Source organism: Xyrauchen texanus, chromosome 11 (genome assembly GCF_025860055.1).
Source record: "Xyrauchen texanus isolate HMW12.3.18 chromosome 11, RBS_HiC_50CHRs, whole genome shotgun sequence".
Classification (NCBI taxonomy): domain Eukaryota; kingdom Metazoa; phylum Chordata; class Actinopteri; order Cypriniformes; family Catostomidae; genus Xyrauchen; species Xyrauchen texanus.
In genome coordinates, this window is record NC_068286.1 from 35,306,820 (window position 1) to 35,372,963 (window position 66,144).

Below are 66,144 nucleotides of genomic sequence, written 5' to 3' on the forward strand. Positions count from 1 at the left end.
CTCATGTTCATTGTTTTCACTAATCTCATGGTAACTAATGTCATATTTATGACTTTTCAGATAGTACAGAGACAGGCTGGTGACAGGTGATTTCCAGCTCGCACCGCACAATGGGTCAATGAACTATTAACTATTAGCAGCAGTTATGTAAATGTAAAATTTAGTGAAATGAAGCTTATTGTTTACAATTCTATATATAGTAATATAATTATTTATGTATTATAAATATTATATATCTAATGTATAATTCTTACAATACTTATTCATATACACAATATATTCAGCTTTAAAACAACTTAAGCATACTCAGTATATAAACTGCCGTTCAAAAGTAATGAGGCTGAAAATTCAGCTTGGCATCACAGGAGTAAATTACATTTTAAAATACATTAAAATAGAAAACAGTTATTTTAAATTGTAATAATATATTACTGATATTACTTTTTTGTATTTTTATACAAATAAATGCAATAACTATTTACAGCAATTCATGAATACATTTCTAATAAATTAAATAGCATGTCAAGCATTTTGTATGTGTCCTTTCTTTCATGTTGTCGTTGCATAGTCTTCACCATGGTTTGCTGTGCTGCATGGGGATGCTCCAATCGCTCAGAGAAAGGTGTGCAAATGTATGGCTTCCCCACTGACATGGAGAGGAGAAAAAAATTGTTGGCTCAAGTCAGCAGGAGCAATCTAAATATAAATAAAAATTACAAAAACAAAAAAATGTGTGAGGTATTTGCAAAGATTTAACAATTAATAGGGTGTTCGTTACTAACTTTATCCAGCTCCAATCCTTGCCTAATCTGTTAGTTATCCGATAACATCCCTTATCTCCTAATTTAATGAGTAATACTCAACTATAAGGTTTTAATTTACAAGTTATTTTTATTTAGATGTACTGATAATATACAGAATAAGATAATATTATTCTTTAAACGTCTCACCTTTTAAAATGCGTCGCAAACGGTTTGTTCTGCTTGATCTCTACGGCGCGGCATGTGTTTGCTGCTACTTCCGGGAACTATTGAGAGGCTCCACGAGCCGCCATTGCTGTAAAAAAAAAACGTTCCATTGGAGTCAATGGAGTTGTTGCAACTCTCTCTATATATGGCTCTGGAAGCGACTAAGGGAAGCGACAGCCAATAGGAGAGACGACGTGAGAGCTCATGTGATCCTTCTCTCTCTCTCTCTCTCTCTCTCTCTCTCTCTCTCTCTCAGCACCTGCAGTAACGGAAAGGTGGATGAAAGGCTAATTCTTGCTGTTAGAAATTTCCCAGTGCTCTATGATATGACTCTTCCCACGTACAAGGACATTTTTAAGAAAAATACTGCGTGGAAAGGTGTATCTGAGATCGCTGGGATTTTATGGACCCAGACAGACCGGAATTTGCATTTTCGCCGCAGATAAACAGCCGCTCTGGCAAACAGCACGCCTGGTTTCTCATTCATCTTTGATATAAAGCATTTTATGTACTGATTCCATTTATATTTAGTCTTTTCCCTCCAAAATGTTTGTTTTTAGTGGCAAGAAAAGAGATTCGCTGTCAACCGCAATGGAATGACATCCGTGAATGTCATTTATAAACGTTACTAGGCAACCAGTAGTGGGAACACCCACTAGCGACTTCACCGCCAGGCACTGGCGACCTGCAGCGACAAAGTCGCTGGCAGTGTGTATGCACCTTTAGACTTTTTCATCATCCGTCATTTTGATGGACAGGGTCGTAAATATTCTGTCATAATCTATTATTAAGAGAACAGATAACAGAGACACCACATGAGGCAGATTATTGTTTTTTTCCCCCCGCAGTGACAACAGAGGCCACTAAAACACGACATATGAAAAACACAATATTATAAAAAACAAATACGATTAAAATATGAACAAAACGTGTAAAAAAAATTAACTGAACAGAACTCAATCGACAACTCAAACCTTATTCCTGGTCCGCATCGACTCCAACTGGGTGCTCGACTGTGCGTAATCAAATGCATCAAGGGAGACTGACTTTTATAATTTTCCACAGCACACAGGTCTGACAATCCTTTACGGCACACTGGTTGGGAAACACTGACATGGACAAAACTACTCGCTCATACATCCCTTTCGCCACCTTCCACCACCTGTATGCTGCAAACTCTGTCCCATGCATCAATTTTAGGCAACATTGGTGGGCTTCTGATTGGACGGTTGTTCACTATAATGCAAATTAGGCATTATAGTGCCTTAGACCTATACCTCATTTTAGCCAACTTTGGAGGCAGTATTGCTTTTGTCTCTGATGAATTAGGCAGTCTCTGAATGCATTTCGACAAGATCAGTGAAAAGTTTCATCCTAGATAGCAGATGGGGGTAGAAAATGTCCACATGCTAATAGGAATCAACATTGGTCAAATATCTAATAATGATTTTTTGGTGTGGATATTTTAATATCAGCATAGCCAATAACTTTGCTCACATTGCACCTGTTAAATTAAGGGTCAAATTTGTATTGCACTGGAAAAACAGCAGCAGAGATTTTCAGTGTGTTTCATGTGTGTGTATCCTTCAGGTGAACCCTCAGCTTTATAGCACCATGGAAAAACAGCAGATCTATGATTTGATCGACACCATGATCAATTACAACCTGACCTACAGACAAGACCGCACACCAATTATGTGCTGGAGCCGTGATTGTATATAGAAACAGAAACCTTAATAAACATCAACCTAATAGCCTATGCAGACTCATTGAACACAGTGTATTGTTCTTGTCTGTCAGGACTTTTGTAATGCAACTCAAAATTCATCACAAGAATACACACATGGTGACATTTATTGAGTGATATTTGTTTTACCTTTTCATCATGATTTGTGAGAGGTTAAGCTGTAGCTCCAGATTATCTTTTTCTCTCTCTCTCTTGCTCTCTCTCTTTCCCCTGTTACACTCCATCCCCTGTTTTAATTTCTCATTTCTGTCACAAGAATTTTATCTCTTTGTTACTCATCTTTGGAAAAAAAAAATATTCAGCACTCCAGCATAAGGAAAGACCCACAATCCTCTCTGTGGCTTACGACGTTTTAGCCATTCACATTAATGGATGGAACTGAAGCTGAAAACATTGAAACACAAGCTTTGGATTGTCTCAAACGGATAGCGCTTGCTGCTGAAACTTTGGATGACTACTTTACTCCACTAGAGAAGGATAAAAACCAGGAATGAGAAGATAAAGGAAAGATTTGGGCTGCTGGATTAATTTTTACAAGGGGAATTCAAGCTGAAACGGAAGAAGAGCTCATATGTACATGTTTGCATTTTTCATATTGTAATTAGGCCTAGATTTTCATTTTTGTAGTGTAAAATAGTAACCTTTGAGTAATTGTCTAATAATGATCCAGTGGCCAATACTTATATCTAAAGAAAAGGGTGGCTGAAGACTGATATAATGCCAATATATTTGATGACTGCAAATAAAGCGTACATTAAATAAATAAAAATTTCGCCCAATATTTACTAAACCCATTCATTGACAAGGATATTGGTGTATTTTGGACCTGACAAGAGAAATGTAAAGGTATGTTCCAGGTTTAATACAGTTAACCTTAATTGACGGCATTTGTAGCATGACGTTGATTACCACGGATAATATTTTTGACGCTTCTCTGTTTATAAAAAAACAAGCAAAAATCACAGTTACAGGAAGGCATGTATAATGGAAATGAATTGGGCCAGTCCATAAATGTTAAAATGCGCACTGTTTCAAAAGTATAGCCACAAGATGTAAACATTATATGCTTTAACATGATTTTAGTGTGATAAAATCATTTACAGGGTTTACCGCTGTTGCGTCATAAAGGCAACTGAGTTTTATTATTGGTTATCATATACCTTGCACAGATGATGTTAGCACAGTGCTGTGAAAAAATATTTGCCCTCATCCTGATTTCTTCTGTTTTTGTGTATATCTCATACAAAATTGTTTAGAAAATTCAAATAAAATCTAACATAATGCAAAGTCAATCTGAGTAAACACAAAGCACAGTTTTTAAATTATGTTATTTATTGAAGCAAAAAGTTATGCAATACCATCTGGGCCTGTTTGAAAAAGTAGTTACTAAATCGCCAAATCTATGAAACGGCATTCTTTTTTTTTTCATTTCTCCCATTTTCTCCCCAATTTGGAATGCCAAATACCCAATGCGCTCTAAGTCTTCAGGGTGGCATAGTGACTCAATCCGGGTGGTGGGGAACACATCTCAGTTGCCTCCGCGTCTGAGACGTCAATCCGCGCATTTTATCACATGGCTTGAGCACGTTACTGTGGAGACATAGCACGTGTGGAGGCTTCATGCTATTCTCTGCTGCATCCATGCACAATTCACCACGTGCCCCACCACACATTATAGTAGCCATGCGGAGGTTACCCAATGTGACTCTACCCTCCCTAACAACCATGTCAATTTGGTTGCTTAGGAGGCCTGGCTGGAGTCACTCAGCATGCCCTGGATTCTGAAACTGCATAATTAATGGTGTTCAGATGGACTAGACATACCCAGGCCTGATTACTGCCAGCCCTGTTCAATCAAATAAACACCTAAATAGAACTTTTTCATCAGCATGACGTTGGCTAAAAGGTCTCACCCAGTAGCACACTATGCCAAGGTCGAAAGAAATTCCAGAAATTATGAGGAAATAGGTGATTGAAATACATCAGTCTGGGAAGGGTTACAAAGCTATTTCAAATGCTCTGGTACTCCAAAGAACCACAGTGAGAGCCATTATCTCCAAATGGAGAAATCTTGGCACAGTAGTGAACCTTCCTATAAGTGGTCAACCTTCCAAAAGTCCTCCAAGAGCACAGCGACAACTCATCCAGGAAGTCACAAAAAAGCCAAGGACAACATCCAAGGAACTGCAGACCTCTCTTGCATCAATAAAGGTCACCGTTCATGACTCTATCAGAAATACACTGGTCAAAAATTCCATCCATGGAAGAGTAGCGAGGCGAAAACCACTGCTTTAGAACATTAAGGCTCGTCTGAATTTTGCTAAAGCACACGTTGATTATCCTCAAAGCTTTTGGGAGAATGTTCTGTGGATTGATGAGTTGAAAGTGAAACTATTTGGACATTACATCTGGTGTTAATCAAACAGAGAATTCCACAAAAAGAACATCATACCTACGGTCAAGCATGGTGTTGGTAGTGTGATGGTGTGGAGATGCTTTGCTGCTTCAGGACCAGGGTGACTTGCAATAATTGAAGAAAACATGATTTCTGCTCTCTATCAGAAAATCCTAAAGGAGAATGTCTTGTCATTAGTCCATGAGATGAAGCTCAAGCGCAACTGGATTATGCAGCAAGACAATGATCCAAAGCATAGGAGTAAGTCCACCTCTGAATGACTCAAAAGTAGCAAAATTAAAGTTTTGGAGTGGCCTGACTTGAATCTGATTGAGATGCTGCGGCAGGACCTTAAATGGGTAGTTCATACTCAAAAACCCTACAATGAGGCTGAAATAAAGCAGTTCTGCAAAAAAGAGTGGGCCAAAATTCCATCACAGCATTGTGAAAGACTGCGTTTGATTGCAGTTGTTGCTGCTAAAGGTGGCACAACAAGCTATTAAGTTTAAGGGGCAGTTCACATGGGTGATATATTTGTTAGATACCTTTTTGCTTAAATAACAAAAAAAAAAAAAAAAAATATATATATATATACAGTGAGGAAAATAAGTATTTGAACACCCTGCTATTTTGCAAGTTCTCCCACTTAGAAATCATGGAGGGGTCTGAAATTGTCATCGTAGGTGCATGTCCACTGTGAGAGACATAATCTAAAAAAACAAATCCAGAAATCACAATGTATGATTTTTTAACTATTTATTTGTATGATACAGCTGCAAATAAGTATTTGAACACCTGAGAAAATCAATGTTAATATTTGGTACAGTAGCCTTTGTTTGCAATTACAGAGGTCAAACGTTTCCTGTAGTTTTTCACCAGGTTTGCACACACTGCAGGAGGGATTTTGGCCCACTCCTCCACACAGACATTCTCTAGATCAGTCAGGTTTCTGGGCTGTCGCTGAGAAACACGGAGTTTGAGCTCCTTCCAAAGATTCTCTATTGGGTTTAGGTCTGGAGACTGGCTAGGCCACACCAGAACCTTGATATGCTTCTTACAGAGCCACTCCTTGGTTATCCTGGCTGTCTGCTTCGGGTCATTGTCATGTTGGAAGACCCAGCCTCGACCCATCTTCAATGCTCTAACTGAGGGAAGGAGGTTGTTCCCCAAAATCTCGCCATACATGGCCCCGGTCATCCTCTCCTTAATACAGTGCAGTCGCCCTGTCCCATGTGCAGAAAAACACCCCCAAAGCATGATGCTACCACCCCCATGCTTCACAGTAGGGATGGTGTTCTTGGGATGGTACTCATCATTCTTCTTCCTCCAAACACGGTTAGTGGAATTATGACCAAAAAGTTCTATTTTGGTCTCATCTGACCACATGACTTTCTCCCATGGCTCCTCTGGATCATCCAAATGGTCATTGGCAAACTTAAGACGGGCCTTGACATGTGCTGGTTTAAGCAGGGGAACCTTCCGTGCCATGCATGATTTCAAACCATGACGTCTTAGTGTATTACCAACAGTAACCTTGGAAACGGTGGTCCCAGCTCTTTTCAGGTCATTGACCAGCTCCTCCCGTGTAGTTCTGGGCTGATTTCTCACCTTTCTTAGGATCATTGAGACCCCACGAGGTGAGATCTTGCATGGAGCCCCAGTCCGAGGGAGATTGACAGTCATGTTTAGCTTCTTCCATTTTCTAATGATTGCTCCAACAGTGGACCTTTTTTCACCAAGCTGCTTGGCAATTTCCCGTAGCCCTTTCCAGCCTTGTGGAGGTGTACAATTTTGTCTCTAGTGTCTTTGGACAGCTCTTTGGTCTTGGCCATGTTAGTAGTTGGATTCTTACTGATTGTATGGGGTGGACAGGTGTCTTTATGCAGCTAACGACCTCAAACAGGTGCATCTAATTTAGGATAATAAATGGAGTGGAGGTGGACATTTTAAAGGCAGACTAACAGGTCTTTGAGGGTCAGAATTCTAGCTGATAGACAGGTGTTCAAATACTTATTTGCAGCTGTATCATACAAATAAATAGTTAAAAAATCATACATTGTGATTTCTGGATTTTTTTTTTTTAGATTATGTCTCTCACAGTGGACATGCACCTACGATGACAATTTCAGACCCCTCCATGATTTCTAAGTGGGAGAACTTGCAAAATAGCAGGGTGTTCAAATACTTATTTTCCTCACTGTATATATATTCACAGCGCTTCACTTTTTTCCACATTTTGTTATGTTACAGCCTTATTCCAAAATTGATTAAATTCATTATTTTCCTCAATTCTACAAACAATACCCCATAATGACAACGTGAAACATTTTGGATTGAAATCTTTGCAAATTTATTAAAAATAAAAAAATTCACATGTACATAAGTATTCACAGCCTTTTCCATGACACTCAAAATTCAGCTCAGGTGCATTCTGTTTTCACTGATCATACTTTAGGTGTTTCTACAACTTGATTGGAGTCCACCTGTGGTAAATTCAGTTGATTGGACATGATTTGGAAAGGCACACACCTGTCTATATAAGGTCCCACAGTTAGCAGTGCATGTCAGAGCACAAACCAAGCCATAAAGTCCAAGGAATTGTCTGTAGACCTCTGAGACCGGATTGTATCGAGGCACTGATCTGGGGAAGGGTACAGAATAATTTCTGCAGCATTGAAGGTCCCAATGAGCACAGTGGTCTCCGTAAATGGAAGAAGTTTGGAACCACTGGGACTCTTCCTAGAGCTGGCCGCCCGGCCAATCTGAGCGATCAGGGGAGAAGGGCCTTAGTCATGGAGGTGACTAAGAACCTTATGGTCACTCTGACAGAGCTCCAGCATTTCTCTACGGAGAGAGGAGAACCTTCCAGAAGAACAACCATCTCCACAGCACTCCACCAATCAGGCCTGTATGGTAGAGTGGCCAGGCGGAAGCCACACCTCAGTAAAAGGCACATGCCAGCCCGCCTGGAGTTTGCCAAAAGGCACCTGAAGGACTCTCAGACTATGAGAAACAACATTCTCTGGTCTGATGAAACAAAGATGAATCTCTTTCGCCTGAATGGCAAGCGTCATGTCTGGAGGAAACCAGGCACCGCTCATCACCTGGCCAATACCATCCGTACAGTGAAGCATGGTGGTGGCAGCATCATGCTGTGGGGATGTTTTTCAGCGGCAGGAACTGGGAGACTAGTCAGGATCGAGGGAAAGATGAGTGCAGCAATGTACAGAGACATACTTGATGAAAACCTGCTCCAGAGCACTCTGGACCTCAGACTGGGGGCGAAGGTTAATCTTCCAATAGGACAACGACCCTAAGCACACAGCCAAGATAACAAAGGAGTGGCTAGGGGACAACTCTGTTAATGTCCTTGAGTGGCCCAGCCAGATCCCAGACTTGAACCGATTGAACATCTCTTGAGAGATCTGAAAATGGCTGTGCACTGATGCTCCCCATCCAACCTGATGGAGCTTGAGAGGTCCTGCAAAGAAGAATGGGAGAAACTGCCCAAAAATAGGTGTGCCAAGCTTGTAGCATCATACTCAAAAAGACTTGAGGCTGTAATTGGTGACAAACGTGCTTCAACAAAGTGTTGAGCAAAGGCTGTGAATAACGTGATTTTTTTAAAAAATTTTATTATTTTTTTTTTTTAATACATTTGCAAAGATTTCAAACCAAATTTCACGTTGTCATTATGGGGTATTGTTTGTGGAATTGAGGAAAATAATGAATTTAATCAATTTTGGAATAAGGCTGTTACATAACAAAATGTGGAAAAAGTGAAGCGCTGTGAATACTTTCCGGATGCACTGTGTGTGTGTGTGTGTGTGTGTGTGTGTGATATATATATATATATATATATATGTATATATATATATATATGTATATGTATATGTATAGTTTCATATTTTTTTTTAACTATTTTGTTTACTCTGGTTGCCTTTTGTTTTATGTTATATCTTGTTTGAAGATCTAAAACAACTTAATATGTAAAATAAACAAAAATAGAAGAAATCAGAAAGGTGGCAAATTCTTTTTCACAGCACTATAAGTGATTTTATTGCACTAAAATCATGCTAACATGTGTAATATTTACATGTGAATATACTTTGAAGAAACAATTAGAATTTTACTTTGACTTAATTTTTTATTTAATCAAATGAGGGTTGAGTCACATAATGTTTTGTTGGTAGGGTTAATACATTATGACACAAATGCTGCTGATTAATAACTTGTATTGAACCTGGAACATTGCTTTAACTCTTCCGTTATTTTACATTATATTATTAGCAAATTTAAACAATTATTTACCAGCAATGTTTTTGTGCTATAACATTTTGTCCTGTTTATAACAGAAAATGCAACACAGGACACAAAGACTTCCACAAAAATATTTGAGTAATGATGCAAACTGAATGATGATATGAGGGAAACAAATTGGATTCATATACTGAAAGTTTGAAACAACTGATTTGTGGAAATTAATCAAGTTCAAAGAGTTAGTTCACACAAAAATGAAAATTCTCTAAACATTTACTCAACCTCATGCCATCCCAAAAGTTTTTTCTGCAAAACACAAAAATTTTAGAAGAATATCTCTGCTCTGTTGGTCCATACAATGCAGGTGAATGGTGGACATTTTAATGGTGAACTTATAAGTCCAAATAGCACATAAAGGCAGCATAAAAGACTCCAGTGTTTCAATCCATGTCTTCTGAAGTGATACAATTGGTTTTGGGTGAGAACAGACCAAAATAAAACTCGTCTTTCTCTATAAATGTTGACATCAGCAGTCTCCTTGTCTCGATTACACTTACTAGCATCATCATCTTGCATTGTACTGACCTACAGTCCATCTGTGCATCTTGCTTTTGCAGTCTCTAGGCATGATCATGATTTCAAGCTTGATTGCACTTCTTCTTGCTTGACTCATGCGCAGAGGGCTAGATGGCGCTAGGAAGTGTAATCAAGCCTGAGATCATGTTTACCAAAGAGACCGCTAATGTCAAGATTTATTGTGAAAAAGGGGTTATGTTTTGGTCTGTTCTTACCCAAAATCGATTGGATCACTTCAGAAGACATGGATTAAAACACTGGAGTCTTATGTCTTATTTTATTCTGCCTTTATGTGCTTTTTGGAGCTTCATAGTTTTGGTCACCATTCACTTGCATTGTATGGAACTACAGAGCTGAGATATGCTTCTACAAATCTTCCATTTATGTTCTGCAGAAGAAATAAAGTCATACACATTTGGGATGGCATGAGTGTGAGTAAATGATGAGAGAATTTTCATTCCTTTAAGTTAATGCTCTAACTATGTTCACTAATTTTACATCATCAACAAAATAATATTGAAATAATATTGAATACATAAATATTCCATATATCCCCCCCACTCCACTACAGTCTAGGTGAGATTATCGGATGCAATAGGGTTTAATTGTTTGTCCATATCACGTACTGTGGCTGATTTTTTTAATATGTCAATGCATGTATTCTCTCTGTGGTTGGTGTGGTAGTATCATGCAGCAGTCATTCCTGCAGGCCCGCTGTGAGGAGACGCTGGTCACCTCTGATTGGGGGATTCCGCTGCTGGTTGCACTTGTGTTGCTATTGCTCGTTTACGCCTTCCTGTATCTTCCAGCCATCTCTTATCGAGCTCAACTACAAGTGCTGAGTAACCACACTGAAGCCATGTCCCTGGCAAATAACACTATTGACTGAGCATTGAACAATTCCCAATGCAACACTGGGTGAAAATGGTTGTAAAACTACAACAAAACAGTATTTCCATTATGTCATTCATTCAATTATGAGAAAAACACTGCAAAGAGACAATTAGACTTTTAATCAGAGGCAGCCTGAATGGAGGAAACGAGAAACACTAACAGATGATAAACAGTATCACTGCTGCTTTTATCATCTTTTTTTTCAATACACAGCAAGGACTTCCACCCATATCGAAAGGTTTTTTTAGGCTCAATGCAAGTTGCAATGGCACGTTTGCTGTACATTTTGTCAGGCCACTAAACGGACACTTTTCTTACCTACATCTGGACTTCACATCCAGGAAATAAACTCCTACATTTCATCGCAATCCTATTTTCAGGACAGAAGGAGACCTATTGGATTTAAAGTGAAACCAGTATTAAAACATGATTTCTGCAATCCCTAACAAACTCTCTCACTACTACTGTCTCATGTGGAACAGTCTCAGAATGTTCTAAATAAATTACTTTGTGTACGTGGCCTTGAATACCCTGCTCAACTAATCCTGCTCTTGGATTTTGCTACTGTGTATTGCATATATTTTTATCTAATTCCTTTTATTCCCGGAACACCGTTTTACCTTCTGTGTAAGAGGGATTATTTAGCTCACCATATATCCTTCTTTAAACAATCTCATCTTTATTTGTATTTCTCTGTCTCCTCATTAGAAACCCTTGTTCAAATTGACATTACAGTAATTGTTTCCGGTTATGTAAAAGGTTAATTCTGTTATTATATTTAGCTGTTTTTAATGATAGGTTTAATAGTAATTTTGTACATGTGTTTCCACAGTAATGTAGAAGATGTGGTGCCGTTTCCAGGTTTGCCTCCGTGGAGGTGATCAGGTGAAGCAGCTGATCGCCAGACAGACAGAACTAGAGAGGATGAGGAGGGTGGAGAGAGCCCAACAAAAACAAAATTCACAAAAAGTAAGATCCACAGCAAACAGATAGTTACATGCAGTAGTGGGAAATGCTACTTTAAAAATAAACACATTACATTGTTGAGTTTCTCCTTAAAAGTAGCAAATTCAATTTTTACTTATAATGAAACGTAATACGTTAATCAGTTTAATCACTCCCAGAATGGTAGTGATGTGCTTTGCTTGCAAGTGTTTTTCTGATTTTATTTTGTTTTTGTCTTGTTTGGTTTGGTTTTGGGCTTTTTGTTCACTGCTTCAAATAAGTGATCTGATTTTTAATGTGCATTATGTGGAGCGCTTTAGTATCACTGATTACAGACAACTATACAATTGGCGAGAAAAAAATTCTGTGCGGCAAGGTGAGGCGTCTCAAATTAAATTCTTTATTCTCCTTCTCTCGCATGTCCTTATATAATCTCAAACGCACCTTAAATACTCCCTACACTTGAATAAATCCCTAAACTCTGATTTATTTTACACGATAACAACTGAGATATCAGAAAAAGTGTTTTAGGTAATTCCCCATAAGCCTTACCTTATTGTTTTACCAATACTTCAAAATGTACATTGCAAACATATAATAGATAAGTATAGACACTGACTGAACTTGCACGTTAGTTTTGGAACACCTTTATTTTCATTAAACATTTTATTTTTGATTTTTTTTACAATAATTCAAAACTACCTTGTTAGAGGTTGTTCTCAAACCCACACATCCCTCTATGCATATGGTTGACTATGCTTGATAATAATACTAGATTAATTGGGTTATTAGAGGATCAGGGTAAAAGAGGTCATATATGTAATTGTTCATTTTTCCCTCCCCCGTTTGTAGCCTAAATTGGATTTCTTTGGACAAGCAGTTGTACCCAAGGAGAAGCCTTTTGTTACCACTACAAGTATGTTTGATGCTTTTTTTAATATATATAATTTATGATTTACACAATGTTAAGTATTGATTTTTGTTCCTCAAATTTTTTGATGGAGGAAAAAAATTAAGTTTGATAATAAGAAATATTTATGGAAGATAAATAATCTCAATATTCCTGCCATTGACAGATGTATCAAAAAGTACATTTTCAGCCCTGCATGAATATCTAAAGTGTATGTAAGCTAAAACCTAAACATATGAGAGTAGCTGATATTACACTGTTTCAATCCAGGTGAAGATGGCAAAGGAGGTGCTGTTGTGAAGGTCGGTATAGCTGTTGGAAACAGTGATGTTTGGTTTCGCTTCAATGAGGGCGTATCCAAAGCAGTGCGTAGAAATGTTTTCTTTAATGTGTTGTGAAAAAAGCGACAATGCCTATGGTAAATTACGACAACTTTAATAAATCCGCAAAAAACAATGTTCTGAACTTTGTTCTGTATAGTATAATGTAAAATATCTGGTCAGTTTTGTGCATATTCTGATTCTTTTTATTGTATTCTTGTATAGTTGACTTACACTTATATAAATACATGTTTTCACTGATTGACAACAGTCGTTTTCTTTATTTTCATAATGTCATAGTCTGATACAAGTAAACAACAAAGCCTATTATCTCAAAATCAATTCATCTGCAGCCTAATCTTAGTCAAAGTAGGCCAGTTCAACCATAACATAGGGTGGAGCCATGCCTGTTGTCATAGTGATGAGTGACAGCTCTTGTGTTAGAGTACAACACATTTGCTTGTCTCCACCCATGGGTTCTGCTTCAGAATTTCAGTGTTCAAAAAAGGATCCTCAGTCATTTTCTCCTCCATCCATTTAATCAACCTGAAAATAAACAAAGATTGTATATATAAATATATATATATATATGTTCCCTGTACCTCAATTTAATAGGCTAGTACAAGGGTCCCTAAACTTTTTTTAACCTAAATGTTCTTATGTACTTAAAATATCGAGGGGTTGTTTTAAGTAAGCAAATTTTCCAGTTAATGAAATGGTGGAGGTATTGTAAGGGGGCACTAAAGTGTTCATGAAGTCAGGTGCGCAAGCAGCGCATATGTAAATAAGCCGTTCTTCGTTCTATAAATTGACTTGTCAACCAATTGCAAGGTTTTCCTTTCTGTATGGTCTAAGATAATTGTGCAGACTTGTATCATATGTAACAATTTATAATAAAGGAATATTTATATATATATAAGCCGTTCGAGTGTGCACCATTTTCAAGTGGGTTAAGATGTGAATTAACACTGAAATGTCGGTCTGTTCCTCTCAAAACACTGTCATATGACTTCAGAAGAATTTAAATCTAAGGCACAAGTGTTATGGATGACTTTAAAGTGCATTTGTGTGGGACAGCCACAAACAAGATCCTCACACACCTCAAACGTGAGTAAATGATGGCAGAAATGTCCGTTTTTATTTAATTAATTATTAAAGTTTTTCAGTATTATTAATCAAGTCTAAATGATTGTCCAGAGGTCCTGACAAAGCATAGACGTCGCTGTCTTGTAATACTTTTTTCAGAACTGGCCAGGATGGGCCACAGTTTTTTATAATTACTGGATGATAATAAAAAAAAGAAATTTTTATAGAGACTGCTGAGGTTTATTTCCACTCACAGGTTTGAATCCTTGAAATTATCAGTTTTTATAAAAAAGAACTATCTAGTGTAAATGTCTCCAATTAGAAATTAAACGTTCTGATAGTGAAATGCAGATGAATGGAGGATTCATTTTTCTGAGGGCCTAAGCGTCCACCATCTCATTTAATACAGTCATTGGCTGACAACATTTGCATACAAAAGAGGCTGTGCCAGTCATTGTCCTCCATGTTGCCTAATGCGAAAGTTTTTCTTGTTTCAAAGGAGGCCGTGAGCCACAAAAAACTGAGAACCACTGTTATACATAAGTATATAAATAAGTAGATTTACAATTATCTAATTATTTTAATAAAATACAAATGGATGTTTCACTGCATTCTTGTTTGATACTCACTCTGGAACAGAGACTGAGGTTTTCTCTCTGTTATACTGTAGCTGCTGCTTCAGACTGTCCACATGATTCTTCAGCTGAGTCTCATCCAACTCATCCATCTGAAACAGCGTCCAACATGTTTCAATCTTACACGTTGTGAACTTTATTCTCAACTATCAAATTTTGAACATCAATGTCATGGTCAGTAATATGTATCCCCTACTGTGGTGGCACAACTTTGCTTTATCAAATGTAATTAAGTATAAATATACTTTTAAGTTTTAATCAAATTGGCATTTGATGAACAGTTCTTAATTCATATTGATAATAGCATAAGCATAGGAACCTTACAATCTCAAAGCTAAAATATCAAAATACAAGTTTCAACCTACCGTGATAAAGTATTAATTATCTTAGCTTAGAAGTCAAGTAGTAGGATTCCTGAGAGCGCACTGGCAAATTGCTGGAGTTGGTGTTGTTCCACTTTAGAGGAGGAGTTAGTTTTTTTCCCCTGATGTGTGGACAACAGATGTATGCACACACCTGGAACTGAGGTTATGGAGGATTCAAACTAGTTTGCTACTCAAATTATCTCGCTGCATCCTGAGTTCTAATGGGAGTGATGTTTAGCTCATTGGACTCTCGGTAGAATCTATGTAAAACACATGCAAATCTGCCCGGGTAATGCCCCTGGCTGTATTGAGTTTTTGCCAGGAGAAATAAACATTTGAATCAAGGTAAAGTAATTTATTGCCTATAACTCCATGCCAACTGCAACTTTTATTTGACAATATACAGTTGATATAAATACTTGGGGGGATTTGTTTTCACATAGTAACACTAAGGTTGCTAAATTAAACAATTTCAGATAAAAAAAATAAATGTAGACAGTTTGGTCATTTTACATTAATCCTGTTTGATTGATGTTCTACATCAGGCCTGACTGTCTCCAATTAGTTATTTCTGGTGAAAGTGTTGTCTTTGAGTAAAAGTTTAGATGAAAATGTCCTTTTATGAGTAATATGGTATGGCACCATGAATAAAAAAGTCAACTTTATCTTTATACACTGAACAATAAGCAATTTATGCTCATCATGGCAGTTTAAAAAAAAGTCACCAACCAAAGCAACAGCTTGGGCAGTATTGGAGCAATGGGTAGATTACGTGTTCAAGGGCAAAATGCTGATATAGAAGGGCAGTGATCTCTGCAACTCACACTTTCTTGGTCATTCCTACTTGAGACTGATATAACAGCATTTTGACAGCTCAGATTCGTAACCATTGGTGACTGCCACCAGCAATCAAACTTGTGTTTTCTCTTTGGTTAAAAGTGAAGGCACCTGTCTTTTAATAAGATCAGGAAGTACGAGTGAGCAATGTTGTCTGATGTTAAGCCTGTCTAAACTGTGTCCCTTAAGCTTCTTAAGTTCATTGATGTTCAAAATTCGATATTGTAAAATTCAAACCGCAGAAATTCAGAACTACAGAAAGTAGGTCAGAGATCAAGCTTCCACAGGGAAGAGTAGAGGGTCTCAGAAAAGTCGAACGGAGCATTTTGGCCAATTACAGGTCGAGGTGCAATAATTCTCTGGTGCGAGCATGATTCAAAAGGTTGCCATTCTGACCATGAAGTGGTTCTTAAACTTTTACGATTTATATTTATAGGTTAGGTTAGCACGTTAGCACATTCTCAGCACATGAGACATTTGTCTAAGTGGTCTCTGGTATTTGTTTTAGTATAAAGTATATTTTTTATGAAAGTGATTTGTATGCGTAAGAGTAAGCATCACATATAACTCAATAATTCATGTAATTCTGCTTCATTCTGTGATCGGAATCCACATCAGATCCAAGTCGGATGTTATTTCAAACACTTGTTGGTGTTTGTAAGTGCATTTTGAGCTCAAGACATGAACATCACAAATGATCATTCAGATGTGTGTGATTTAGCAGGCGTGCCGATTGCAGCGTGACAACCAATTATAATGTGCTACCCATTGAGCATAAAAATCCAAGGCTAGAGGCCGATTTTTAAGAACTCTTTGGATGTCACTACAAAAGCCACAGTCCTACTACAAAGGGGCCAGAAACTAATGAAGATGAGATTTGGTATTACTTCCAGATGCCATAAAGGGAGAATCCTCTTGATTGGTGGGCATGTAATGAACATTGACATTCCCTCGCCAATCCAAGCTGGATTAATCATATTTTGCTGTCCCTGCCACCAGTACATCGAGTGAAATATTTATTTCCTTGGCTGGCAACACCGTCACAAGGCAAAGATCAAGCCTGCATCCTTCTCATGTCAATGCACCTGTTTTTCTTAACGCAAAGCAGTGAGCCAAGACAGCAACCAAAGACGGCCGGAGGACGATGACAGCAAATAGACTACGTGAATTTTGTGTTGTTCTATTATAAAATATTTTGAACCAGTTTAGAGAAGATCTAAATGATATGAGTACTGATCCATTATTGTTATTACTGTTGATGACCTATGAAATGTTATATGAGAAGGCTAAAGTTTTAACTGTTAAAATGAATGTATTAATATACAGTTTGCATGCACATATTGTTGACGTCAAAGATGCGCATGTTAAGGTTACAATGTTGCGTGTCAGTCTATAATGTGTTACTTTGCCTATGTTAAAATTAAATTACATTATTTTTAAGTGATACAATTCTTATTTTAATGTTTTTACAATACATGTAAGATACATAATTGTTGCAAACATTGGGTTATCAATTAAAAAACACTTGTTGACAGGAACTATTATTTTTTTATGTCATTTTATTTAACAGTAACGTAAACCAGAAATCAGTAGTCGTGCAACCGCTAACACTGATGAGTAAGCATCTACAATTCAAATTTCTCAAACAGATTAAAGCTAAGTCATTATTATATTAGCAGAAATGCAGGGGCAAAGTTTGATTTTGGCTTATATTTGTGCACCTAACGCTGATGATAAGGGCTTTTTTTATAGATCTTGAAGGGATTGCTAGCTGCTGGCACCCCTCATGATATAATATTGGGAGGAGACTTTAATCTATTGATGGACTCAGTCCTTGATCATAGTGAAGCAAAAGTGTGTAAGCCCCCTAGAACAACATTGATGTTTCACAGGGTGAGCAAAAATCTTGGTCTTACAGATGAGTAAGATACTTTTGAACCCATACGGTAGGGACTATACATTTTTTTCAGTCCATATGATTTATTCTAGAATAGATTTTTTTTTTATATATCCAAGTCCATCATTTCATTTGTTGTTGATTGCCATACTAGAAACATCTTAGTCTTAGATCACACCCTGGTGAGTTTAGAGGTTTTGCCACATGTGGAGAAAAATAAATCATATCGTTTGCGCTTTAATGTATCCCTTTTGCAAAATCCTGAATTCCAACAAATGTTAAATGCTGAAATCAATGTTTATATGGAGACCTACTGGTCCTCAGTATCCTCTGTGGGCATGGCTTTGGAGGAACTTAAGGCAGTTCTTAGGGGTCAGATCATACAGTATGCCTCATTCATCAAAAAATCATGAGAACTCATGGAGTTAGGGAATATTAAAAATGCAGAGGCAGAGCTGAAGCACCGAATGTTGTCTGATGGCCTCAGAGAATTGACCAGATTGAAATACAGATATAAAACTATTTTGTCGTGGAAGGTCGAGTTTTGGCTATTCAGAGCAAGACAGTTATACTTTGAATCAGGGGAATTTTTGGCTAGATATATAAAGCAGAGATTGTCTTTTTCTATCATCCCTCAGTGAAATCTGCTGGTGGTGAAATTTTTACCTTGGCCAATAATATTAATAATGCTTTTCAAGAATTCTATCTTGATCTCTGTAGCTCCACTTGTTTGTCTACTGATGAAGATATTAGAAACTTTGTGGAACCATTAGGACTTCCTAGAAGGAAACCTTGGAGGAGCTTGGTGAGGTAATTAAGGCTTTGCCTACAGGCAAGGCTGCTTGGCCAGACGGCTTTGTCACTACAGAACTGGCTCCACTTCTGTTAGAAGTTTATACAGAATGGAAAACTTCTGCCAGCCACGACACAAGCACTGACAGTCTGATTCTTAAAAAGGACAAATATCCAAGTTAGTGTAAGAGTTACCGTCCAATTTCCCTGATCCAGCTAGATATAAAAATATTGTAAATAATTCTGGTTTACCGATTAAGATCGGTAAACAAATAGATTACGTGGGGTTTATTCGTGGGCCGTAACTCTTCTGATAACATTAGACATTTCATCAATATCACGTGATCAGTGGCGAATGATCAAACTACGATTGCTGCCATCTAATTTGATGCCGAAAAGGCATTTTACATGGTAGAATGGGATTATCTTTTTAAGATTTTTGAAATATACGGGTATGGCATATGGGTGTGGTTGCGTGTCTAAAAGGAAAGAGAGAGAAAGTGGTAAGGGTGCATACACCTGAGCCAGATTATGATTAACACCCGTTTCTAATTGCAGTGAGCTTGGGGAGAGCGGGATATAAGTGACCACGCCACCGATAGAGAGTCAGAGAGAGTCTGGGTCCAGATATTGTGGAACTAAAGTGAAATCTGTGAAGCTGAAATATTACCTGTGCATTGTGAAGCTGAAAAGCTATTGATTAATGTGAAGCTGGTGTGCTCTGAAGTAAAAGTCCTACCTTTGAGTTCAAGTTACAAGTTTCCTGTGTCCTCCTTCCCTCCCTAGCAGAGGTACAAACAAATGGATTAATATCAGATTATTTGACCCTCGATAGGGGCTGTCTTGCCCTGGAACCATTAGCAGCACCAGCAGAGATGGTGGCGGGAGGTATGGCGTATAAGCTTTTGCTTTATGCTGATGATATTTTATTATTTGTCTCAGACCCCATAAAATCTATGCCTTGCCTCCACAGAATTATTAATTCCTTTTCTAAATTCTCAGGATACAGAGTCAATTGGTCAAAATCCGAAGCTTTGGCTCTGACAATGTACTGCCTAGAATCTGATATTCAACCGGGCGACTTCTGGTGGCCCAAACAGGGCATTAAGTATATGGGCATTTTATTCCCAGCAAATTTGCATGATTTATTTAGAGTTAATTTTGTCCCCTTAATAAAAAGAATTTCGAGCGATGTAGGCAGGTGGGCTTCATTGCATTTATCTATGATTGGGAAGGTTAATGTTATTAAAATGAATTGTATTCCAAAATCTAACTACCTACTACAATCTCTCACTGTAGATGCCACCCTCTCTTATTTCAAGCAAATTGATCGCATAGTGAAGTCCTTAATTTGGAATGGTAAGCGTCATAGATTACATTTTAATAAGTTATATAGGCCAACTGACAAAGGTGGGCTAGGCATACCCAAGATTTTGTTTTATTATTATGCATTCGGTCTCAGACATTTGGCTCATTGGTCGCTTCCACCTGAGAGTTCCCCTCCCTGGTTTTGTATTGAACTGGAAGTTTTTGCCCCTATTTCCCCATTGCAAAGCCTTTCTATTAAACTAATCTGAGAAGTTTAGTTACACCTGTTATCTCGCATTTGCACTCGGTATGGACAAAAGTGTCCAGAGTGTTTAATCTGTAAAATGTTACCTCGAGCATAGGGCTGAACCCCAAATTATGTATTAATAATTCTGATTTTTGCTGGTCAGAGTGGATTGTGAGTGGGGTTACTACACTCGGAGAGTGTACACTCGGAGAGTGTAGTATATGAGAGTGGTGTTGAGATCCTTTGAAAATATGGATCTCAACATTTTGGGATTCCAGATCTAAGTTCTATACAGCTGTGCCACCTGCACTGTACTGTTTTTGTGATTAGCAAAATTTCAGCAGGTGTTCAACCCTGCATGAAGAGGCTTTGGGCCTTCCAAATCCTCTTTCTGGCAACATCACCTTTTGTTTCAAAGCATTGATTTTTTTAGTTAATTTTAGTTTATATTTTATATCAAACATTTTAATCATAATTATGATTTTACCTTTGCAAACAAGACTATATAAGTGAATTTCCCTTTGACCAGCATTTCCCCAAACAGTTCACTGCAGCAAAAATCAAGGAGGAAATGGTGGCACAGAAATTTGTTTAATTTCCTGACCAATGATTTGTTGTGGAGAATATTAAAAGCTTAATGTTTTGTCATTTTGGCCATTATTATTATTTTTGCCCAGGAGTCTATATACAGTATATAAATATAATGTTTTGTAAAAGTGTGGGAAAACAGTATGTTAAGTCAGAGACTATTTCGTCCTAGACAGACCACTGGTATAAAAAATTTTTTTTATTTATTAATATTGATTGTAATCTTGACCAACCATTTAAGAGATTTCTCTCTTTCCCCATTTAAGTAGATAGAAGCTGTACATTTCTATCACTTGTATCCATATAAAATAGCTGCCAGGGAGCGTTCCAAAGATGGCTGCCGAGTAACAGACTTGCCTTTAAAGGAATTTTGGTTAAGTGCTTTTGTGGGAATATTCATTAAATAATTTAAATGAATACTCCGGAATGTCTTTTCAATACAATTGCAGATGATTTGGACTCACTTTAAAGCTTAAACAGGGCCCAAAGTTATCATAAAATTTGTCCATACGACTTGTGTATCATGTTTCAATATTTCCCAAGTTACATCATCTACTTACTGGGGTTCCTCAGTACTCAGAGGTTAGACCACTTCTCTTCTCTATGTTCACAACATCACTTGGACCCATCATTTAAACATACAGGTTTGCTTACCACTGCTATACCCATGACACACAGCTCTACTTGTTTTTCCAGCCTGACGATCCCATGGTGACTGTTGGATCTTGTCCTGGATGAAGGAACACCACCTTCAACTCAACCTGGCGAAGACCGAGATTTTATTTGTTTTGACATGTGAGACTTCACTCTGCATGAAGTGGAACACTTCAGTTGTGGATTTAAAACATCAACAACGAAAAGGTATGTATACAGTACACTATAGTAGCCTACACATTATCATATCATTATAAAGTAATGAATTTGTTGACTAGATGCTGCATTAGAAGAGAACAGCAGTAGCCTATGTTTGCCGACAAGGCTGAGAGGATGCTAACATTAAAGAAAACTTAAGCGGTTAGAATAATAAGACAAAAATACATGCAATCCTACTCGATTGATTAATTGATTATTGGCAGGTACTGCCCAACTTTGTTATCGGTATCGGTCAAGTCCACTATCAGTTGACCTCTAATACAGAACAGTCACTGGGTCTGCAACACCTACAAGCATTCCTGCAGAGCTACGTTCCAACCAAAAGGCTGAGTTCCGCAAATGAGTGGAGCCTTGTAGTACCAACACAAAAAGGCACCAAATCACTTTCCCGGACTTTCGGCTTCACTTGGTGGAATGGCATTACTAACTAATTCGTGAAGAAGACTCCCTCTCAGTCTTCAAAAAATCTTGTTGCAGTCTAATGTTAGATTGCAGTGTTCAGTTTGGAGGTTGTTCTTCGGAACAGAGGCTCCCTCTAGTGGCACTGAAGGGTTTGTGAACATTGCGCAATGGACAGCTGACTGAAATAGTGTACAGAGGAATTACATATAATGTATATTTTATTTGAATCAGGCTTTGCTCCAAAGCAGGGACTTTATCTCAAAGCACATTAACAATGACATTCCTTACAAAAGTACTGTGGTGATACCATGGTACAGTAAAGATGGTTCTAGGATGGTACTTTCATATACAGTATATCATGGTACTAAATGATTACCATATTCACGTACCATGGTATTTACATGGTTCACAAATATGCTTCAAAGAATATCATAGCATTAATATTGTATGTCTTGTTAATTACCATGGAACATGTATGAGCTTTATTATCTGTATTTGTGCAAATTATCTCTCTAATGTGTTACATCTTTAATTTTTTACAAGAAAGAACTCTAATATTTCTTTATCCAAGATGTGGTTAAGCACCCATTAATACAGAGTAGATTAATACCACTTGATTTGTTTTGCAACCTCCTCCCACAATGGAAAGAGAGCTCAACTCTCACTGCTCCAAGGTGCATCTGTCAACAGAGGTGAATATTACAACATTAGTACATGTTTATTCATCTCATGTATAAGCACAGGTTTATCTTATGAGATGAACCTGACCCTCGTGTCATGCAAATAGTTTAACACGGATCTCATCAAGACATGTCAGGATTATATATGTGGACATGACTATATATAAATCAGCTTTCATTCACAAGTAGTTGATTATGTAGTTTCCCCAGTCAGCAGGCACAACAATACAAAACATTGCCGAGTTAAGAGACAACGTGTATCTCGCATTTGTGAATGGTGCAATTTTAACATTTGAGGTACTTACAGAACAGGACAAGGACATGTTTGTTATGATTGAAGGCAACTTGGTCAAAGTTCATCCCAACCAGCTCCTTCACTGGCTGTTTATCCCAGTTTTCAGGAATTGGCTCACACTGCAGCTTTGGCTAAAACACACAAATGAGACAACTTTTATAAGTTCTCAAATACCTCAATAATAATATATTATTAAATATAATAAGAATATACTTTTTAAATAATTATAATAGTTCTGCTTGATATTTAATACTACATATCAAGTACCTAATATTTAACATTTATATAAATAATCTTTATATAATTGTAAAATAAATGAATAATTATAAATAAAGTTAATACATAATATTGTGCTTTGTGAAAGCATAGCAGTGTGAGGGATCAAGCAGTTAAGCAAGAGGAGTCACAAGGGAAGTTCAAAAGTAAGGGTTTTATTTCCCAAAAATCATTACAACATACATAAACTACAAATAACAGCAAAACCTACCTAAAAACTTATTCCAAAAGAAATATGCTTATACTTAACCTTAACTCAACAAAAATACTCAATATAATATGAATTCAACCCCCAAAATATCTAAACAGGGAATAAAGCTACCCCCCTCGGCTTAACAAGCAGTGGTAGGGTCTAATTAGGCCACCTCCCCTATAAAGCTGCTCCTGCTCCAAATGCCACCCCTTTAAGCCAGCTGACTTCCTGAATCTCTCCCGGGTGTGGAATCCAACACTGGTAAGCTCAGAAACAAAATAATTATACAAACAGAATAGCAATCCAAAAGTAACTAATGTTGCATGCTCCCAAAAAGATACTCATGTATGGTCAACTAAATAAAGTATAATGTGTGTGAAATGAACTAAGTGTCCTGTGAGTTATTTGTAACTAAATAAATATTTGCAACAAATGTATAGTGTGTATGAGGTTACCGCTCTTGAACTGGTTGTGAGGCCATGGCTGTGGCCATCACAGCAGGATAAAAAAAACAGTATATTATGTATACTCACCTTAGCTTTTCCCTCCAGGTAACTTCGACAGAACTCTAACAAAGTCTGTATGTCAAGTTCTGATGCTCACGTGCCCATTGTAGGCACTTTTGGCGGTGGACAGGGGTCAGCATGGTCACTCTGACTGGTTTGCGGCTACGCAGCCCCGTTCACAGCAAGCTGCGATGCACTGTGCATTCTGACACCTGGCCCATTTTTCCTGCTTCCAACACATAAAATTCAAGAACTGACTATTCACTTGTTGCCTAATATATCCCACCCCTTGACAGGTGCCATTGCAACAAGATAATCAATGTTATTCACTTCACCCATCAGTGGTTTTAATGTTGTGGCTGATCAGTGTATATGACTCAAATGGTTAAATCCATGTGTTCAGGCATGAGAAACAGATCAAGTTAAGTAATTGTTTTTCATAAATTATCCTCCCTGCCCAGTAGGGGGCAATATGCCCGAAGAATGTGACTCACCAAAAACAGGAGGAGAAAGTGAAGGAAAAAGGGCTTAAATATTTATCTGTTTCTCACCCACCCCTATCAAAACACTTCAGAAGATATGGATTTAAACACCAGAGTCATCTGGAGTGCTTTTATGTTGCCCTTGTAAGAATTTTGCAGTGTATGGGCCTTCAGAGCTCAAATATTCTGCTACAAATCATAATTTGTTTTCAGAAGATGAAAGTCATTTATATCTGGGATGGCATGAGGGTTAGTAAATAATAAGAGAATGTTAATTTTTGGGTGAACTAACCCTTCAAACGAGTTTTGATATTTTAAGTGATGTGCAAAAACCTCTGAACTCCTCATGGCATGAGGCAACATGCTTTAACTTAAAATTACATTTAATAGCCACTGAACAATACAAACACAGGAAGACTTGAAGAAAGCACACATCTGTGCACAACAGGGTTCATGGGATTGCATATTATTAATCCATCCATCCACTAATGGAGGCACTGTGCCACTATTGGGCAGATCAAAATAACTGGTCTTCAATTTTGCAAAACTTTACCAACAAGGAAAATACTCAAAAGTACAGAAAGTACTGTTAATGCTGTTACTAATTTTGTTTTCGGAAACTTTATTTTTCCACATTACCATTTCTAATTATTTTTCAAAATTCACATTTTAGGATATTAAAAAACAATTACATATTTTGCAGCATTTCTCTAAAAAAAAAAAACAGCCCTGAGATCATTACATGGCATCATTTTCATTCCTCAGTACAGTAAAAACAAAACAAGAAAAAAGTGGCATTAATTAGCACAGACAATTCATTCAAAGTTAATTCACATTGCACACATATATACAAAATTAATACTGTAGGGTTGCATCCCACGGTATCTGTATTTGACCATGGTTTCAGATTCATATAATAAATAGCTTATAAGTGCATTACAATAAGTGGGACAGGTTGGTCACAAGATTCAAATTCACATTTTAATACTATGAAAAACAAAAGGCTTATTTTATAGTCATATCCCAGCATTTATCATATTTTGCCTTACTTCAAATAAATAGCATTATTTTTCAAGGAGTTTTAACTCTATAATGTAGAAAAGAATTTGCACATTCCATTTAATGTAAAACGTTTGACACCATGAATGTATCAAGTTATTTTCTCTCAATTCACTGTCACGGAAGGACACATAAAAAGAACATCTCTCTTGCAACCTCTATGCACCCCCTAGTGTGAGAAGCACTGTATTAAAGTATCATCTCTTGAGCGCCACCCACTCTTTTACAAGTTGAAATGTGAAAATGAAAACGTTAAAATAAAAGATAAAAAAAATAAAAATAAATAAATAAATACAATTAAAACTGAACTTTGCATCTGAATTTAAATTCTGTCACTATTATCATGTGAGCATGTTGTATTTGCAATTTCTTATTCGAGATTGTGGTGAAAATTAAATGTCAAATCATCAGTTTTATTTTATTTCTTTTTGACCAGGATGATGCATTGTTATAGTGAAAATTTAAATAAAATTGTTTAAAGGGGTCATATAATGGTACATGCACTTTTTCAAGTTGATTGTACTGAAATGTGTGTTGGCTGTGCCTGTACACAACCATTCTATTATGATAAAAATCCATCCAGTGTTTTTGTTTTAACCTCCTTGTATATTTTCCCCTGCCTCAAATCGAGCCGTTCGACCGTGTGACGTCACACGGTCGGACGCCCCTCCCAGGATTGTTGATTGACAGCAGTGTTTCAACACAGACCCGACCTCGCTCGTGAGCGAGCTGTCAATCATAGTCCGTCATCATTGTTGATACACTCGCCTAAGCGATTGTGGTGTTCTGTTCTTCGGTGTAATAACGAACACAGCAGTCATTTTGATGTTCCTAAATCTGAACCGCTGAAGATGCAGTGGCTGAGTTTTGTTTACGATGGGAATATTCCCCACGAGCAACGTCAATGCGTTCATGTTTGCGCGAATCATTTTTCACCAGACGAGGGTCGTTATAAACAAGGGTCAGTATAAAGCTGGTTTTGCTAAGAAGCTGCTGCTGAAAAAAGATTCGGTACCAACTATTTATATTCCCTCTGCACCTCCAGAAGAAGTAAGTGTAACGTTTTATTAACCTTTATATTAATCTTTGCAAATCGCTTGCACGCTTCACAATGAATGTGGCTAATGTTTACACTCAGGGTACATTACGGCATGTTTTCCATAACGTTACGACGTTCTCAATATAATTCATAATCTATAATTGGTGTGGTTGCACTACAGATGTGTCCTCAGAGACTCCCGCTGCCATTCTCTCTCCAAAATATACCCTCAACTGTTGTCAAGGCAACACTGTGCGTTGTGTCAAAAACGCCCCCAGAACGGATGGGCGGGGTGACCAAAGCTCATTATCATTTAAAGTCATATGCACTGAAACGGCGTGCTGAAAACAGAGCTGTTTTTGAGCAGGTAAAATTAGTGTTTTCTTAAAATACTAATGAGAATTTTTAATAAAAGTATATTACAAAGTTTTCATTTAGACCCTAAAGATTCATATTAACTTGTACAAAAATGGCATTATATGACCCCTTTAAATTAAATTTTGGCTCATATTTTGCAGAATTTTTAAAAATGAAATGGTTAATCAGGTTTTCATTTTTATCCTTTTATTAATTTATTTAAAAAAAAAAAAAAACTCAGATACATCTTGGATGGTCTGAGGGTGAGTAAATTATCAGCACATTTTTATTTTTGGGTGAACTATTCCTCGAACTAACATTATGGCTACTTTGGCTGCTTTAGAACAACTTACATGTATGAAGAGACAGTCAGTGTGTTAGTGAGTTAGGTCAAATGAAACAAACTAACTAGCAATTGCTAATATGACTTGGCTGCTTTTGAACAGATTATGTTGAATTTTTTATTTATTTAGTAAAACTAAACTAATAATCTAACAAACTAGCCATTGCAAATATGGCTTCTTTTGCAGCTTTTGAACCTATTATTAAAGCATTAGTTAGGTAATCTAAACGTACTAACAAACAAACTAACTAGTGATATTATGGCTACTTTGGCTGGTTTTGAACAACTTGGAAAGACAAAAGTTCACTGGAGGGTGAACTTTTGGACGGCACTTCACAGTACAGATGGACAGTGACCCGAAGCATACTGCGAAAGCAACCAAAGAGTTTTTTAAGGGAAAGAAGTGGAATGTTATGCAATGGCCAAGTCAATCACCTGACCTGAATCCGATTGAGCATGCATTTCACTTGCTGAAGACAAAACTGAAGGGAAAATGCCCCAAGAACAAGCAGGAACTGAAGACAGTTGCAGTAGAGGCCTGGCAGAGCATCACCAGGGATGAAACCCAGCGTCTGGTGATGTCTATGCATTCCAGACTTCAGGCTGTAACTGACTGCAAAGGATTTGCAACCAAGTATTAAAAAGTGAAAGTTTGATTTATGATTGTTAATCTGTCCCATTACTTTTGGTCCCTTAAAAAGTGGGAGGCACATATACAAACTGTTGTAATTCCTACACCGTTCACCTGATTTGAATGTAAATACCCTCAAATTAAAGCTGAAAGCCTGCAGTTAAAGCACATCTTGCTCATTTCAAATCCATTGTGGTGGTGTATAGAGCCAAAAAGATTAGAATTGTGTCGATGTCCCAATATTTATGGACCTGACTGTATAAGGTCATGGCTTATTTTTCAATTATTATTATTATGTTTATATTTACAATTGTATTTATGATCTAATTTATATTGGTATTTTTCCACCCGTTGTCGTAGAGTAATTTGTGTATCAGATGAGAATGATTAACAATATTTTTTATTATTACATTCTACATGATCTACATTCGCTATAATTTAACGGAGCATAAATCCAAATTCTGATGAGAATCACATTTTCTATGCATATAAAAGGAGCACGTCACTGTCATAAAAATATGCCTGGCATTCACAAGGATGCAGTTATTGCACAAAAGAATGTAATTTATTGCATACAGTCAATTTACACAACCAAAGTCTTATGAATGTGCAGTCTTTATTTATATAGCTGGTGCTTGAGGTAATGGACTATATAATAGGATGCAAATGGTGGAATAACCTGAAAATAACCTCTTGCACTGCACTTGACCTAGCCCATTGCACGTGGTGCGAGCGATTTCGCAAAACCCACTTGTGCCTAGACTTAAAGCATGCTTGCAAAAAATACCAAAACTTCATGGCCATGCTCACTGACTTGCGCTTATGCACTTAGTGCTAGTGCTCTTAAAATAGGGCCCTTCACCTTTAAACAAACAGGGATGGTGCGGACCAATTTTACATGTACATTTTAAGGATCATCATCTGCTCATCGTGTGTAAGACCATGCTGGAAAGTTCCAGGTGCTAGGCCAGGAAAAAATGCGCCTTTGCAGGCCTGAGGCTGACAATGCAGCTTGGTGCCAGAGCTTAGCCCAGGAAATGGTAGAGCATGCAGGGTAGGAAAGCTTGGTAAGATGCTTGGCTGTGCTGTGGTGGGGTAGGAGGATGGAAGAAGAGAAAGAGAAGGTGTGGGGAGTGCTGGATTCCCACATGAGAACTCCCCAGCAGCCTGAAATACAAGCAAATGAAAAGTTTAAATACAGTTCAAAGATTCTGTTATATTTAATGTACATAATTGTTAGACAAACTATATGATCAGCTTTCAAGTACTTCGTATATGATAAGTATATGTAAAAAATTATCAGGATTTTCCACAAGGCATTCGAATCGGCTAGCATTTGGGGTCCAAGGGGGATAGGATTTCTCAGGGCAATAGCATTTTGCACAACTCTGCATATTTTTTGATTATCCACATCTAAAAAGCAACCAATCAATCTTGTAATTGTATTTAACTACTTACTGCTCCCATTGAGACTGGTGTGTCACCTATTGAGCTGGTAGTGAGCAGTCTGGCCATACCCTGAACCATTGATGCACCGTTAGCCTAAGCACCATCTGGGGGTGCCATCAGCATCAGTTTTGGAGTCACTTTCTCTCCAGGATGGAATTGCTTTGAATTTGACTCCATACCAGACTTGGTCCACATTATCTGCACTGATCGAACCCCATCTGCAGTCTTCGGACTTCTCCGAGAGCTGACTGGCCCTTCCCTATGATTAGCTGGATCGGTAGATAAAGCGGCAGATGTTTGTGTGTTTGAAGGTGTTTCAGCAGTGGTGCTTGGAGTGGCTGCAACTTCAGGCTGTGTACTCGCAGGTAGACTCAGATGCTTGCGTTTCATTGGAGGGCCCTGAACATCCACGTTAATGGATACTGGCCCCAGTGCCTTACCTGTTGGCAAGGCTTTACTTACCTCAACAAGCTCCTCCAAAGTAATGTCTGAGTCAAGAGAGTTTTTTTGATCCCTCAATTTAGGAAGTTCTAATGGCTCTATGAAGTTGCTAATATCCTTATCAGTAGACGAAAATGAGGAGCTATAAAGATTGAAATCTTCTTTAAAAGGCTTTTTTATTGCCTCCAGAAGACTTCACTGAAGGAATGGTGGAAAGACAAATTTTATGTATCTGATAAGTAGTTTCCCTGCTTTGTCCCCCGAATCAAAATATGTCTGTCTTGCCCCGAGTAACCAAAACTCAACGTTCTGTGACAGAATAGTATTATACCTATATTTAACTGGGTAAACTCTCCAAGACCACTGGATGACATTTGGTGCATCAGCTCTGTTTCAGCACTTTTAATCCTCTTTTCCAATTCTATGAATTCTTGTGCTTTGACCTTTTTAATGAATGAGGCATATTGTATGATCCGCCCCCTAAGAACTGCTTTAAGCACCTCCCATACCATGACCACAGAGGACCGAAGACAATTTGGTTTCTACATAAACATTGACTTATGTCCTTAACATTTGTTGAAATTCAGGGTCTTGTAGAAGGGATGTGTTAAAGTGCCATCTATACAATTTTCATTTCTCTATATGAGGCAATATCTCTAACAAAACAAAGCATGATCTGAAACTAAAATGTTCCCAGTTAAGCAGACAGTGGTCGATGGAATAAGTTGAACTGATGAATAAAAAGGTATAGTCCCTCCCTGATGGATTCAGAAGTCTCCAAAAGTCTGCAAGACATCCGCTGAAATGTCCGTGTTGCTCTAAAGGACCTACATACATTTGCATCACTATGATCAAGGACTGGATTAATTTGTCTACACCCAAACCATATTATGAAGGATCACAGCAGCTTGTAGCTTCCCTTCATGATCTATAGATCTATATGATCTATAAAAGAGCTGATCATCAGCGTTGGGTGCATACATTTTAGCCAAAATAAGGCTTTTCCCCTGTATTTCAGCCAAAACAATAATGACTCTTCCTAAATTATCTTTGATCCATTTCAGACATTTGAATTGTAAATGCTTACATATCTATGTGATGACTCCTCTGTTCTTACTCAAGCCAGCACTACAAAACACATGCCCAAATGTGCAGTTCTTGAAGGAATGCTATATCATATTTTTTTTACACTTAAGGAAAGATACAACCTTCCTTCTTTTTATAGGGTGCCCCAGCCCACTAAGGTCTGAATACTTAGGACCATGTGATATATCAGTTTTTCTTTTTTAATAAATGTGCAAAAATGTCAACAATTCTGTGTTTTTCTGTCAATATGGGGTGCTGTGTGTACAATAATGAGGAAAAAAATTAACTTAAATGATTTTAGCAAATGGCTGCAATATAACAAAGAGTGAAAAATTTAAGAGGGTCTGAATACTTTCCGTACCCACTGTATACTAATCAAATCCGCTCATGCGTTTGAAGAACACAATTAGCTAGAGAGAACTATCCTCTTGCAGTTCTTATGTGAACCCCCTGGTTGGGAAACCCTTCTCCAAGACAATATTTATTATTTCCCTGATAATTATGTTAATATGCATGAGTTGCATACCTTTACATTAACAGACAATAACAAACTACATAGTACCATATATATCAAACTTGTGTGTCTTAGTCTCCAAGTTGTACCTTTTTTAGTTTTGTAGCGCTCAGTGGTTTCTTTCTTGCCCTGTAAAATGGAGAAAGGGCAATTTCTTGAACGTGAACTTAGTGGTCAAGTTTAATATCAGAAACTTCCACTTTGTTTGTTTTTGATAATTAACATACTTAGAGAACATAAAGAAACTCCCCAACTTTCTGATATCTGACTTTTCAAATGGAATAGTGGAAGAAGTGTAGAATCATACTTACACCACACCTGTGATGTGACCATGTGCTTTTCGAGTTTCTAGAAGCAGAATGCTATTGAGAACATGAAGGAACTCATCAGAAAATACTCACCATTTTGAACGCATTAGTAGGGACTATCCTTTTACTGTAACATCCACTTACTTATTTACAAGGGTTCAGACCCAATAGAAATTTAACATAGAGGATTGAGTTTTATATAATAAATGCAAGTACTTAAGCTACAGATGTCTACTTTTGGAACAAAAGCACTTTGTGACCAGTTATGCACTTGTAAATCTAAAATATAAAGAACTGAACTGTAACCTATTGATTTTTCAATTCAATATACTGCTCTCCTAATTTTCTGAGTATCTATAATTTGCTTTGTATACCTGGCCTGCATCCATCCTTTAGGCCAAAGTGGTTTAATATTAGCCTCCAGGAATGTTTTCAAATACTCCTCCAAACTAGAGCATACAGGCAACTCAAAGACATAGTTAGTCATCTTCAAATTAACTATCTCACAGAGCAACTCCCTGAAAAAACAACACAGTTTAGTAATGTATTATTCAGGCAGTCTTAACATTCAAGCATACACATAAGAAACCCAACCTGATTTCTTTGTTCCATCGGGATCTCTTGCGAGGCCCAAAGACTTGTTTTCCACTCTTCTTCTCTTCTTCCTCAGAGCCATCAATCATTCGCTGCTCCCTCTCTTTCTCAGCCTCTAGCCTTAAAAACACACAAACTACTTTCTCATATTTTTCATCGAGGATAAACATTAGTTGCATACAATAAAAATGTGCATTCTGTTAAAACAAGACATGATAGACTCATTAAATGTGTCAGGCTTTCTTACCCTCAATAAAGTACAGTGAAACTATAAAAGTGATTATTTAGAGTGTTTGATTCAAACAATAATATCACTGATTACTTGGCTGCTCTGTCTTCAGAGTGAGCTTGGCAGTGATTTTGGAAATGGGTGATCTGTTCTGACATGGACCTGGCAACCGCATTGTCAAGCTTCTGTCGCAGCTCCCTTAACTTTTCATCCTGATAAACACTTGACAAGTTAATCGAAACAGATGAGGTTAAGGTTCATACTCTATTGAGTTTTTAATCAACAAAAAGACCCTCCCTACCCTAACCCTTAAACCGAAACATTACCAATAGTGTCATAAAAGCAAATGTACAGTGATTGTTGAACCACATCATTTTGTGGTGCTCCCATGACACTTTCGGTCCTTTGCATCACAAGTGCAATGCTCTACCAGTTGAGCTACTGTGAAATGTGATCATGCTCAAAAGCTTGTAAATGTAGTTGGTTATGTATCGCAAACGTTAAAATGTATTGCTTACAAGTCATGTGCTATAGTAAAAGTGCTTAGATGTCATTATGAGCATTGTGTTAGGAACAGGCCAAAAAATCATTATGAACTGCTAATCTACTGTTTATAAAAGTAATTGTTTTAGGGCCTCCAGTGTTCATTTCACCAGGAAACTGCATCAATATGTACAACGAGCCCTGTAAAAATCTCCTTGCAAATATGTACTGTACCTACAGTAACATGATTCTATGAGACCAAGTTGTATTTTGAGCTTAAAGCTTAATTGTCGCCATGATTGTCCGGTAATTATTGGCTGCACTTTAAAAGGACAGAGACAAAGAAGTTCAAAGTTAAAATGTTTGAACTGGCATGCTGTAGTGGATCAATTTTCTATGTATTGAGTCATGTGAACTCAAAAGACAGAACTTTAATTTGTTTTGTTTTTTAGAATGTAATCCAAGTTTGCAATGCTGAGATTTTTGGTATAGTCACAGACCTGCTGTAGGTTGTGGAGCTTTTTGGCTCTTTTAACCAAAGTGCCTTTACTGCAAGACAGCTGCAATGCCAGGTAGGAGAAGATTCTGGTGCGTACTTTGCCACTAAGCTGTTTTGAGATCACCTCCACTCTGACCATACAAAGAGAAAGAGGTTGAGAGTATTTACATGCCTTTAGAAAAGGTGTAATTTCATGAAAATTTTATCAACCTATAAAAACAATGTAAGTTGTACAAGATGTAATAACTTAATCTAGTAAAACACTGTTGAGCTCTGAAGACAAAATCTCCATCTTATTTTGTCCTTCAATTGTCTTGACAGCCTAAAGGACAAAACGAGGGAACAAAACGAGGAAGAAAATAAGGCATGTACACCAACAAATTACAAAGCTCTTTTCTAATCCTCAGAGGCCGCACACTATACCCGAGCAAGTTCTTGAATGTGTTGCTCTAGTGTTGGAGGAAGACCATCAGCAAGTGATAAAGGGGGCTTTGTGGTGACTGACACTTTCAAAGCCTCTCCACTTTCCTCCAGCCTTGGAGAGCAGACGTTCTGCAGCTCACCCAAGATCCCGTCTAGGTCGAAGTCTTGCTCTGCTGCCTTAACCGCTTGAAGGAGGTAATCTGCACTGGCTGAACCAATGAGTGTGAGGAGAGGGTCTGCTGATATGGGCGGTTCTTGACCCTCAGCTTGCGTGATGGAGTCATTGAGAGCATCTGATACTGAATATCTGCAACTGCTGAAGCTTTTCCTTATGGATTTTCTTCAGCATCATACCAATATTTAGGGGCTTCTTGCTTTTCCTTTTCCTCTCCTCTGCTGAGGGCTTGTCTGGCGGGGTGCTGAGGAGGAGGCAGAAAAATTGCAATCAAAGATGGGAGTTTGAGAAAGGATGCTACAATTTGCAGTAGACCAAAGAAAATCAGATTTACTTCTTCCAGGCATCCTCTTCTTCATACTTAGTCAGGATGTCATCTTCTCTCTTTTTCTTGCCCATCTTAAACTCTTTTCCCTGCTTAAGCTTTCGTTTCTGTGAAGATGTATGTATTTTGAACAAATTTGCCATTTTAGTTTCTCCATAGTAGTAAGGGGTTAAGTGTACCCTGTTACCAATTGTTGGTACCATAAAACGGCCATCAGAATCAACATTTTTCATGAACATTTCTTCAATTACCAAAGTTGAGCCCTTAACCACTAAGCTACGCCTGGCACTATAGCAACTACGATCTTAAATGTGTTTTACAAACCTTGGGTTCAAAGTTATCATCCTCAAAATCATTTAGTTCCTCCTCCTCTCCCTTATCAGAGGCTGGCCGAAACTGCAGAGTTCCAGAGTTGATGTAGAACCCTCCATATTTGGTGGTAAGACAAACTGGCACAAATTCATCATACTATGGCATGCAAGAAAGCAAGTCAAAAAACTTTACCACAACATTTATACGCTATTTTGTTAAGTTAAATAATCTGACCAAATTGGCCTGAGACTCACAGCCTCAGAGTTATCACAAAATGAATCAGTGTCATCATAACCAAAACCCATATCCACCAGGTCCTCTAATCTGTCCTTTTTCTTTTTACAGCTTCGCCCTAAAAAAGAAAAAGGGTGTACACTTATTTAGTCGAGATTGCAGAAGAACAACCAAAAGCAAGCACCATGACATCATCATTCAGTATCTTTACAAGCCTGTATTTCAGTCTAGTGTCAATCTATTTCAGTTTACTTTAAAGGTGATTTAAGGGTTACCCTAATTAATTAAATGTGGAATTATAGATGGGTAAAATTCAGAAGGGTTATTCCATGTCAAATCAACCACATTTAATTTCAGGAACTTTCCTGCCTAAAATTTTGGATTTTGGATTTCATTTTAGAGTTTTGTAGATGTAGATCTTTGAAATCCAAAAACTAAATATATGTATTGCATTAACTGAGGAGCCAAATGTGTCACTTCTACTAAATTATAGTGTTTTGTACTTTCAAAAACAGAGATTTAGACATTATTGTTTTTTTATGGGAATAATTTAACACTTCTAGTTTAAATATAATTTTTACACCAGACTTTTGTTTTGAGGGACAAGTTTTTTTGAATGGGTAAATTTGAAGTAAATTATAAAATCAGATGGAGCCACACTGAGAGAGCCACAAACCAACCTATCTCTGTGTAAGCAAAAAAAAAAAAAAAAAAGAAAAGAAAAGAAAAATAAACTACCACAAGTTAAGCTCAATCAACAGTATCTGTGGCATATAGGCCATATAGGCAAAAAATGTAGGTTACAGTGAGGCCAATTTTTGGAGGGTTTATAAAAACACACATTAAATCTTCTCTTAAAGGGGTCATGACATGGTTTTTTTTATTGTATTATTATGTTCCCTTAGGTGCAATTATAGTATTAATATATTTTTTTTTAAGAAAAACTTTTAAAATCTAGTGATTTATGACCTTTTCCCACCCTGTTTCTCATCCTCTGATTCAAACAGTCTGTTTTGGGGGCGTTTTCCATTTAAGACTTCAGTGTTAACGCCCACTGTTATGATTGGCTATGTATCAATTATTGACGCCCCCAGCCAGAACAATATGCAAGTAAACTAAGTAAAAACACTGTGATTATTCATAATGAATGAAATTGCGCTTTAAAAAGTAGTTTAAAGTTTAAAATAGATTACTTACAGTTTGCGTCGTCGTTGTTCCCAGAATAGTCGGCACGGACTTATCTTTGAGCAACAGTTTTCTGGCAAAGCCAGCATCATATTGAGATTTGTTCTCAAAACAGTCATCCTTAAAATGTACAGAACAAACGCTTAAGTTAACACTGCCGTGACTGGGACATCCGAAAAAAATAAACTGCATCCATTTTTCCCTGACGTCTGGATCTTTCGGCAGCTTATTCAGAGGTTTTGTTTGACCACAGCCAGGAACAGCACATCTGTGTGGCATCGTAATTTTCCTGTTACAAGTAGTCTCTGTCAGAGCTCGCTGTCCATCGACTGAACACTTGTGAGGCGCACGGCGATACGAAATGAGCGTAGTTGTCTTGCGCTTAAATCGTAGTTATCTTGTGCTGGAGGCGGTCATATGCAAACGCTGTTACGTCACTTCTAACCGACACGTCACTTCTAACCATGAATCCAGAACGAGCTGTATTTTGAGCTTGATTAAATAAATGATTCGTTTAGAATGGGGAGGACGTCTTAAAATATTAAACTTGCAGGACGTTTTAATGATACAAAGACCTCTTATATACCAAAAGATCAAGGCAAATTTGGTTTCTTATGTCATGACCCCTTTAAGACTTGTGTATTATATGAGCTGTTGTTTCAATCATCTTTTTTTTATTATCATTTTTATGTTTTAGAGCTTACAGCATTAAGTTGTCATGGCAACAAAGTTGTAAAATTGGTTATAACTTTACACAGAAACAGTTAGTAAGCAATTTTATTACACTAAAATCATTATAACACACATATTGTTTACATCTTGTCAAAAATTGGCCCCATTCACATCCATTGCGAGTGCCTCACTGTAACCCAGATTTTTGTTTTTTAAAGGACGGAAGCCAAAATTAATTTTTGTGGTAATCAACAATGCCACAAATGCTGTTGATCCAGCTGAACTTGTATTGAATCCAGAATATCCCTTTAACAAACATGTAAATAGACTTTAGTGATATATAGATATACATTAAATCGTAATATATATATATCTAAAATGGGGTTTGCTATATTTACCTTGCTAAATTAAAGTGGAAATGGGGTCCATTACGTCACAACAGAAAGCAAGACTAATGTCCAATTGCCTGATGCTCCAGACCTAATTTGTCCTTCCCATTGATGAATTGATGTATGAAGAGGCTCACACTCACATATTTTTCTTCAAACTTTCTTGCAAGTGCCTCCAATTCATCCTTGTCCTTGTACTCCAGCACCTTATCTAATGTCAGACATTTCTTTTTCTCGGTTGTTTCCTTAAACATAAATACGAAAACAAGAGACTTACCAGGGATTTGCATTACTGTGCAATAATGGTTACCTACTGTAAACCGGGTCTAAACCCTAAACGCGTTGTTGTACCTTTGTTCTGATCACATCAGGGAAGTTAAACTCCGGGTTTTAATTCCACTCGCGTTGCAACTGATAGAGATGGTGGCGATCCAGCCGCTTGCGTCGGCGCCAGTAGACCCATTTTGACAGGTAGGTCATTAGCATTGGGAGTAGAAGGGACAGTGGGAAGAGGGAAATGTGCATCGCTTGAAACTGCGGTCAGTTGAATTCTTCGTGGTGCGGCCATTGCTCAGACAGATGTCAACATCCCACGATTCTTAACAGGTGCACGAAGTCTGGTTGGGTAATTATCACCCTGCGAAGCCCATTGAAATCAGGGTCATTTTCCTTCCTTGAAAAAGAAGTTGGCGTTAGCGAATTATGCGATAAGCATTAGGTAAATGTAGTTACCCTCGAGACAACGCTAGAAATATAGGGCCTACCACGCATGTTTATTCCATATCACGTATTCGGTGAATTGCTGATGTGCTGCCTTGTATGGCATTTTCTCATTAGATCTTCAACAGCAAATTCCTTCATGAGGAAAACCCTCTATGAATAGCATAGCCGTCGTGACACCGGTAGTTGAATACTCCCCATAAATAATTCGGTTGACTTCTCATCGCAAAACAGAATAATTATTTGCAAAAGCAGAACGCAAACGGGAGGAATCCAATGTGCATTGGTAGGCAGTTCGACTTCACTGCTAGCTTTTGAGTTCGGTCTAACACATATCAGCTATGCATACGGGATTCAATTTAACCAGACATTCAAATTTGATCACCGAAATGAACACCCACAACTATTTCCAAAATCACAGTGAAACGCTCTCATTGGACGGATTAGTGCCGTGCCAGTTCAGTCGTCATCATTCTGCGTCTGGCTTTTTAAGATTAGCTGATGCATGTTAACATTTTACAGGTAAGGTAGCAGATCATTACTTTTACTGTGCATGTTATTTTATATAGCACCACTCTTCTAATTTGCTAAATCTCCAGTATATATATATATATATATATATATATACACACTGGAGATTTAGAAAATTTATCATACATGACTTTGAGCCTAAATTGACATTTTTGATGAAAACGTTCGAACATTAATACAGGTGCTGTCCATGGTCCTGAACAGCGGCTCGCAGCGCACATTTCTAAAAACACCTACGTCACTAGTTACAGGTAGGTACAACTGAGGTAAAAGGCACTTTTGATTTTGTTGCTTCTAAACACTAAACGACAACACACCCCACAGTACTTTCCTAAACACCTGTTTGTTACTATGCACTGCAATATACCTCTGCTCCTTTAGATCATTGCGTGCAATATCTAAAGTTTGATTTTGAAGTAATTTGATCTAATGTTTAATCATATTTAAAATGTTGAAAAATGTATGTAGCTAATGAGAATCACTTGAATTATCTAATTTATTTTGAGTCCAAATACTTATTTGTCATTTTGAGTTGTATTCAAGGTGATCAAAAGCTATTTAAACCGTCACATAAGTGAAAGAATGGTATTTGGGGTGAAAAGGACAATTCCCACATGAAACACAGGTGGGGTGAATAGATTTATTATGAAAATGTTCAAAGTGGGCTCACATTCACTGATCAAATCATAGTGGAAATTCATTTGTTTATAGAATACTTGATGTTCTCAAATGCCAAATGGGATTAACTTGAACAGAAAAGGGTTAAAATGTACTTCATTTTTGTTTGTTTTCAGGATGCCCCAATATTTGTTCTGCTTTGTTTCATTATTTGGAGTGGTTATGGTGTGCCTTAGCATTTTTTTTCTTCTTCCCACAGACAACTTTTTACCCAAATAATAGAAACTGTTCTGTAAGGGTTGTTTAGAAACAACTCTTGTAATTTGTTCAGAAAGTCACTGTTCTAGTCTAATAAAGATGCTTGGAAGGAGATAAAGAATAATGAGGAAAAATATTATAGGCTACAAAAGTGTCCCATTTGGAAATCAGTAATGTGGGGAGAATTGTGAGAATTTTCAATCTAGCCCATGGAGTAAAAATCTGACATGACATCTACACTCACCTAAAGGATTATTAGGAACACCTGTTCAATTTCTCATTAGTGCAATTATCTAATCAACCAATCACATGGCAGTTGCTTCAATGCATTTAGGGGTGTGGTCCTGGTCAAGACAATCTCCTGAACTCCAAATTGAATGTCAGAATGGGAAAGAAAGGTGATTTAAGCAATTTTGAGCATGGCATGGTTGTTGGTGCCAGACGGGCCGGTCTGAGTATTTCACAATCTGCTCAGTTACTGGGATTTTCACGCACAACCATTTCTAGGGTTTACAAAGAATGGTGTGAAAAGGGAAAAACATCCAATATGCGGCAGTCCTGTGGGCGAAAATGCCTTGTTGATGCTAGAGGTCAGAGGAGAATGGGCCGACTGATTCAAGCTGATAGAAGAGCAACTTTGCCTGAAATAACCACTCGTTACAACCGAGGTATGCAGCAAAGCATTTGTGAAGCCACAACATGCACAACCTTGAGGCGGTTGGGCTACAACAACAGAAGACCCCACCGGGTACCACTCATCTCCACTACAAATAGGAAAAAGAGGCTACAATTTGCAAGAGCTCACCAAAATTGGACAGTTGAAGACTGGAAAAATGTTGCCTGGTCTGATGAGTCTCGATTTCTGTTGAGACATTTAGATGGTAGAGTCAGAATTTGGCATAAACAGAATGAGAACATGGATCCATCATGCCTTGTTACCACTGTGCAGGCTAGTGGTAGTGGTGTAATGGTGTGGGGGATGTTTTCTTGGCACACTTTAGGCCCCTTAGTGCCAATTGGGCATCGTTTAAATGCCACGGCCTACCTGAGCATTGTTTCTGACCATGTCCATCCCTTTATGGCCACCATGTACCCATCCTCTGATGGCTACTTCCAGCAGGATAATGCACCATGTCACAAAGCTCGAATCATTTCAAATTGGTTTCTTGAACATGACAATGAGTTCACTGTACTAAAATGGCCCCCACAGTCACCAGATCTCAACCCAATAGAGCATCTTTGGGATGTGGTAGAATGGGAGCTTCGTGCCCTGGATGTGCATCCCACAAATCTCCATCAACTGCAAGATGCTATCCTATCAATATGGGCCAACATTTCTAAAGAATGCTTTCAGCACCTTGTTGAATCAATGCCATGTAGAATTAAGGCAGTTCTGAAGGCGAAAGGGGGTCAAACACAGTATTAGTATGGTGTTCCTAATAATCCTTTAGGTGAGTGTATATTACTTTTGGATGCACCTAAGGTAGTCTCTGCTGTTTGGACGTCTAGGTGACCAATAGATGGCAGTAGAATACTAAATACCAATTGCCTCCAGTTTAAATGACTAATTTGGAGTGTCAGACTGCATTTGGATGAAGTCTTTGCAAATAACTGTAAAGGTGAACGTTCTACATTTTAGGATCTTATATTTAAAATATTGCTCAAGCATTGGATAAAACATTTTGTATTTGACTGATAAATACTTTTGGTATTACCATTTTAATGATTTTCAGTTAAAGTTTTGCTTTATCTATTTGTCTGTTATCTATAAGATTATCTCCAGTAGTAATGTAGTATTTTTATGTGAAATGTCAATTTCTGTATCTATTTTTTTACTGTTTAAGTTAACAGTTAAGGGTGTTTTTTTGTATGTCTAGTTAAAATTTATAAATCGTTTTGGATATTGTACCCTAAGAACCTATTGTGTACCTTTTTTAAAGGTCCTTTTATATGTTTGTTCCCTCTTGTCTCCTTAACGGTACAAATATGTATCCAAAACAAGGGTTCAACACCTTTTTGATGCTATGTACCTTAAACTGTACCTGAGAGTATTCAGACCGGGCTTTTAAAGACTTAACAGATATGGTTCATGAGAGCTAATGAGAGCCTCTCTTCATAAGCCTCCTATCAGTCGTGTTAAATTTGACCATTATGAATTGTATTGCCACAAATATTAACATGTAGATTACTTAATGTTTTTTTTTTTTTAAATGAGACAACTTACTAATTAATTGTCAAAAGATTACACATGTTGTATGATGGATAAGGCTGCGTTGATTCTAAGAGCCAAATTATGGTTGACTAAATAGACAGTAGTGTGAAAATGTCTAAATTAGTTTTGTTATTTTGTCAGTATTGTCAGACAGCCAGTGCCCACCAGAGGACGAGAAAATTTCTTAAATTAAAAAAGTTAAGCTATAATAAAATAATAGAATTTACTATTATAAATCTAAATTACTATTATAATCTAATATTTCAAGCATGTAATCTGACATCATATTCCTTGTAAAGGGATAGTGCACCCAAAAATGAAGGTTCTCTTATCATTTACTCACCCTCATGCCATCCCTTTCTTCTGCACAAATGAAGATATTTTTAAGAATATCTCAGCTCTGTTGGTCCATACAATGCAAGTGAATGGTGGCCAGAACTTTGAAGCTCCAAAAAGCACAAAAGCAGCATAAATTAAACTTGACAACAAAATTGAAGTCCTTTTTTACGATAAATCTCTTTTGACCAGCCCCGACCAGTAGGTGGCGATATGTACAAAAAAAATGAGAGAAGAATGGGGAATGAAAGTGGAGATTTATAGTAAAAAAGGACTTAAATATGGATCTGTTTCTTACCCCAGCCTGCCATGGCTTCAGAAGACATGGATTTAACCACTGGATTCATATGGATTCATTTTATGCTTCCTTTATGTGCTTTTAAAGCGTTTATGAGCTTTAAAGTTCTGGCCACCATTCACTTGTATTGTATGGACCTACAGAGCTTAAATATTCTTCAAAAACATTTTTTGTTCTGCAGTAGATATAAAGTCATACACATCTGGGATGGCCCTAGGGTGAGTAAATGATTTTCATTTTTGGGTGAACTATTCCTTTAACAGCCCCCTACAACTACTGTTACTATTGAAGAACATATATGTCTTTAAACTTGTGGAATCACAAAATAAATTGTGTTGATTATTTTAATCTTAACAGAAAGTTGTACAGGGCCCTGTGATGAGGGGGGCCTTGCTGACAAAGTCTTTCATCAATTTAAGTGACGGAAAACTCTGCAAAGGACTGTTTGGCAATTTAGGTATCTTTATTATTGAAGTTTGGTCTGTGTTTTGTTTCTTATAGCCTAAATATCTAAGCTTTCTCTTTAGTTACATTAAGATTCACCTCACCTTACCGGCACTCACCATGGAACGAGCCTCTTATGAATCGACTTTGACAGTCACAAAGGCGTCGTAATTGCAGTCTGTCGAATTCCATTCCATGTTAACATATCACAAAGTTATTCAAACGTAATTCGGGACGCATATGCTTGCGTTATCTCTCCCTCTAAGCAATTATAAATGAATTTCACGGTGTGGGCTTTTAATGCTAATAAGATACCCCTCCCTGCTGGCTTATGAACGAACAGGCCAGTCTCACTGACAAACCGGGCACGAAAACCTGTGGTGTGCGCAAGAGATGCGTGTATGGCCTGAGATAGAAAGTGTCGGAGGATCAGATTGCATCTCTTTTGTTTAACCAGACTCCTGTTTCAATGAGCTAATGAAGCGGAAGAGACTTGCACCCAGTGGATAGAGAAGGCCGACAGAAGCGGCGAATTAAAAAAGGTGTCAATAAATGTGTGAAAGACAATGAGCTAAAACACACACGCTTTATAAAGAGGACAATGAGGGACAGATGGAAGGTGGAGAGGGGGCTCCAACCAGTGACAGGACCCCTCAGCGTTTCATCAGAGCGGAGAGAGAGAGAGTTACATTAATGTCCCAGGATGATTTAAAGCGCTCTGGGACACAGGTCCCCAAAGTGAATAATGTAGTCCTTTTATTAACTTGAGCAAACATGTTCTGTTTTTAATTAACCAGTAAGATCAGAGCAAGACAGCCAAATTTATCCAGCTGTGTGCAGTTTAGAACAACTATGCTTAAATATTCAAATTTAGATTTGATTTTGTAATTTGACAGCAATGCTGTATGACATGTTCAAAAATAACGACAGATGAGTTTTAATAAAGTTAAAAATCTAAACTATTTTGGGGTAGGTAATCAATCATACAGCTCTTTGTATTTCTATGGCACATATTTATTATTTTAGTGAGATAAAGACGTAGGTTAAAGTCACAAAATTGGACCATAGGCTTATAGATTACTCCTTCCTTATGAATGAGGCAATAACATGGATCACCACTGTATTTCGCTGTGACATCTATCCAGCCCATCGTTTGAGTAGAGCAACTTGTCACTCAAAATTAACTGTTGGGTTGGTTAAAGGGATAGTTCGCCCAAAAATGAAAACTCTCTCATCATTTATTCACACTTATATGCCGTCCCAGATTAATATCTCCGCTCTGTAGGAGGCCAGAATTTTAAAGGTCCAAAAAGCACATAAAGATAGCATAAAAGTAAGCCATACATGTCTCCAGAAGCAGTATGATTGGTGTGAAAAAAGATAAAGATTTTTACAATAAATCTCCGCTTTCACATTGTTCATATTTTGTTTTTGGCAACTCACATTAGTCATGCATATCGCCACCTACTGCTGCAGGGAGGATAATTTATAGTAATGAACTTAAATATTGATTTGTTTCTCAACCACACCTATCATATCTCTTCTGAAGACATGGATTAAATCACTGGAGTTGTATGGATTACTTTTATGCTGCTTTATTATGCTTTTTGGACCTTCAAAGTTCTGGCCACCATTCAATTGCATTGTATGGACCTCCAGAGCTGAGATATTCTTCTAAACATCTTTGTTTGTGTTCAGTAGAAAAAAGTAAATGATGAGAGAATTCATTTTTTTACTGAACTATCCCTAGTGTATATATTGCCTTAGATCTTAGGTAAGATTTCAGATCTCACATCTGAGACATGAAAGATTCATGAATGAGCTAGAAGAATTAATCTTTCGGAATTATAGGTGGGGGCGAGACAAGAAGCTGTTTGAAAAATAAGGGAAGGGCAACGAAGGCAATTCATTAAGCAGCAGAGTTGACCTGCCTTGCCTTAATTAAAACATCTTCGCTGGTTTATATTGTGGGTACTGGGGCGTCTCTGGGGTGTTGAGCTTCCTGCGCGCAGCAGATGGCCGTGCTGGCCGAAAATAATAGTTGACGCTCCCCCTCCCGTACCTCATTGTACCAGATCCGAACAACGTGAGCCCGTGAGCCACCGGGGGATTAAAACAGCGTAGATAACAAAGAGATATTAACTATTCAGGGCCCTCACGAATGACCGCGGTCAGTGCACATCAAGAACGTGATTGATATCCAGATGACACAAGTCAAATGACGTTCATGGACTTTATTACTGAAATTGAGGAAGATGCGTGATCCCGATTTGCAAGACGAACTGTGTTTAGCCTATATCTCTGCCAGATCTCCCAGCACTCCCTGTCACCATCAATAACCGTTCACTGACAGTTGAAAACACATTTTTTATGAGAGGGAGTTAATTTCAAACTAAATAAAACATGTTCTACAATGAATGCTTTTTAGGATATTGCCTACTGTTCTATTGAACTGTACTTTCATGACTTTATGTTTGGGGTCCAATGATTCAATGATATTCTACATGAAAAAACTCATTGTAAACTCAACTCATTGCACGTGAAAATACATTGCAGAGATTACTTGAAGTTGAGAATGGGTCAACGATGTGACACTCGTTTTGTGTCCAGATAACTTATTCAAAAATACAAACAGAAATAGATAGGATAAATACAAAAATTAACAACACAGGCAAAAAGATTAGATGTCTAAACTTGGCACCTGTTTTAAACTATAAGATTTGTATTTGTATTACCTCGGACAACCTTCGATGTTAAGTGTCATTTAAGCTATTAATAATAATAATAATAATAATAATAATACATTGACATTGGTGATTCATCGCTAGGTGGCGATAAAGGAATGGTTTCTTTTTCACATGACCGTTGGTAGTTCGTTTCTTTTGTCAGCTCTGACACTTACCATTACTGAAGTCGAATGGAAGTGTGTATGACAGGTCGCTTATCTCATCTTCTTTCCCTTAATGCTAATGGTTAAAAAATGCGTTTTGCTTAAACGCGAGCGCGCACGCACGCACCCACACACAAGCACGCACTCTCACGTAGAAACACACAAATGTGCCCTTCAGTTTCTGTGATTAACCGGAGAAGTATGTAAATGATTCTCACAAATGCTCCGCGAAAACTGGCTTCACCATTCCTCAAATTATATCATTACTATATTTTGAAAATGTTAATCTGTTCAACGGATTTCCCTCGGGAGCAAGTAAATTAGTTCTATTTCTGCGTGCCCGCGCGTGAGGCACCAGGAAGCGACAAGCACCTTCGATTCTTTGATTACAATTAGACAAACCCTGCTCGGGGTCCGTCAAGCATTGATAATTTGTGGCATATTAAGCACGTTTTAGAAAAAGGTGATGAGTCAGTTTTAATTGAAATGAAATGATTTCTCTAATAGAAGTTCGAGTTATTATTATTATTAAAGAGATTCCATTTTGCCCTAAATGCATAGGCCTACCATGTTAAGATTTCTGAAGGGTATTGTAGGTTGTCAAGACTGAATAAGGTAATTTGAAGAGGAATTGCGTATTTTCCCTCTGTCAATCAGAAGTGAAGTGAAATAAAATTCTGAATAAATCGTTTTGACTTTCTGTTTTTCTGCAGCCAGCCAACTCCACAATTGCTGATAATTAGTGCGCGGGAAAGTTTTAATTCCATGATTAGCTGACCGGGATTAGAGGAAATTTTGCCTGGCACCCACATCTGAATTTGAGTGAAACAAGCATAGAAAGGAAAATTATTTTACACTTTAATGGGTTCCGTTTGTGGAATCATTAATTTACGTTTCACCCTCTAATTAGCTGTAGCCTACATAGACTAGTTATCGAATACTATCTTAGTTTTAATAGCTACAAATGAACTCAAATTTAATTTAGTAATTAACACACACACAAACACACACACACACACACACACACACACACACACACACACACACACAAATGTGCCCTCTGTGATTGTATATAGGCTATATATAGAACACACACAAACACATATATATACATATATACAGTGCATCCGGAAAGTATTCACAGCACTTCCCTTTTTCCACAATTTGTTATATTACAGCCTTATTCCACCTTCATTGATTAAATTCATTATTTTCCTCAAAATTCTTCAAACAATACCCCATAATGACAACATGAAAGAAGTTTGTTTGAAATCTTTGCAAATTTATAAGAAAAAAAAAAAAAAATCACATGTAGGCTAAGTATTCACAGCCTTTGCCATGACACTCAAAATTGAGCTCAGGTGCGTCCTGTTTCCACTGATCATCCTTGAGATGTTTCTACAACTTGATTGTATTCTACCTGTGGTAAATTCAGTTGATTGGACATGATTTGGAAAGGCACACACCTGTCTATATAAGGTCCCACCATTAACAGTGCATGTCAGAGCACAAACCAAGCCATGAAGTCCAAGGAGTTGTCTGTAACCTCCCAGACCGGATTGTATCGAGGCACAGATCTGGAGAAGGGTACAAAAAGGTCCCAATGAGCACAGTTGCCTCCATCATCCATAAATGGAAGAAGTTTGGAACGACCAGGACTCTTGCTAGAGCTTGCCACCCGGCCAAACTGAGCGGCCGGGGGAGAAGGGCCTTAGTCAGGGAGGTGACCAAGAACCCAATGGTCACTCTGATAGAGCTCCAGCGTTTCTCTGTGGAGAGAGGAGAACCTTCCAGAAGAACAACCATCTCTGCAGCACTCCACCTATCAGGCCTGTATGGTACAGTGGCCAGAAGGAAGCCACTCCAGGAAAGGCACATAACAGCCCGCCTGGAGTTTGCCAAAAGGCACCTGAAGGACTCTCAGACCATGAGAAACTAAATTCTCCGGTCTGATGAAACTCTTTGGCCTGAATGGCAAGTGTCTTGTCTGGAGGAAACCAGGCACCGCACATCACCTGGCCAATACCATCCCTACAGTGAAGTAATGTGGGGATGTTTTTCAGCGGCAGGAACTGGGAGACTAGTCCGGATCGAGGGAAAGATGAATGAAGCAATGTACAGAGACATCCTTGATGAAAACCTGCTCCAGATCGTTCTGGACCTCAGACTGGGGTGAAGGTTCATCTTCCAACAGGACAACGACCCTAAGCACACAGCCAAGATAACAAAGGAGTGGCTACGGGACAACTCTGTGAATGTCCTTGAGTGGCCCAGCCAGAGCCCAGACTTGAACCCGATTGAACATCTCTGGAGAGATCTGAAAATGGCTGTGCACTGACCCACCCCATCCAACCTTATGGAGCTTGAGAGGTCCTGCAAAGAAGAATGGGAGAAACCGCCCCAAAATAGGTGTGACAAACTTGTAGCAGCATACATAAAAAGACTTTTGGCTGTAATTTGTGGCAAAGGTGCTTTAACAAAGTATTGAGCAAAGGCTGTGAATACTCATGTACTTTTTTTTTTTTTTTTAAATAAATTTTGCAAAGATTTCGAAAACTTCTTTCACGTTGTCATTATGGGGTATTGTTTGTAGAATTTCGAGGAAAATAATGACTTTAATCCATTTTGGAAAAAGGCTGTTACATAATAAAATGTGGAAAAAGTGAAGCGCTGTTTTCTGGATGCACTGTATATATATACACACACATCACATCCATGCCATATGCCCTACAACACTTACCGCTTTGACCACTCAAAATTTTGCTCACCATATACCGATTTTGCCAAAAGAAAAGTCTGTCTGCTTTTTCTGATTTCACTGTGAGATCAGGCTGTAATATTCAAACATGCATGATGCAGGTATATCCTGTTGCTGCATGTAATAGAGAAAAATATCTTATGTTTTGGATTTATAAATTGCTTGGACAGTCACTGTTGAAATCTGACACGTGTTGATCTTTAATCCTGTTTTGTTCAGTTTGATAGTGTTTTAAGGTTAATATACTGGTTGATAACTGATTATAAACATAGTTTCCACTTAATAACATGCTTCAGCCAAGAAAGGAGTTACATTACTTGTGCCTGAGTCTTAAAAAATCTATAAAACTAAATGCAATTCATAGCATTCATGCCTGTGTTTTGGTTTGTTTGATTGTATTATGTTCCTACAATGTGTTTTTGTTTGGTCAAATTCACCTCAAACAGAAACGACGTCTGCATAATGGGTTTTGTTGTCTGGGGGACATATTGTAAAGAACATGATGGTTAAATATTTTAACGTCATATTTTTCTCTCTCTCTGTTACAGATTAAAAGGTGCTATAGATTAAAAGAAGCGAAAGTGTGATAAAAGTGAGCTAAAAAGTTAATTAAAGCTCAACAGCCTGTCACTTGGCCGGATTAGAAACAACGGGCGCCTCGCAATGCTTTGCAAGGGGCTCGTGTCAAGGGCTGTCTAGGAGCCGCGTGCGTCTATAGCGGATACATGTGCTCAGTACTGGAGCCCTTTCAAAAAGCTTTCAATCGGCGAGAAGCCAATTATTGAACTTAGATGTTGGAGGAGGGGGCAGAATGAAACGATTTCCATCATTCCTGTATGCGATGTAAAGAAATGTTTGGGGATAAAGAGGAGAGAGATACAAACCAAGAGCATCAAACGAGCGCTCACACAGACAACTCGCACTTTGAAAGCGACCAGCGCGAGCAGAGTGGCCTTTTCTTTTGTTTGTTTTTGGAAAGTGCTGATCTGAAATAAACATATTGAAATGCAGAGAGGCGACCAGCCAACAGACTGCGGGGTCAAGTGACGAACGGATTATATGCTTCTTCTTAATAATGTTAATTAAACAATTTGCATGCTAATAAGGTAACAATTATCGTGCCTCTCTGTTGAAAGATTTAGGTTATTACTACACGCAATTCGGGAGCTACTGAGGGTCAGCGCAAGCGAGCGGTGAGAAATTTCAACTCAAATTAACATTCTGGCAGCTGGAGAAATTGGATAAATAAAGTGGAAATAATTCCCGGTAATGGAGGAGATGATCAGGGAGAGGGAAAGCCCGTGTACTTATTTTATACCCTCACAGGATTGATTACCATACTGTATTCAGACCCCCCTTCTCCCTCTCCTAGTAACACATACACTTTCCAAATTCAATACAAAGTATCGAGACAAATAAGGCAGTAGACTGGCCGGACATGGACATTTAGCATTTATAGGGGCAAGATAATTCAATTGACATCTCCAATCACCACACTATACAGAATCACTCTAGACACAATATACAATAATTATTGTTGTTACCACTATTTATCATTTTTCTTCTTCCTTCTTTTGTACATTTACTATTACAGACTATTACGTGATTGATGCAAGATCTGCACCCTAAATTCTATTAATAAAGCTATAAACAAGAATTCCACAAACAGCCTACATCTTGTGTTGTTTTCAAAGACAGAAAATATTGGCTTTAGTCCATTACACTGGAAAAATAATAATAACATAAAATAAAACTGACTAAAAATAGAAAATGAAAATAAATAGTGTATGCTCCAAAACATACATATTTATAACATGTTAAGCTTATTTAAATTGCAGTAATATGTACAACACAAAATATTAATTATAAGGTGAGCTCAAGAGTGATACATTAACTAAAAGAATAACTGTGATTTCCTTGAACTTCTTTTGCTTAAAAATCCATAAAATTAAGAGTTTAAGTACTAATATCTCAAAAGATCAAGAACAGAACTGAGATTTTGGGAAATAGCCCAAAACACATGTAAACCTTGTGCTTGAAAGTTTTAAGCATGTTTTTTGTTCAAAAGGTACTTATTAACAATATGGTATTAGTTGTTAAAACATATTTGTGTTACATACCATTTGAAGTTAAATTAACTGATATATTTGAGTATATGTAACAAAGTTTTTCTAGTTATGCTGACATAAAATGACCATAAGTTTAACTTATTTAAAAAGTGTAATGCAAAAATGCTACATATATATATATTAAGTCAATCCAACACACAATCAAATTTCAGTGTATCAACTGACTTTTTGGGTGGGTAAAGAATATAATAACACCATTATTTTAAAACTTGACTTCTAAACTTTTCTTTGCAAAATGGGTTATTAGGACTTCTGTCACCCACTCCCACTTGTGGATACAAATGATCACTCAATACAAGCAAACTTGATTATTTGCATGAAATGGCTTGCGATGAAAGCGATGTAGAGGTAATGTGAACATAAAGCCTTTATAAAGGCTTCTGTCTTCTGAACAACACTGTAGGCGCAAGATTCTAAGCCGAACTCATGCATTGTCTGGTCTTATCTTATAGGCCTAACGTTTCCCCAACACAGACTTGTGCCTTCATCTTCATAAGCTATATACAGCTCTGGAAAACATTAAGAGACCACTGCTAAATTATCAGTTTCTCTGGATTTCCTATGTATTCATTTGAATAAAATGATTTTTTTTGTTTTATTCTAAGTACTGACAACATTTCTCCCAAATTCCATATAAAAATATTGTCACTAAGAGCATGTATTTGCAGAAAATGACAACTGGTCAAAATAACAAAAAAGATGCAGAATTTTCGGACCTCGAATAATGCAAAGAAAACAATATTCATCATATTCATATTCATATTCAAACCTCTGGAATGTGATCAAGAGGAAGACCGATTGCCACAATTCATCAAACTAAGCCGAGCTGCTTGAATTTTTGCACCAAGAGTGGCATAAAGTCACCCAACAGCAATGTGAAAGACTACAGAGCATGCCAAGACACATGAAAGCTGTGATTGAAAAACAGGGTTATTCCACCAAATATTGATTTCTGAACTCTTCCTAAGTTAAAACATGAGTATTGAGTTGTTTTAAAGTGAATATTAACATGTTTTCTTTGCATTATTCGAGGTCTGAAAACACTGCATCTTTTTTGTTATTTTGACCAGTTGTCATTTTCTGCAAATAAATGCTCTTAATTTTAAAATAAATATTTGAATTTGGGAGAAATGTTCTCAGTACTTTATATAATGAAACAAAAAATGTAATTTTATTCAAACACTTAACTTTACATGGTAAATCCAGATAAACTGATGATTTGCAGTGCTCTCAGTTTTTTCCAGAGCTGTAAATATTCATAACACCTGCCTAGATCATGGCCACAGTTATCAGAACTTTGGAAATGAATTAAAATAAAGTGAGGCGCACTCGCGTGTAGATATGGGAGAAGCTTGTAGTTTTAAATTCATCTTGACAGCTCGCAAAAGGGTGCACCCGCAGGTATCGGATCCAAATATTCGGTGCACGATGCCCCCGCGTAATAGGAGAACATCATTTACGCATTCAGCGAGCCAGATATTCCATGAAATTGATCAAATATGCGGCACTTGACGTTTTCTGTTGTTAGAATATGTTTTTGTTTTCAAAGTCCAAGTATGATATCCAGACCAGAAATAATTCGCTATTTTGACAGAATCGCTGAACGTTTATTTAGTCGCTATTTAGAATATAGTCGGAATCAATCAATTTGCCACTTTCGCCTCCTCCATTTTCTCCTCCCTCTCGCCTATTTGTGATGTCTTGTGTCGTGTTGTGACAGCGCTGGTATTGTTTATTGAGGTGGATGTCAAGTATAATTAGCAATCGATATGGAAAACGTTTCGTGTCATGGTTTTGACGTCACCGACGATTAGGGTTTCTTATTGGTTGCGAATTCCCCAGCGCGAGTGCTAGTTATTTGTACAAGGGGAGAGTTGATGTTGACAAAGAGGGTGAGCGCAAAAAAGCCTGTGCGCCTTCCTCAGTCACCTTATTCCTCACCCGAGAGCGCAAAGCATGTCCACGCTCGCCCCTCTACGGCTGCTGCATGCATTCTAAGGGAAGAATTGGAGCTTGTTTGCCCAGACAAACGGTTCCCTGATCCGGAGATGAAATGATGGATAGCCGGATCCTCGAGCATCATCATGCCCAGTTTGGAGGCTCTTTGGGAGGCATGGTTGGAATGGGGTTTCCCTACCACATCGGCCCCCATCACGTTTACGATCTTTCCGGACACCAGCTACAGTCGGCGGCCGCAGTACCGTTTTCTATAGACGGATTACTCAACGGATCATGCTCAGCGTCTGTTGCAAACTCTAACCCATTACTCGGATCTGGCTGTGGCGTAAACGGGGATAGTCGGTATAAACTCAGCGGTAAGAGAACGACCATCCGCTTCCTTTCTCAAATAGCATGTCATTTGCAAAGGGGTTCGTAATGTATTACAATTTTTTACAAGAGGCCTGTAGACCCAATTCTTTTTTAATTACACATAAAAAAAAATTTAAAACAAATTTTTTGGAAAAGTTTTTTTTTCCCAATTTTAATAAGTGCAGATGAACTGAAAATTATTTTTCGCGGACACGATGTTAAAGATGATTATTAAGATTTGATGTGTTAATCCAGATCGTGGATTTAAAACCTTTAAACGCTTGTGTCATGGAGGATGAAACCATTGGCTCTGCCAAATTCTGTTTGTAAATCTAGACTTGATACACAACATATCATGATTATAAACAAATAATGATTAGGTGAACAAAATTAATCTCAAAACTATTTTAAAAATATTTCGTAAAGGTTACAAATGAATGTGAAACCATGTACGATGATGAACAATAATCCAATTGATTTAGATTTTATTGGAATTGTCTGTATTTTAAGAATCATGTAAATGGCAAAAACAATAATATTACCCATTTAAAAATATATTTAATAGGCTAGTTAATTAGTTGCTAGTATACATTTTTTGCTTTTTATTTGACAAATTACATTTTTGAGAATTTATTTCTGTCAACAAAATGCTGACAATTCCAAGTAGAACTGAAAGTGTTGTGCATGTTCATGTTTGTAAGCGCATGTCCTCACAAATTTTGTGGTCCTAGATTCCGGAGACCATGACAAGGAAAGCCCTGGTTGTAAACGGAGGCGAACGCGTACAAATTTTACGGGCTGGCAGCTGGAGGAACTAGAGAAAGCGTTCAACGAAAGCCATTATCCGGATGTGTTCATGCGAGAGGCGCTCGCGCTACGTCTAGACCTTGTTGAGTCACGTGTTCAGGTAATGGTGGTTTTATTACAAAATCTTAACATCATCTTATTATAATTGCATATTTATTATTAATCGGACATGTTATTAGCTTCAACAGTTTCTCCAAACTTCACGTAGGCCTACTTTTGTTTACATTTCTGCCTAATCTGATGAAATATTAAAATGTAAAGGTTTTAAATACCAAAAGGATTATAATTTGTACAGATGCGTGGTAACAGGATAGGCAGATTTAAAATAATAGTATACTAAAATAGGCTAATTATTTTAACAGTAGCCTAATGTTATGCTAAATAATTATTTATTGACCAATTAAAGCCATTAATTGACAAGCTTTGATTTATTTGGAGAATTTGGAATCTGTAAATGCATGTTTTTCTATAGCAGATTATTATAACAGTGTAGTCCCTTTTAATAAGATGAAAAAGTTGACAGAGTAAATGTTGAAAAAATTGTCTGTTATGGTGCACTCAATAACTTACATAGATTACTTCCTCACTCACATTTTTGTTAAAAATGTTTTATTTAAACAATTTGACCAATTATTACCAAATTAAATATATTCCTGTGGGTTGTGAATGATGTCCTGAACTACTGATAAACATGGGACGTGCAGCATTTGTCTGCATTTTCCTTTTTACTCGACGCTGGATAAGCAGCAGTCTTGTTTGGGGAGTTAAGAGCTTAGCTTTGTATTCTTAATTCCAAGGAAGATTTGCCCGCTTTATCGTAGGTTTGTGTGCTCGCAGATTTTAACGACATTAACATATCATATGTATATACAACAATTGTAATGTATAGCCTCGATCCTGCTGGTGGATGCTAACTCCTGCGTTATCAGCTCTGAACAGACGGCAGTCGTCATGTGAGGGGTCTGAGTGTGAGGTGCGAGCCTGCTGCTCTCTTGTCTCTTCTGGGCCAAATCTGTCCTAGCGCTTATAGTACCCGCCTAAATGAACTTCATGGGAACAGGGTCCAAATTAGCCTCGCAAGAACCAGACTTAATTGAGAGAGTGAGAATAAGCTATTGAGTCATCTGACAATTTAGGCGAGAGCATCTGTGGCTGTGAGCCTTAAGATATAGGCCTAGATGAAAACATTTTAATTTTAATTTTTGGGGGTTTGGTTTTCATTTCCTTTGTCCAAGTGCATGTTGTTTACGAACTGTGTGATGAATATCAAAATGAAAAAATGAGATGAAAAACAAAACAAAACGTTTTAAAAAAATCGTTTTTAGAAACATAGCACACCCATATAATGTAATAATAATTGCAATCATTTTAGAAATGTTTATCCCATACATAAATCTAATATGGCCATATATAAACATACGACCTATAATTCTAAATATATAGGCCTATGTACATATTCACATTCCACTAGTATTCAGTCAAATAAATGCACCTAACGGCTATTTTTGTAATATTTTGAAATATATGTTCCACATATGTGCAAGTATGTGACATTTATTAAAGTAAACCAAATAATAACACATAGCCTATATATTTTTGCATGTATTACCATATATCAGATTTCTGGTATTTGTTTAAACCAGATCAAATGTCCAGTTTCTTTTGATTCTTTGAGAAATACTGCATTCTATTTCAGTTAAATAAATACACAAAATAAATATAGATATATGCTCTTACCTGTATACATGATATAAACAATATTGAAATACAGTAGCCTACCTCAATATCCTATAACGCATCCAATTTCACATGTTTGTCAGATTTATTTACAGGTCTTTATTGCCTTTATAATATGTTTGCCATTCGTTGATATATAAATTAATAGATTTAATGTTTTTGAAACTCTCTAAAAATTCTCAACCTTTGCTTTCCAGGTGTGGTTCCAAAACCGGCGAGCGAAATGGCGCAAAAAGGAGAACACGAAGAAAGGGCCAGGTCGACCGGCTCACAACTCTCACCCCACTACATGCAGCGGCGAGCCAATGGACCCAGAAGAGATCGCGCGACGAGAGTTGGAGCGCTTAGAAAAGAAAAGGCGAAAACAGGAACGCAAACTCCTCAAGTCACAGAACAAACTTTTAGCGGGTGAGCTCTTACATACGCCCGGATCTGACAGCGACAGCGGAGTATCGCAGAGCACAGATAGCGAGTCGGCACCGCACAACGTGCTTCAGCCTAAAGCACATCGACAACAAACAGAACACATATGTGACCCACGCCACCAAAGAACCGGAACAGTCAACGAGACAGCTGAGCCCATAGACCCCACTCTGAACTCTGCTTTGTGCCCTGCGAACGCCATCACACGCGCATCCACGCACCAGAAACTCAACCCATTTAGTGTGGAGAGTTTACTATCCGACTCAAGTCCCAGGAGAAATGCTATCCTGGATTTTTCTCAGTTACCGCCACGGAGACCACTGATCGGAAAAGGCCATTTCCTCCTGTATCCTATTACCCAGCCACTTGGTTTCATTGTGCCACAGACAGCGATGAAACCGAGTCAGGATACAGTAAACTCGGATCACAACTGTCCCACGACAGACTTCTTGACCCCAAATAATCACTTGTGCAAGGGTACAAATGTCAATGAGGCCACAAACGATGCACTGCAAAGAGAAAGCCACAACTCTTCCAAACAGACAATACACACAAGCTCAGAATCTAATTCACCACAAAACGAGTTTGCAAATGAGCCCGAGGTCACAAACTCTACCCAGAAAGGAGGCATCTCGCCTAACCTGTCCGAATCGGACACGAAAACGCGCAGTTCTGCAGAAAACACAAATCCAGATGGAGAGGACATTAACAAGGACTGACATAGGTATAATTGTAGAGCCAAGCTGACTTGTCACAATCCCAAAGCTGATCATGACACATTTTTTTTTTTTGTATAAAAGACTGTTTGAATTCATTTTTATAGCCTACTTTTTTTTTTTTTTTTTCTTCCAGAAACGGATATTCTCTATTCAGGTGGACTATCGCTTTATGTTTCATCTCGGCTTAAAATGTCTGTTCCGATTTAGCAATCAACTTGAAGTTAGCTTACGAGCAGGATACAAGTACAACACCAATCCTCAAACAATGTATAAGTAATAAAGTATCAAGATATTTATATATGTAACGTTTTGATAAGTAATATGAAAAATAATAAAATATTGTGAAAGAAAAAGACCTCATTTTGCCAAAGCCCATTCCCGCCTTAGTGCTAGCAGTTAGCATGTCTGTATTGTTTATCGTTTTGAGAGGCTGCTGTACAGCAGGTTCGTGTTTATTGCTTTAACAAATTCATTCATTCAAAACCTCCAGTTGAAATGAGGTCTCACGCCGCGGGCGGTGGGACCCGGTCAGCTCCTGTGGAGTTTTGATATGAAAGTAATTATTCTCCCGGTGGCGGCTGGGAGGGTTCCCCCTCCCCCTTTCTGTTATCCTGAAGGGTTATTATACATTACCGATTCCAGCGATATGAAAGCACATAAACTTTCAACAATAATAGAATTAGCATGAAAGGCTGGCGCGTCAGATTGAAATGGGGAAATAATAGCCTGGCAGCTGGGAAAGTGTGTGTGTGCGTATCTAGTCAGGCAAGCCTGGGTGATTCGTGGGGCGGAATTTATATGAGGCGGGCCTGTCAGGGCTCTTGTAGGCGGCAATATTAAGATAGATGTTCAATGATATCCCTCATTGTTCTGTCGTGTGCATTGATGTTTCTGTCTTATCGGCCTATTGATCGTGTCACTGTAATAGAAAGCCATCTCTCTCTCTCTCTCTCTCTCTCTCTCTCTCTCTCTCTCTCTCTCTCTCTCTCCCACTGACACACACACACACACACACACACACACACACACACACACACACACACACACACACACACACACACATTTGCTCTAATAGTGTTAGGGTCAAAACTCATGGCATCTGCGCTGGAAAATATTAGACATGTTGATGGAGATGAAGGAGCTGTATAAGAAAGTGTCTCAGTAAGCACAGGTGGAATTTGAGGCATTAATTATCTATTCCTCAGAGCAAAATCTTTCATTTCCTTAATGCTCAACACGATTTAGAGTCTGCACAAGTGAACAGTTTAATTGTAAGACTAGCTCCACCACCACCACCACCACCACCACCACCCTCTGGTCATCGCCATTAAGCCCCTATATTTGCAAATAAATTAAAGGTAAACGGAGGGGTCGAGATTTACCCTATGACTGACATCGCACAGAGCGAGACAGCTTTAATAACATTAACATAATTTCTTATTTCGGGTTACTGCTATTTGCGCTGCATGAGATTAGTTTATAGGAAAAATAACGAGAGAGCGAATCATCTCTGGGGGAATGTGCTAGTGAGGAGAAACACGTTTTGTGCAGTTCTGAGTGTAAAGAAAAAAATGTATAGGCTATACAGTGGCATAGTGATTTGATTATGAAGGTCTGATAGACCATTATCTAATGCACATCCGCTCACCTGGGATCCTGCAAGCACTGCATAGGCTATATATAATTTACTAGACAAATAATGTATTCATTTATTCTAAATTAATTGATGGAACAAGACATCTTCACGTCAGGTCAGTGCAGTGCTAAAACATATTCCTCCACGCGTAATCTCGGTTTATAGATTCAGGGAATAAAAAAATTGTCACTTTTGAGCCCAGAGACTCGTTATAACTGGAAAAAATGAGGAGTGTAAATTGTTTTTACGCTATTATCTGTCCGTAAGCCGCAATTTATCTTGCTAATTACGAAGGTGATGCTTCTCATCGACAGCTGGCTGCTGATTTTCAATTTAACTGATCATCATACATTCATTTCTCCGCATGATAAATCTACAAGGCCGCCATGCCCCGGGTACTGAGTGGAAAGCAGAGAAAAAGCAGGGAGTGGAGAGTGTGGCTGTTAGGGCGAGTTAATGGGGGAAGTGTATGCGCCAATGAGTGCGGATCAGGCAGCTAATTTACCACCTCCCTTATAGCCGTATCTCATTTCCTCTTTTCTCCCTGAGAAAACCCTAGAGCCGCGTGTAGACAACGATCAACGGGTTTGTCTTCTTGAAAAGCACCCAAAAAAACCTTAAAGGAACATTCCGGCTTTAATACAAGTTAAGCTCAATCAACATCATTTGTGGCATAATGTTGATTTCTTGTACAAAAATGTATTTCGACCCTCCTTTCTTACAATAAAGCAAAAATCTATGTTAGAGAGAGGCACTTACATTGGAAGTTAACGCGGCCGATCCGAAAACGTATTCAAAAGTAGTCACAAAATGTAAACATTATGTGTGTAAACAAGATTTTGGTGCATTAAAACCCCTCACTAACCTTTCTGTGTAAAGTTATGTCCAATTTTACAACTTTGTTGCCATGACGACGTAATGACAAACCCTAATACAACTGTAAAAAAAATTGTAAGTGCTTCATATTTCTGCCTTTAAATCCTCCAAAATTGTGGTACCATTTACTTCCATTGTAAGTGCCCCACTGTATCCTCGATTTTCTTTCTTTTTTTTTTTTTAAGAATAGGAGGGACCAGTCGAATCAATATTATGCCACACAACTGAGCCCAGAATGTTCTCTTAACATTGACGAAAGCCAACAAAAATGTTTTAAATTTGGAAGGCAACTTTAGGCCTAATTTATGTTAACTGAATATCCCATGTCACTGCATGCATAATTTCTGTTTAATAAAAACAGATTTGCAATCAATTGAAGAGCGTAATTTGTAACTCTTGTAATGCACTTTTTGTGTAGATTCAATGTATTGATCTGGGGTTCAAGCAATCCAACACAAAACACTCAGTATAATGACTGGTCCCTTCTTAAAAAAATAAATAAATATATATATATATATATATATATATATATATATATATATATATATATATATATATATATATATATATATATATATATATAAAATGTATATCAGTGAGGCACCGACAATGGGGCCAATCGTCAACGTTCAAATATAGGTTAGAAAAGACGTAGGCTAAGCAATATGCGTGTTAACATGATATTTTTGTGATAAAACGCTTACTAACCTTTTTCTATGTAAGCTAAAGTTATTTAAACTTTGTTCCCATGACAACATAACACGCAAACCCTAAAACTGCTGTAAAAATGTAGATTTCAACTATTGTAAACCTAAAATAGGCTAATAGCCTACATGACCTTTTAACGGAATAATTAAAGCAAGTGTTTTTTATAAAACTTTAAGTTTCACATTTCTGTCTTGAGCCTTCAAAAAATTGTCCCCATTCACTTAAATTGTAAGTGCTTCGCTATAACCTCGATTTTTTTTTTTTTTTTAAGGCCTATGGAGGGACGAGTTGAAATATTAGTTTGTGGTAGCTAATCAACATTATGCCACAAATGCTATCGAGCTTAACTTGTATTAACCCCCTAATATTCCTTGAAGGTAAAATGCATTAGTTTTAATACATTACAGTGTGCTGCCCGCACGACAAGGCACTGCAATCATTAAATGCAAAACTTTAACTTTATCAATCCTGTAATGTGCATAACCTATATAGAAAGATTATTCATGAGGTAAACCACTCGAGGGGTTAGCACACATTTTCCTCGGTCATGTTATCGGGCCTTGGTAATTTGGAAGATAAATCAAGCACATTTTGGGCTCAGGTTTAGCCGTTCAAGCTCGGTGATTGATTCGGGACCCGCGGTACTACAGGGTCACTGACAGTCTGGATAAATTAGTCCAGTTCGGAAGCCGACTAATGAGACCCGATTATTTCAACAGCTGGCAAAGAGCAAGACAAAATAAGATCTACCTCATCCCGAGGTGTCAAATCGATTCAGCATCACAATGCGCAAACACAGGCATTCACCCATGCATTAGCACTGATGGGCCCTCAATGTTTAATGGGACATAAACAACAGATATCATATTAAATTGTCACAATTAATCTATCAGTTAATGCGGCAATTGAATAATGCTTAGGTAATATGTGGAGGTAGCCACTGAACATGATATATGGTTGAAACATTTATTAATTAACATGAGGAGAGGCGCAAAACGGTGCGTCAGACAGCCAATTGATTGTTCAAGATATCATGTAAGGTTTTGAAATTATTCTGCTGAATCGCTTAATGTAGCCTATTTTTCATGAGAAAAGTAGCCTAAGAGGAAACCCCTTCCGCTCTAACAAATGAAGACACATATGGAAAATAAGCTACTGTTTTCTTACACGCCACATGCTTCAAAAGAAAGACCGTTTTAAACTTTAGATCTTTGAAGTTGTTGGAAAGTAAACTCAATCGTTACTTTTAACAACCGAGACAGGGGAAAAACCATTAGGACTATTACGTAAAGCCTTCATATTTGTGTCCATTCATATTTATCCAATAAACGACAAAGAAGCAAAACTGTAGCCTACTTTTTTGGTGTCAAACATTGATGGAAAAGGGCACAACTGGTAAATCGCAAAATTGAATTAAGAGTGAATGCGAAGCAAGGCAAACATTTATTAAAGGCGCAGATCAATTGAAATGCTCAGCTGTTATGCGCTGATTATATTTTACATTCCATGGGTGTCTCGGTGAGATAAAAGATTAGGCTATCCTAAATTCCACTTAGTGCATGCTCTGTTTTCGCACCCAAACAACAACCCACCACTTTCCTCTTCTCTTAAGTAAATGCTTTTTTATCGAGAAAAAAAATGCTTATTTAAATTGACCACCTTCTCTTGCCTTAGTGAGGGGCATGTTGGTGTAAGTAACGATCTCACACCCGCGATTCTGGTTCTCCAACATCACCTGACCAAATGTGTTTCATTATAAGCTTCTCCAATTTAAATAATTACACACAGAGAGATGATCGCACACATGGTTTAACCCATTATGTACCACCCTCAATAAATTCAAGAGGTGACCATTGGAATCCTAACATGGATTAAAAATCTCTTGGAAGATATTGAATCAGTCATCTGTAAACTTGACGTGCTGGCACAGACGTCATGGGGAGATGTAGCAGATTGGCAGGCTCTGAGGTTGGGCTATCTTTGTTTTGTTCCAGGACAGGGCAGTGCAGAACAGTTGGGCCAAATCGTACACTCAGATGGCCACTATAACTCTGGTCTGGCCTCTCTCATCAGGACACCGTGCTCTACTGACCAAAGGATGAAGTTGGGAAATCAACAGAAGAAAAAGAGTCAAGGGAAAGACACAAACTAGTGAGAGGAGAATAGAACAAGCAAAGAGAAAAATATAAACCAGAAACCATATCATTAAAAAATACACAGTGATGAAAGATAGAAGAAGGGTACAACAGAATGAATGGAACATATCACCTGGTAGTTATTTATTTAAATAAATAAATCTCTCAAATAAAGTACTTTTGTCTCAATTGCAAGCATAACATTGCCACAAGTGTCTTTAAATAATGAAAAACTTTTTTTGCACTCCCATCCTTGATAGACACGCTACACATTTTTTATGTTTCTATTAAAAACTAAGATGTCATTTTGCCTGACAAGAGAAACTTAAGTGCATATGTGTAATGGCTTTATGCCTGTTCATATACAGAAGAATGACCATTTGAAGTGTAACGACAAGGACATCCTAAAGGTTCTCTGAAATCAGCAGTTTACTGCAGTACATGCAAATACATAAGGGTAAATGAACAAGGAGCTTCACCATTCTTTCTAATAATCCAACAATTACCAATTTATTTTCTGAAAAACCTGAATGTATTCCTCCTGTAATAATCTGTACGGAAAGTTATAATTTTTCCTTCCACCTGTTTTGTCAGAAATAAACACCTTGTAACACATAATAATGGACTTGTGTAAGTGTAGACAGAAGAGCAATGTCAAAAAGTAAAACAGGATTAAATAATATCACTGTGTATAATTAATAAAATATGTTATCAATTTGATAACAGAACTGTTTTAATTAGCAGTGGCAGGTCTGCTTGTTAAATGGGCAATTCCAATACAGCAAAAACAACAATGATAAAAAATCACATTAAACCCAATTAATTAGTTTTAATTTCATTCTAAATGCACTGAAGTGCTTGTTAAATGGAGGATGAGGCGATTAAAAACGTCAACCTCCGCACACACACTTGCAAGGAATGGTAAATAAACAGCTTAAGCCTGCTTTCCGGTGGAATAGGCAATAGACTCTCTTGGTGGCACCAGGCAACCATAATCTGGCGTAAATAATGACATCTCTCTTCACGGTCGCAAGCGTTCACCAAATTAACACACACAAACACACACACACAAACACACACACACACACACACACGTTGGTGCGTCTATCCTGATGAGGACTCTACATAGACATAATGATGAAAAACTTTTAGCATTTTTAAATTTTCCACAAAAAAAACATTGTTTAGTACACATGCAGACAAACAAATATCTCCACCCAATATCACTAATTATTTACTTTTGGTTGGACTACACTGACCCCCCTAGTCACACCAAAGTCTGCCAGGACCAGCAGGAAGAGACAAGGCAAGCATCTGCTGAGAGAGAGAGAGGGAGAGAGTGCAGGACATTCAGTCTGTCATTTGCTAAATGAGATATCAGACCCACAGGTGCATGTGTGTGTGTGTGATTGGAGAAGGGCAAGATTAACTAACAGAACTAAAGCATAAGTGCGTTTGTTTTCAAAATGCAATGCTTTAAACTTTTAAGCGATACTCAGCAATAAGTATGACTATCTGGCTTGGAGCCAATTGATGAAACCTGCCTTGTTGGGCCAGTCCTGCATTGTTGCTAAATACTACATTTGTTGGTCTTGTAACTGTTTAATTATGGTATGTAAACTTAAATATTTAAAAAATCTTCTGATTCTGATTTAAACTTTTCACCAAAGTAACATTATCGGTATGAATAAGAATGGGTTGAAAATGACAAACAATGAGTAATGTTTATATATATAAATAAATTATTTAATTTTTTTGTAGTAGGGCCAGTGAAAATGTTAGCAGGGCAGGTCAGCAGAAAAAAAATTCTTATTGTTGAGCCCCTTCAGGAGAACTACTGCTCACCTGTAACAAATATTTACTGCTATTAAACATGTATTTGAGCCTAATTGAACCCAAAGTGAACTTAAACAAATACCACGAATTAGGGGAGGTTGGGTAATGTTGGACACTTACTGTATACTCAAGCTCAGTTTTCATGTGATAAAGTCGAATTGTTGTGGAAGAAGCCGAAAATGCAAAAAAGTACCAGGTTACCCTAATTCACCCTATCAAATCTACAAATATTTCACTTCTTTCAGGAATCAGTCAGAAAATTAGATGAAAAAGGGGGTGAAATGGATATTTATCTGACTTTTTCTTAACCATACCATTGTGTGCTGTACCAGAATTCATTTTGAAAAGGGTCTTTAAAGTGTTGTAATAATTCGGACACCTTTTGAATGCGTTGGTTATAGCAATATACTGTGAATGCAAGTGATCATTTGTATTATGCTGAATATTATAGCCAAAAATATAACAAATAATGGACACACACACACACGCACACACACACACACACATGTGCATGCACAGAGAGAGAGAGAGAGAGAGAGAGAGAGAGAGAGAGAGAGAGAGAGAGAGAGAGAGAGAGAGAGAGAGAGAGAGAGAGAGAGAGAGAGAGTCCATTATATATATATTAGGTTTTAGGCTGGCATAACTTATTCTAAATTAAATAGTGTTCATTGTTTCATTTGACCAATCTTATTTCAGTTTCCATTTGCTTTGGTGCGGGCCAGTGGGCATAATCTAGCTGCAATTAAAAAGGGTCTGATGTGAGACTTCTTTTTCTCTCATTCTCTCTTTCTCTCCTAACCTACCTAATCCCTATTCTCTCTTTCTCTCTCTTAACCTCTGTTTGCAAGAGACAAAGAATACATGAAAGAGAGTTAGATCTACTGCATTTCAGCATTATGGTTTACAAGCAGTGATCTGTCCAACTGTAGTACATTACAAATTTTTCCAAAGCATGAGACATAAACCAAAAATAATGACTTTAAAGTATAGAAGGAACAATAATGATGATGCTAATAATACAATAATAAAATCCCAACCCTACTACAAAAAAAGTGACAAGTATAATTATAATGAGATGGTTGAACCAGTAATATCATGTAGCTACTCATCGCTGTAACAGTAACACACAAACAAAAAAGATATCAAAATATACATGTTTTTGGTACCAAACCCCAATGTTAGGAGTTATGTAAAGTGACATAAAACAAGATACTAAAAATAAATATAAAAAATTATTATAACTGCAATTGAGCAAAGCTGTTGCATGCACTAGAACAAAGCTGTTGAGCTAAATTGTAACAAGTGTGCATTCAAATCAGCATTAACCTACAATTGAATAAATCCAATAGCTTACTGAGTAGAATGCTAATTTATCAGTGGTTGAGAAAAGAGAAAAAGGATGTATTTACTCAATATAAAGATACAATAAAGTGATGTGACATTATATTTCTAGATTCAGTATTTCTTTTACAGGTGCATGCAAAATTATATATATATTTTTAATAAATGCCATTAAGCACCGAAATAATAGATTAAATTCATGAGACAGGAAAAAAACCTGCTTTCTGTCTTCCAAAAAATTACAAGTAAACACATGTTTCAGAAAAGAAAGATGAGTTCCCCCTTTGTTATTTAAATAATTAACTAACTACATTAATTAAATACAGCATGAAATACTGATTACTATTATCATTGAGTCATTATTATTAATCACCTGCTATGTAAAAAAAAAATATTAATTAACTTGTGATAATTATTTAACATCTTATGATAAATGAGGAATATGTAAATGATTCTAATAAGCATACTGTACACACTCACATAAAATTAACGATTTAACTGACTGACTATTTCGCTCAATCTCTCTATCTCTCTCTGTTTTTCAATTTTATTATAATTGAAAACCATACATGACACTAAACTGATCATGGCATAAAACCTGAAAAAGGTCCTATAACAGTTGGGAGTAGTGAATGTACTGCTAAGAACTAAAGTCTACAATTTGAACCTCCAAAATAGTATTCAGCATTTATATTGCTAATGATCAACTTTCATGAATGTGTTGTGTATTGATACAATGGACACATTCATTACCCAACTGAAATGTGTCTCCTAATTTGAGACTTGACAAAGAGAACTACATGACAAATCTCTTCATGATATATATCTAATCATGACTCCTTGCCATTTTTCAGCTACTATATTTGTTAATTAAAGGACATTCATTTGGTTATTGCCTTAGAACATTTCATTTCTTACCTCTAAATATCACCAATCCTGTATGAAACAGTATATAAAATCAGCACTATTGGCCTGCTAAGCAAAGCTCTCCAGCAGTTCACAGTATAGGCGTGCCTAATGTTAGGTTGAACTCTGCCCAGGCCACTAGGGTGAGCAGACACTGTAATAACAGCCATAGCTCATTTAGTGTGCAACTTACCAATGACATCACACTGGCAAACTCAGCTACGCTTCTACACATCCACCAACACATGCAAAAACACATGTACTCACACATTATGTATGCATTATCTTTGTG

General features: G+C 37.5%; 2 protein-coding genes and 1 pseudogene across 3 annotated transcripts; 1 reads left to right on the forward strand and 2 right to left on the reverse strand.

Moving 5' to 3' along the window:
* Positions 1-13,164: 13,164 nt before the first annotated feature.
* LOC127652105 (guanine nucleotide-binding protein G(I)/G(S)/G(O) subunit gamma-13-like) lies at positions 13,165-15,264 on the reverse strand. Its single transcript, XM_052138160.1, has 3 exons — positions 15,102-15,264; positions 14,731-14,828; positions 13,165-13,561 (listed from the first exon to the last, which is right to left on the reverse strand). The coding sequence occupies exons 2-3, from the start codon at positions 14,826-14,828 to the stop codon at positions 13,456-13,458; spliced, it is 204 nt and encodes a 67-aa protein (XP_051994120.1). The 5' UTR covers positions 15,102-15,264; the 3' UTR covers positions 13,165-13,455.
* Positions 15,265-25,162: 9,898 nt separating this feature from the next.
* Positions 25,163-38,333, reverse strand: LOC127652159 (ubinuclein-1-like; annotated as a pseudogene).
* Positions 37,654-56,730, forward strand: LOC127652158 (homeobox protein unc-4 homolog). 2 transcript variants are annotated; one of them, XM_052138219.1, is made up of 4 exons: positions 37,654-37,695; positions 38,657-38,726; positions 53,460-53,635; positions 55,470-56,730. In XM_052138219.1, exons 2-4 carry the CDS (start codon positions 38,666-38,668, stop codon positions 56,412-56,414), a joined length of 1,182 nt encoding a protein of 393 aa, XP_051994179.1. In that variant the 5' UTR covers positions 37,654-37,695; positions 38,657-38,665; the 3' UTR covers positions 56,415-56,730. The 2 variants fall into 2 exon arrangements, with proteins under 2 accessions (XP_051994179.1, XP_051994178.1); XM_052138218.1 differs by lacking the exons at positions 37,654-37,695; positions 38,657-38,726 and adding an exon at positions 51,665-52,733.
* Positions 56,731-66,144: the final 9,414 nt, after the last annotated feature.

Bases quoted from the DNA above. Each gene is read 5' to 3' on its own strand.
- LOC127652105 (XM_052138160.1), bottom strand. From the start codon at position 14,828: ATGGATGAGTTGGATGAGACTCAGCTGAAGAATCATGTGGACAGTCTG. The intron at 13,562-14,730 runs GTGAGTATCAAA...GTTTATTTTCAG, and splicing joins ACCTCAGTCTCTGTTCCAGA to GTTGATTAAATGGATGGAGG.
- LOC127652158 (XM_052138218.1), top strand. From the start codon at position 52,472: ATGATGGATAGCCGGATCCTCGAGCATCATCATGCCCAGTTTGGAGGC. The intron at 52,734-53,459 runs GTAAGAGAACGA...TTGTGGTCCTAG, and splicing joins TAGTCGGTATAAACTCAGCG to ATTCCGGAGACCATGACAAG. The intron at 53,636-55,469 runs GTAATGGTGGTT...TTTGCTTTCCAG, and splicing joins TTGTTGAGTCACGTGTTCAG to GTGTGGTTCCAAAACCGGCG.